Here is a 70087-nt window from a genome sequence, read left to right as displayed (position 1 = left end):
GTTTTTTTTTCAAAACTTGGTTGCAACTTACTTATATATATATTTGCTACAAATCTAATCCACCCTTTTGTGAAGCGGGCAGGGCACCAATAAATAGATTCAACTAGGGCTGCAACTAACGATTATTTTCATAATCGATTAGTTGGCCGATTATTTTGTCGATTAATCGATTAATCGGATAAAAAAAATGAATGTAAATTTTTCATTTATTTAAAATAATTTAATAAACAAATGATGTTAAATACAAACAGCAGAATAAAAAAAAACTGATACAATGCATTTCTTGTCTTTATTTCCCAACCAGCCCCCCCCAATTTATGCACATTTGAGCCCAGGCTTGCCACGCTGCCTCCCAGACATGCCACGCCGCTTCCCACACATTCCACTCCACGCTGCCTCCCACATATACCACTCCACGCTGCCTCCCACATATACCACTCCACGCTGCCTCCCACATATACCACTCCACGCTGCCTCCCACATATACCACTCCACGCCGCCTCCCACATATACCACTCCACGCCGCCTCTCACATTTGCCACGCTGCTTCCCACATATGCCACTCCACGCTGCCTCCCACATATACCACTGTGCCTGATACGCCTTATACCCCCTGATACACCACTCCGTCCTCCCCAGACATGCCACACTGCCCTCCCCACATATGCCTTATATACCGTATATGCCTTATACCCCCAGATATGTTATTCTGTCCTCCCCAGATATGCCTTATACCCCCCCAGATATCTCATAGTCCCCTCATAGAGTCACAGACCCGTTCGCATCACACTGACACCATACTTTTATAAATAAGTACTGGGTTAATCTTCACTGCCCCCAGGATTTAGATTCCCCTTAGTTTGCCCCCCTTTATATCTAACTGCACCTTAAGTTAACTTTATTAAATTAATCAAATTAACCCTCAGTCCTCATTATTAAATTAACCCTAAACACCCCATTAACCATAACTACCCCTAAATTAACCCTAAACACCCCATCAACCACAGCATCCCCTAAATTAACCCTAAACACCCCATTAACCACAGCATCCCCTAAATTAACCCTAAAGACCCTGTCAACCACAACAGCCCCTAAATTAACCCTAAACACACCATTAACCACAACTGCCTCAAATTAACCCCAAACACCCCATTAACCGCAGCTGCTCCTAAATTAACCCTAAACACCCTATTAACCATAACTGCCCCTAAACACCCCATTAACCATAGCTGCCCCTAAACACCCAATTAACCATAATTGCCCCTAAATTAACCCTAAACACCCCATTAACCATAGCTGCCCCTAAATTAACCCTAAACACCCTATTAACCATAGCTGCCCTAAACACCCCATTAACCATAACTGCCCCTAAATTAACCCCCACCTCCCCTAACTTTCAGTAGCCCAAATATTAATTTTATACTTACAGTTAGATGAGTGTCACAGCCATGTGGTTCTGGCCTTCTGGGAGAAGGAAGGGGGCGGGGCCAGTTGTCACAGTGATTACAGGGAGGGACTGGTAAGTAGGAGCTGCTGCTGTGAGTCACTCAAACGGATTATATAATGAGGGGTATTTTCAGAGCGTTTGCTCTGAAAAAACCCTCATTTTATAATCGATAATAATCGATTCAACTAATCGATAATGAAATTCGTTGGCAACGAATTTCATTATCGATTATTATCGATTTTATCGATTAGTTGTTGCAGCCCTAGATTCAACCGTCAATAGTATAAGGATGCAACCAACTTGCCATAAATAAAGGATGTGAAATTGTAGTCTTAGATACGATCCTAGCAGTGTAGAATAGGAAAGAGGCAACTCCAGACTGTGTGACCTTGGGATTGGGGCAAAAACATCTCTCACAATATCAAGCTCTAGCAACAGTAATAATAACAAAGCAGAAAAGTGTAATCTGACATTTAATAGACTACATTGTGTCAGCTGACAATGCTCAGTAAGGGATGCAAAAGTGAACAAATTGAAGGAAATAGAGTTTAGGCAATATGGAGGCTCTAAACACCTTTAAAAAAAATAGCAGAGCAACTCCCTTGTGGCCTTCCAGGTTAACTTTCTCCTGTGGCATCTTAAACTCTGCAGCACATCAAATTAAAAGGAAAACAGTAATCATAGTTTCAATGATCACACCACAATTTTACATTTAAATAATAACATTTCAGGGAAATAAACTGTCAAAAAACAAGCAGGAAGACATCTTTTGTTGCTCATTTTTTATGTCAGTAAAGCTGTGAGTGGCATACAGCACTCTGGTACTGGAAGGGTTAAACATACTGCGTGATGGATGGAACCTCCCCTGCCGGCTATTGTCGTGATGTCATAATAAAAGCTACATTTCTTACATTGGTTCTCCACACACAGAGTGTCATTTTGAAGGGCTCTCCCACAGCTGACTTTCTGGCCAAGTGAACTGCAGAGTGTCGATTATCTGGCAAAGAGATTTGTAGAGCGTCAGGATACCAGCAATAGATCTGTGAACTCTATGGATAGTGTGGATCTTCTTTTTTTATATATGACATCTTAAAACTGAGGAAACCAATTAATATTTTTCTATTGTTTTTGTTTTAATGTAGTCAGAGTTAACCTCTTAGGGCCCAGAGGGAAGGGCAGTTCTTCAAGCCACGGTTCCCCGAGGTTTCCTCCTGAAAAATTGGAGTTTTCCTCTCCTGCGTGCTGAAGACTGAATCTTAGTGAGTCCAGGGTAGCTTCTTCTCTGTACCCTATTCATACAATGTTTTTTTTATTATATAATAAAAAGGTTGATTGTCCCCATAATCATTGTTGTCTGAGCAATTCTTTCAAAATCCTAAAAAGGATTAATTACATTCAGTTAAAATATATTATTTCCTACTGAGAAGTGGGTAGATAAATAGAACAGCCTCCCAGTGATAGGGGCTAATACAATAAGGGAATTTAACCTTGCAAGGAATTGTCATATGGCTATCCTAAATCAAGAGGAGACCAAGCACTGATTAAGGTTTGAACCATTTCATCAGGAAAAAAAAGGGCATCATAGATGGACGAAATCAATGTTTTCCAACATGGATGGATTTTATCTGATCAACAAACTGGGGTGGGACAGACCCAGTAATACTCTATCAACATGCATCCACAGCCATATCTGGTCCAGAGACTTTACTTAGGGCCACCAATCATTCTGAGCTTACATAAAAGTGGGGCATCTAGGAAGGGAAGGGGGACAGAGGGGTTTGATTTTAAAAGAACATTCTTTTGTTTATTATGTTAATATTAATATTGCCCTGAGTATTTGTTTCCCTTTTTGAAGTGATTATCCATTGTTTTTTCTTCCCTCACCATCTCTTCTGGGACAGAGAATGTGTACCCCACATTTTGGCTATTTTTAACTATTTCAAAAATATTCTACCACTTGTTTTGGGGTTTCTTTGGAGACATTTAAAAGCTGTATTACTACTTTGGTACACATATGTAACTTTTTTTAACTAATTCACAATTATTTAGAACTCAACTAGTGAAAAGGTTACTTTTTTTACAGTGGGTGTAACCAGAACTTTACAATTCCCTTTCTGTCCTTACATATGTGAAAAGATCCTCTACAGTCTTACCTTGTCCAGTGCCTTTCACAGTGTGAACGATATTACACCAGGGCAACTTGGCCCAGCCCCTGCCCCTTATCCTGCTGGATGCCTCAGGGCACAAATTAACACATGGTGCTCTGCATGAAATCCCGGCACTCTGCCTTTTATGGAGGTGTGGTACTAGGTGGAACTCAACTGTGGAGGACTGTACTGACTTTGCAAAGTCCTCCATAGTATTAGTAGGCTGATTAGGGAGATCAGTAGCACTACGTTGTGCCTTGATCGCCCCCAAGAGGGCCAAAATAAGCTCCCTGATTTGTGACAGAATAGATGCCGATCCCCTGGATCTGCGGTCCCGCTAGACCTGTTGCCCAAGGCCTACATTGCATACATAAATTATGAACTCCAAGGGTCAGAGAAAATGTATGTACAGTATTGTTCCAACACTGATAGTACAGTATATAACCAAACGTATGTGGACAAATCACCATCAACTATTTGAGCATGTTGGACACCCTATTTCAAATCCATTGGCATATTCAGCACATTCAAATATTTTTTGTTCTGTCAAATAGTTTAAAAATGTTAAAATGTATCTTCATAAATACTCGTATACATATTAGGTAGTACAATGATATAAATTATCATGGTAGAAAATACTATTAAAAACAGAATGTTCACAAAAAAGTAAGTATGAGGTGCCTCTATGTGGAAGCAAAATATGTTAGACATGCACGCAGAAGGACACACATGTTACATAGCTATACAGCCCTTATTTTGACAGAATATTACAATGATCTTATCAAAGTAAACAGCTCCTAGACTAATCCTCCCCCCTCCTTTTTGCGTTTATTACTGTGAGATAACTCAAATCCTTCTGATAGATCTGCCTCTAAATCCCCTAATTCCTTCTACAAAAGGAGGGACGTTTGTTTTTTTTCCCTGATGCTGAGATCTTTGAGCAAGAATGATCTCTGCTCACCTACATTTTCTGAAGGTTTTAACCCTTTTCAGAGCTTCTCTTTTAATTTTGTAGGTAGGTCATGGAAGACTTAAGTTGGTTATATGGCAGCTTGTGTGCTGTGTGAGAGTGAATGACATATAAAGCAGACAATAACAATGTATGTACCATTGATCATTTTGTCAGTAACCATAAAATAATCACATGCATTCATTTGGGTTGATGCTCATTTAAAAGAACTAAATAACATTCTCTCTGCTTGATATTTTATCATTTTGTTAAATAAATGGTTTCTGTAAATTTGAGCTATCCATAAACACATGTGAGTCAACTGTAATAGTTACCGTTGTGCCTTCTTTGTTGGTAAAGAAGAAGGCAAAAAAAAAATAGGCTTTTATGCAAAAATAATTTTCTTAACCTCAAATGCAATCATTTTTTCACCCTTGATCAAGAGGATAAAGTTAAATTGTTATAAACCTGAATGACTGTGGTGTCTGGCATCCAACCTATTCTTACCAATATTAAATATTTTTGACAAAATGCTTTACTTGGTGGTGCATTCCACAGCTTAACTGCCCTGACAGAAAAATGATCTTAGGATGTACTGGTATGTCATAAGAAACACATCACATAGCAAGTGACATCATGGTAAGTCCTATGGTTTTTGTACCAGTGGGGACACTTCCCAGCCAGTAAACGGGAGAGCTTTATCACTCATCCGTTTATCACCATGTGCTAACGGATGAAGTATAACAGCGCTAGTGCAGACACTCTCTACCCGAACGTTTTAGCACTGACAACCAGAAACAGTGTAAAACCTGAAGGGGCTCCCTTCCCCATATTCCTTTCTTTTAATTAGTTTTCTTGTCCGCCCCTGCATCCTTTTCAGTTCTATGATATCTTGGGGAAAATTATGATAATTACAAATTATTTAAAAAATTTCACGGTTCCACTATAAATACAGTACCTTTTAGTGCAAAGGAAAAAAACAACTAAAATATGTTATATGTCCATCACTTCCATGCTGGGAATTGGACACAGCTTGTGCGAGCCACACAGAGAAATCTTCAGGTGAGGTAAGAGGGTGCGGGAGCGAGTATGAATGAGTATGTGCGAATCAGTGAGTGAGTATCTGTGAATGTGTGAGTATATATTTATATATGTATGTATAAGTGCGTGATATGACACAGGCAGGTTGTTTGCGGGCAAAGATGGCACAGACAAGCTGTTTGGGGGGAAAGATGGCACAGGCAGGCTGTTTCAAGGCAAATATGACACATATAGGCTGTTTGGGAGCAAAGAATTTCTAGACGGACAGGGGGTAAAGATAGCACAGACATGTGCTAGGCAGGTCTTGTGGATTGAGGTGTGTGACCTGTGATTTATGCCTGCAATTTAGGGTTTCCATGCATTACTTATTTGATTTATACCTTCAGCCCTGAGTTTACATGTGATTTTCAGTTGCGCTATATCTGCAATGCTATCTTTCATGTGTTATTTATTAAAACTTGCAAATACAGGGTTTGTATGTTTTATTCCATTGATCTACTGTACATCTACAATGCTGCATTTCTATGTGTTGTTTATTTGATCTATACCTGAACTACATGAGGGTGGAAAAGAGAGGTGTGGTACAGTGAAGGAGGGGACAAAGTGACTCTAGGGTGATGATGGGAGGGCATCTACCGAGGGCATTCACGCTAGGGACAAAAGTAGGGAAGATCGCACTGACTGTGACAGTCTCAGAGTCAGTGAGGCAAATACTTTTTTTTGTTTTGTTTTTTGGTTGGGATGGAGGGTGTGAGTGCATGCTAGGAAGTGTGTGTGTGTGTTGGGGTATGCAAGTATATGCATACCCAGGGTCCAATCAATATTAAAAACTAAAAACGGCCCTGTGTAGAAGTGATATATGGTATATTTTAATGTATTCCTCAGAAGGTCCACCGATACCAGGGTAAGGCTGGTGACATTCAGCTTGAAGACAAACCCAATCAAATGGCTTGGTATTATAGTGTCCTAAAACAGAGTTGGCTTTTCATGCAATCACACCCTGTCTAATACATATTCACTTAAGTGTCTGCATAGGTAATGCATTGGAGAACCACATAAGGGATCTTGCCATGGTGCAAACTAACCAAAGTCATTGTCTAGAAACCCTAAAGATGAAATGGGGAACTGCATGTAAAACACACACAAAAACATATTAGTAACCCTACATCTTTATTGTAATAGTGGGGGGGAGCATGGGCAGGTGTCCTCAGTGCCACTTTGTTTTCTAGGATATGTACTGTTCAGCATATAACATCACTATATTGCGGTATAATTAGACACTACACAAATCTAAAAAGTGGTGAAGTAAAACTTAGGTTTTCCAGTAAAAGCCTAGTCAAGATGGGGCTGTCTCCTGTGTGTGCTAAAACCAGTCTACCTCCGTATTATAGTCTGATAAGACAGCCCTGTCTGATTGCACAGGTATTTCTGTGTAGAGCTGTGATGGAATAATTGTTCCATATAATCCCTTTCTGTTGTGTAGAAGCAGTTCTGATATCAGTCCTTTCCCCTGCACACAATGCCCATCACACAATCTGCCTGGTGCTCCAGATGCAGAAAGCAGATTTTTCTTTTTTTTTCCCCAGCTCCGTTTGGATTAACAAGATCTCAGATGCACAACTCGCCACGAACAAAACCGTCTGAGATTAGAAGGCCAGTTATCGTATTCACTAGGGTTTAGCATTTCTGTCTGGGGGATTATGGAACCTTTTTTTTTTATTTTTACTCCCATAAAAGTATCTGTGTTATAAGGTAGCGGCTTTAGGAGAATGAGGCGAATATATTTAAAATACAGAAAAGTCAAGGGATGAAAAGAAAATGCTTTAAGCCGAGAGTATTAAGTGTAAAAGGGGTCTCTTGGTGAGCGATAGACATGAGGTGTTTTAAAAGGAGTTGTGTCCAACCATAAAGGCACAATCCAAAGGGTGGAAAGGAGAAGTATCGGGTTGCTCTTCCTTAGGAGGCTGTCACTATGTCACCCACCAATGAAAACGTTAAAAAAAAGGTTCAGCGTCCCTTTTCCATTGAGAGCATTCTATCGCTTCCTTCGACAAAGAAGACACAAGGTCCCCTAGATGGCCAACAGGAGCCTGCATGGGCACAGAAGGAGCAGTGCATGAGTGACTTTTCCCGGGATGATACTGCTGTACCTGTATGTACTTGCTGCTGCTGTCATCCCAACCATCGCTCTGTACAGGACCCCACATGGCTATGTGAGTACAGAGGTCTTATTAAGAATGTATATTTGTTAAATGACTGGACTGTCCAGGCCAATGTTCTGCCCATAACATAACTATATTGCAGTATAATTAGACACTACTGTACATCGCACAACTAAGTGTTGAAGAGAAGCAAAAGCATTTACCAATAACACTAGCACTAATACTGAAACAGAACTTAAGTGAATACAAGGATCTAAGGAGTGTTTTAACCAAATTAATCAAATGAAATGCAGAATATGAGATATTGTCAGTTTCAATTCCTCTCTTGTTCATTAATCTCCTTAATACCTTCCTTCCTTTTCCTCTCTGTATCTGTTAGAGGGGTATGCAAATCTTCTCATCAAAAGCTGGAACCCATAGGATTACCTTAGTATATTGCTGGGCCACACAATTTGCCAAACACATTAATTAGAGAAACTTGTAATAGCCCTTGAGGACAGATTCTTTGTAGTCCAGGACATCTCCTTTATTTTTGTTTCCTCATCTCTTGGTATTGTTTCTATTCATTTATTTTCTTCTGTGTTCTGTTTCCGCGGCTCCTTGGCCAAGGATTTCACATTAAAATAGCCTCTATCGGATATGTCGGAATTGGGTAGTTGATAAAATACTGCATCCGCTGCACCATCTCTTCCTGATTCCTTTCATTTGTTCCACCAATTCTTCTTAACTTGCTCTTTTCCATGCAGAGTCACAATCTAGCTTTTGCATTCTTCTCCATAATTTTTAGTCCATGTTTGTGTTTTCTTATTGTTATGTATTTTGTCTTTTCCCTTCACTTTTTGCTGATTGTCTGCCTCCTCATGTACATAAGCAATATCCACTCTCATACCTTTGGTATCTATTGTTAGTTACAATTCAATTTATTCTATGCTTAACTCACTAGTTAACCCTCTCTTTCAGCAACAAGGTTAAACTGGTCAATGAGAATGTTCCATGCAACTCCTGCAAATGCAACAATTCAAAATGGATCTCCAATGTACTCCCCTCCACCACTAACTCAGCGTAGGACAAGACGTCATCGAACCATCTTCACTGAGGATCAGTTGCAGGCACTCGAAGAAACTTTCCACCACAACCAGTATCCTGATGTGATTGCTCGAGAACAGCTTGCTGGCAGGATCCAGCTCAGGGAGGAGAGAGTGGAAGTAAGAGACACTTTAGCCTTTTATAAGGGAATTATAAGTGATTAAATAGAATGAAAAATGTGAATAAAAGTGTAGAGAGACAATAAAATATTAAACTATTTATGGTGAGAGAATAGTTTTGGTAAAAAGGATTGCTGGGTATCGTTACATAGATATGATGTGGTGTTTTGAAAGGAGTTATATATACATATATACTTATGTTCACAGGTTTGGTTTAAGAACCGCAGAGCCAAATGGAGAAGACAAAAGAGAGTCACTACATCAGTCATCATTCTTCAGGGAGCGAAAACATCTAATGAGACCTACTAATACCTTAAGAACAATAGGCAACATGAACATTCACAACCTGAGAAATAACAACATAAAATAATTTGTGAGAATTGTGTCACTTATCTTTTTGAGGCAATAAGTGTCACTATTTTTTTTCTCCAAAACCGCTACTGTTGAAGAGGTCTACAATGTCCAGTTTTCATGTAAAGTAATAAAAATAGTTTTAATGACTTATGAGTTTTAATTAGTAAAAGAAAGATCTATGTAAAAATACCCATATCACCCACATGCAGATGTGTGAATAGATTGTATTATTATCAACAAACTAGAACTGTTTTAAAACCAAAATTAATACCGTATTTGCTCTATTATAAGACAAGGTTTATTTCAGATGAAAAGCTCTGAAAAATACCCCTCGTCTTATAATCGCGGTCCGCTGCTCAACCTCAGCTGCTGCCGGCACTTCCACCGGGGCTTCTATCACTGAACGCTGGCAAAAGCGTGGGCAGCAGCTGGGGTTGTCTACGCGCATACCTTCCCCGGCTACTGCTGGCACTTCAGACAAACCCCGCTAATGCTGGCCTTCAGCCGGGGCTTCTGTGATGGAGCACCGGCGTAACATGACCTTCCGGTGCTCAGTCATAGAAGCACCGTCGGAGCTAACGCCTGCCTCCACCCGCTGCCACCACTACACACCAGGGAGTCAGAAGCACTGGTAAGTCAGGGGGGAGTGTTATATGGGGGGCATAAGGCTTTTCTGTAGGCAGAGTGGCCCATGATATGCCTTTTAACCCCCTATTTGCCACTTTGGCTCCAGAAATGCCTTTTAACCCTCTATATGCCACTCTGTCCCATGATATGCCTTTTACCCATTGTACAGCACTACGGAATTTGATGGTGTTATAGAAAACAATAAATAATAATAAACTCGTAACATATTATAAATGGAAACCCTTCGTTATCATGCATTTGAGGAACACAGAATGTTGATTATTGGTGACCAAACAGGAGTTTCTTTTCAAAAAGATTCAGATCCCTGTCTACAGTGTATGGAAAATGGCAATTTAGTGTAGTGTTTAGCTTCCAGAGTAACTAAAATACAAAGTAAGGTTATATGATGTAGGAATATAAAATGTATAGGTTTTTTATGTAATGTAAGGAAGATTTTTGAGCGGTGGTAGATAAGCGAAAAAGCCTCCAGCCGCAGCCGTGGAGGCCAAGACTGTGAGGGAATTTAAACATGCATGGGATCTGGAAAAACACTATCCTGAATTTAAGACAGACTGATTGAGGCCTGACTCTCTTTATTAGGAAAAATGGGCAGATTAGAGGGTCCTAATAGCTCACATAATGTATACTTAAGAGGACTCCACATTATACAGGTTTAGCTTGTCTTGTAACACAAGCCTCCAAACATTTCAAATCGCCAGACAGGGACCCTTTGATTCAGGGGGGCTGTGGGTGAATCTTCCTGTTTATGTCCTATTGACAGCTATTTAGGTAATTAAGCAAATTATTTAGAATAAGAATAATGCACTTTATTTAGACAATGTAAACATTTTTATTTCTGCCATTTCGGTGACCTTTAGGGCTGTAGGACACTGTGGAACATCAGAGAAAAAACTTCCCAAATTGAATCATGTCTCTCCTCAGAAAACCCACAGCTTCCATGACTCCTTTCTTACAAGGATAACTAAATGTCCGACCGTAGCATAAACTAATCATCCATCACCTCAACGCTCAATTAATCCAACAGCCACAACCTATACAGCGAAAACTACATTAACCAGCACCCCCCTGTGACCATGACGTATTAAGTTTGACTACACCTCCCGGCATGCACCGCGGCTCTAGAGTCGCACGGTGATGACGTATTTGTTTCTTCCGGTCAGGCTTTTGGTAGTTGGATCACGATTCCGTGAGCTCTGTCCTGCCGTGATTGCACGATGGCAGCTTCAGATTCGGGTACCTCGTTGGTCGCCCAGAAACCCGGATCTACCGCCTTAGTCGTACCTAAGGAATCCTTAAATGAGGCGGAAAAGAGGAGGCCAAAGAAAAAGGTCCTGTCCGAAGAGACGTATATAGAGGTGAGAAAGAAGGAGGATAGGGAGGCGAACAAAATGCCACAGAGTCACTAGGAAATGTTACATGAGTTAAGACTCTAGATTCCCGATGCAGCTTGAAATTAGAGTTTTGCGACATATGGACATATTTGTGTATGGCTTCGTTGTGACGTCATAACATCTTACATGCATTACCTGTGCATCTGTCAAACTACTGATCATGTTAAATACGATTAAACACTTTTTCAGAGAATAACGATCAACAGACATGTAGGCTTTTCTCCAAATGAGCGAAGGGTGAGACACAGAGGTGAAGAGGTGCTTACAATGACATAGATATGCAGATGATTTAAGAGACATGGTGATTGCATAAAGAACAGTAGACAGAGCATATGAATTGATGTACACGCTAATGAATATGAAAGGGTTCATTGTGGCAGCAAAATAGAATAGATGGGAAAATTCAGCCACAATCTGGTTAATATTTCGATGCTTTTAAGGTGCGAGGGACTTAATGTGAGGGATGAAGGATCTGTTTAACTCACATAGACCTATTTAATCTAATGCTGCTATAGTTTTGGGCAGATCCTTTCTTGGCACAGGCTAAAATAAAAATAATTTATTCAAGGTCTGTAATTAAGTGGACTGCTTATGAGATATATTGTGCTAAGGTTAGCACAATTTATCTCATTTATTTAAATTATGAATTATAAGGCAATATACTATGTGTGTGTGTATGTATATGTATATATATATATATATATATATATATATATATATATATATATATATATATATAAAATATTTGGTTAAATAGGAAAGCAACTTTAGACTCCAGAAATGTGGAGAATTACTAGTTTTTGATTGTTTGACAGCATGGAGATGCCTGTGGTTAACATTGATTTGTGTGCCATGTGTGTGCTTTGTCTACAGAACCTGCAAAAAATAATTCAGCGAGATTTCTTCCCTGATGTGGAGAAGCTACAGGCTCAAAAGGAATATCTAGAAGCGGAAGAGTGTGGTGACCTGGAGAAGATGAGGCAGATAGCTATTAAATTTGACACCTCTTCATTTAAATCCTCCCAGGAAACTCCACTTCCTTGTAAGTATGGCGTGTGAATGTGCTTTTTCTGGTACTGGTCACCTGCATGTCACCTGCAAAGTCCTTCTTCCCCTCCTTTGTTTTGTGCTATTCATGTTGCGCGTGCAATTTTGTTTGCACATTATGCTTTTGATTTGTGTTGCTTTATTTTAACCCCTATAGTTCTGTCTGTGCACATAGTTGACAAACTAAGTTAGAATGCCAACTACTTAGCCTGTATGTATTTGCACTCTTGGGGACTCCCTGTAGCGATCAATATCTTCACATCTTGCTGTTTAGCTGATTTTCTTCTGTTTAAATCTACTTCTTGAAGCATGGCTTTTATTAGCCTTATTTTTATTCAGTTTGGTGTGTACTACATTTTTTAGTTGTTTTTCAGTAAGGGGCGCCTGTAATATCCATAAAATGACTATTTGCTATGTGCACTACTTAACAACATGTTTCTACAATATTACAAAGTATTGAAGTTGTGTGACTAGTAGGGTTTTGAACTTCATATATATAATTTGCGGGCTTTTTTTTGCTTCTTGTAGATGTCACTCCAGCCACATTTGAAACTCCCAGTGGGGCACCTTGTACTCCATCCATCGCAGCTAAATGCACAGTGAGCGATGAAGGTGAGGGATACTTCATGCTTAAAAGAACACTGTTCTTAGCCCTCCTTATTGTAATGTGTAGGCTATACATAACACATACGCTGTTGCCATGTTATAAGGTTTTTCTGGCATTGTTCATACCTTATACCAGAAGATACTTTATCCTCAGTATAGTATTGCTATGCTCTACGTCACAAACTTACACCTGATAGCATTATGACACACATCACTATCACCAAAGCTATTCGACAAGTAATTGTTGTGAATTTTGTAGGGGATGTTGAGAAAACAGAAGAGGAAGCAGATGATCTTCCTGGTCTAGACCGCTTCTTGGCAAAACATACGAGTGAGGACAATGCTTCCTTCGAACAGATCATGGAGGTGGCAAAGGAGAAGGAGCGGAGTCGGAATGCATGGCTTTATGAAGCGGAGGAGGAGTACAAACAAGTATGCTAATTACAAATGTTCTATGTTCAGTGAAACATGTCAAATGAAATGGGCACCCATGTTTGGATTTTCATTCAGACAAACTGCTTGGACATACAATGAGCTCTCAATGCATTCTTTTGTAGGGGGAACTATAGGCACCAAGGGTGAGAGAGAAGCTGTGTTGGAAAAATATTATTGTGTTCCCGATTAACTACTCATTGTAAAGGCCTACACCAGTGCAATTTGTCCTGGGAGAAGGGCTACTCTTTATGATGGATAGTTAAATTGTTGAAATTACATTTTAAATATCACTACAAGTTACTGTGTTGTGACACAGAAGCTCAGTGAGAGAGCGCTCAGACTCAAAGCACTACCTAAAACAAAACTTACGTCACCATTTCAGACAGCATCCAAAGTGAAAAACTCTGATCTTTCTATAGACTGGTAACAGTGTGTGCTTGCATGGTATTAGATGGATATGGGATATAAAGTCATGTTTTTGTTGTATCTGATGGTTATTATAAGCTATATTTGTAAGAAACCTGTATTTCTTAATATGATTTCCTTAACGTCTACAGCGGCAACTGCAGAGTTTGGCTCTACCATCAGTCGAGAAGCAAGCTATAGAGTGTGGGAAAGCAGGACTGGACACCTGGGAGTATAAGGCACACAATTCTCTCATGTACTATCCTACAGGTGTGTCTCTTTTCTCTCCTCTTCAAATTCAGTTTGACAGTTTTAGTAGTTACATGTTTCATATGACTAATGCAGCTGTAGAAAAACGAGACATACATTTTACATGCGCTGTATTTTCATATGGCTTTATTTTTGCACTTGGTGTCATATAATATCTGTATCAGATGAAAGATTTATGGAAAATGGTGTGCTAATTCACTGGTTTCAGATGGTTTCCAAATGCTTACTCTTTGATATCTATCTAACTATCTTAACTATCTACTAAAATTGATTGGCCACAGAGAAGTGTGGATAATCTATCTAGGGTGGGTCAATATGTTCATAGAAGTCATCCCATTGTGTGTGTACTTGTTTTGCTTTGCCTTTATGAAATGTACATTTCATATATGGATATGTAGTGGACGCTTTTGTTAGTTTCAAGTGTTTGTTACAGTTTAGTGCAGCCAGTGTGACTTTAATATTATATTTCCAGGTGTTCCTGATAATGACTTATTATTCAAAAAACCAAGAGAAGTTCTGCATAGAAACACACGCTTTCACAAAGACCCCTTCAGCCAGGCCCTGAGCAAGACTCAGCTCCAGCAGGCAGCAGCCTTAAACGCGCAGGTACCTGATCTCCAATCCCGCTCTATGCTGTGTGTACCCTTTAACCCTTTAACAGAAATGTTGCATGACTATTTGCTACTAGTTGTTAATTGTTTGTAGGAGTAAGAGCTGCTGTACACATGTGTAATAGTATGACAGCATTCAACTTTTCTGTCTTTTAATTCAGTACAAACAAGGGAAAGTAGGCCCGGACGGGAAGGAGCTCATTCCGACGGAGTCCCCAAAAGTTAATGGCTTTGGATTTGTTGCAACACCCTCTCCAGCTCCAGGTAACATGTGGTCTGAAACTGAGTTTGTGCTTTCTGGAGCATTTCTGTTTGTCTGTGTATACATGTGCTAGCAAACGGGGAAGGGTGTAGATATCTGTTTACTGATGTGTGCCATGGTTGTTCTTGAAAGCTGGCGTCTATTTGTAAAGATTAGCTAGGGAGTCCTTTATTAACACGACTTGTGATTTTGATTATCTTATTATAATATTAAAAACAACCTCATTATACCCTCACAGGAATTAATGAGTCCCCGCTGATGACATGGGGTGAAGTTGAGAGCACTCCTTTCCGTTTGGATGGATCGGAAACTCCATATTTGGAGAAGACTCCGGGCCCATCGTTTAAGGTAAGATATATCATTTTTAAATAATACCAAGTAGGAAACACTGATATATTGCAGGAAAAAACCTGTTTTGATGCCTACAGATTTTTTTTTCTTTCCACCTCTGTCATTTATATTTCTGGATGATTTCAGCATAATTATGTTTGTCAGAAGCAAAATGTACTTTGATTCCTCTTTTGGATTTGTTCACTATAGATTCTGGAACCAGGCCGCAGGGAACGTTTGGGTCTGAAAATGGCAAACGAAGCAGCAGCGAAAAACAGATCAAAGAAGCAGGAAGCCTTAAGGAAGGTCACAGAAAACTTGGCAAGGTGAGCGGCGACGACTATAAGGGTTTTCTGTGACAGGTTACTTTTTGTGTTAATTTAAAAATATAAAAAAGATCATAGCAACTGCTAGAAGACAATCCATTTGTCTACACAACGTGGAATCTGTTTTGTGGTGTTGTAAAGACAATAATTATCCCATAATACCTGTTATGCTTTTATTTCACACACTGTCCAAATTGTAATTTCTGTGAACTCCGGATCCAAGGTGAACGGAACAGCCAATGGAAATAAAAATATTTACTGCGCTGCAGGCATTATTTACTAAGTAGTGTACAAAATTTCTGTTGGTAATATATAGTATCTAATTGGATGCGTAGATCACCCGTGAGAACATCATATCAGTGTTTGGTACATTAAGAATTATGCTCCCTCATTGTATGACTTTTTTTATTGCTCCAAAAAAAGTGCTTTTGCTGAATCAGTTTTTACCACTATTTTTCCTTAAATATGTCTACTGTTGTACATATTAAGTTGGTAGTCACGTACACATGCGTTTGTTCAAAATGAACTCTATAGAAAAAGGAAGATGGATATAGCCACATGGGTCCAGGAGAAGATGCAGTCCTTGGTTGAAGTTGGAAATTTTATTAAGCAAACACAGAAAAATATATAGTTATGTCAGCTTTTGGGACCTCAGAGGTCTCTTGTGCAGTCCATGTATCTTCATCATCCCATATGAAGAAACCTTTGAGGCCCCAAGAGCTTTTGTGACACGATCGTTTCTGTTAGTCAGATAAAAGGTATCGCCTTTGACTAAAGAAATATAGCTCTAAAATGTATATGTGAAGTGAATAATTTCACCAATTTTAGTGGAAACGTGTGTTGGTAGACTTTGTAACGGTTGCGTTAGATTGAAGAATTCAGAGCAGGAGATTGATGCGTAGTTCCTTAACATCTAAACCAAATATTCAAAATCTATATGTGATTTGTAAAAATGCTGCAGATGTCTAGGGTTAGACTTGTTTTGACTTAGAGCACAAATTTGCCTTGAAGTGGCACAGAATTGTTTTCTTTCCTTGTAAACCTTAAGAAAATGATTTGCAAGCCGTATTCCAAGTAAGATTTGCACAGATGTTGAACTTATCAGGTCTTAAGTGAACATCAGCTGTATGGTCACTTTATGATAAGGCTATTTTCAATCTTACCTGTTTCAGTTTTTGTTCCCAAGTACGTTCAAATATTAATATTTTTATTTTTTGTTTACAGCCTTACTCCCAAAGGACTGGCCCCTTCGCTGTCTCCTGCTCTGCAGCGTTTGGTGAACAGGACTTCTAGTAAATATACGGACAAAGCTCTGAGAGCCAGCTATACGCCATCTCCTGCACACATGGGCACCCCGGGCTACAAGACTCCAGGAGGCCTTAGCCACACACCCAATATTACACCAACAAAAAGGACTCCGTCCCAAACGCCTGTCGCTCCAGATAGCACATCCATTACAGATAATCTGCTGCATTTACCCAAAAGACGAAAAGCATCAGACTTTTTCTGAAGGCAAAATACAAAATGAACATTGGTTACACTGTTGTATATAGTTTTGACACAGACCGTTTCCCGGAGGCTAAGCCACTGACAAGTTACCAAATTTTGGGATGATCTGGAGAGTGTTTAAAGCAATATTACCGACAACTGCTTAGTCCAAACGTCTCACGTTTGAAATGGTTAATTAAGAGACTCAATGTAATATCGTATTTATGCTGTATGCTATTCCAACATTTCTCTGCTTTTTGTAATGTTTTATAAAGTGTCTTTGGATGTCACCGACAAGACTGAAATTTCCTAAATTGCACGATGTTTATTCAGCATCCATTTATCTATAAGATGAGGCTGAATATAACTCTACCAACCAAATAAACAAAATGTGTTTGGTTCATACAAGGATACTTGGTACGTAACTGTTTCAAAAATGTACTTTAGTTATGCATTACATTTCTTTGTAGCGATAGTAATCCCTATCTGACTAAAATGACATCTTAGGACAGGACTGCACAATTCCAGTGCTCGATAGCCACTGACCAGTCACCATTGGATATCCCAGCATGAGCACAGGCATTGCAATTAATAATTAATACATCAACTTGCGTTCAGACAAGCTGGCCTGTTTGCAGCCCTCGAGGACTGGAGTTGCACCTCTGCTCTAGGGTTCTTATCAGTGCTATTTTGATCAAAGTGGTCCTTTCACTAAAGTATAGTGTATAAGAAATATGTCTAACTTAAGTTTTCCTTTGTGAACGTGGGTGCTCTTATGGTTCTAGCTGCAAAACTCTACTTTATCTTGCCTATAAAGCAAATTATAACATTTGCAATGTTATGGGGTCTATTAAACTCCCGGTTTACTGAAAATACTCAAAGTATTCTGGCAGCAAACAAAAAAACCTCTTCATTGTAACGTTCACATACTGATCAATAAGCCTAACTGTTTTACTAATATCTGAACAACCTCTCGCTTGCATCCATGGTAAATCCTTTTTTTGTTATTTTTTGTAACTGGATAACTCTGACTTTTTTTTTACTACTTTTAATTGGTCATGCGTGTAACTAAGTACGTTTGGTGTTACATGGGGGTGTTCTGGCTGTGTTCTGGATTAGTTTTCAGTATGTCCTCTTCAACTTCCATGTCTAAAGCTGTGCTAGCTATCTTTTGCTGCAGATGCTTTTCCTTAACTATGGGTTCTTCATCCTCTGATGTACAGAGAACTTTGTCCAGATTGTTTTCCTCCTTCACGTTTGTATGAATTCCAGCGGTCACTACTTTTTTTATGGTGGGTTTCTGCTCCTTAGGTTTTTGGGTTAGCTGCAGCCAGCCATGATTCAAAATCTGGTCTGCTGTTAGACGAAGTGTAACATCTGGCTGCAACATACCATAAATTAATTCTTTGCACTTGCTAGAGATGTGTTTAGAGCGTGGAAATTCTAGCCTGTGCTCCTTCTGAAGGCGCAGCATTCTCTTGATGTTGGAGTCATCGTAAGGCATTACCCCACAAACCATAATATAAAGAGTTACTCCCAGACTCCAGATGTCATAGACTTTGGGCTGATATGGTATACCTTGCAATATCTCTGGAGCAGCATAGGCTGGTGATCCACAAAAAGTTTTGCTAAGAATAATCTTGCCAGAGCTGTTGCGGGCTAAATGTCGTGCAAAGCCAAAGTCTGAGAGCTTGATGTTGAAGTCCTTATCTAAGAGAAGGTTCTCACACTTCAAATCCCTATGGACAATATCTAGATCGTGACAGTACTTCACTGCGGAGACGAGTTGGCGAAACATCCTGCATGCCAATTCTTCTGACAATGGCCCCTTTTCCTTGATGAAATCTAGCAGATCTCCATGAACAGCCAGCTCCATGATGATGTAGACCTTGCCATCTGCTGTCTCAAAAATCTCATAAATCTTTACAACCGAGTGGTGTTTCATTATTTTTGAGATCTCGATCTCACGTGGAAGAAATTTTTCAAGGAAGTCAGCTGGTGATTTTTTCCGGTCAATCACTTTTACGGCTACGTTAAATTTATGATGTTCAGAATATGCTGACCTCACCTTTGCGTACGATCCTTCTCCTAAATGTTTGCCAATTGTATAACCTCTCTTCTTAAGCATAGTAGCTTCATCCATGGTTTCAGGGAAAGAAAATCCTACTTGGCTAGATAAGGATTATGGTTTGGTTTATTAGTGCAGTGTACAGTGAGTGTAGAGAAATCTGCACATTGTTGCGTGGCAGCGAGTGTGATGTCATAAGGGAGTTCCTTGGTTTTGAGATCTGATCCTATTTGCCAAGATATTTCAGAAGAAATTCTCCCACGTAGATTGTGTAGAATAAAGGCTCCTAAAAAGGAAACTTTCCACTTTTATTTTCACGTTCATTTCGTTGGTTTGTTGCCGTGGGAGTCTGGTTTTGGAGCTGAAATTCTTGTTCCTCCTTTGGAGTTTGTATCCCATGACATGTCCCGTTTACCGTAGGCACCATGATACCACTTAGTGGGTTTGTCCAGTAAATTGTGCTACGATAACAGCCAAAACACATACAAAAGGCTTACATGCAGCTGAAAACATTATACAAAAATTATTTTCAAAATAAAAACACCAAAATATTTTGAAAAAAACTATTTTTTTTTTTTACTTCAAACTAGTAATAAAAAATGTAGGATTTCCCCTTTAAGCTTTTGGCTTTTCTTATTAATGGTTACATATCCATCAACGTTTGTGTTCTTGCAGCAGATATTTTGAGATATTTTTATACTAAAATGATCGCATCATTATAAGAAATAAAGATTAGTTTGCAGCAGTACCGCCAAGGTGCTTCTCGAAACATTGACAGCCCGCGTTACTTGGCGCAGCCATCTAACTGCTGATTGGTGATACAGCTAAGTGGGCGGAGTGTCCGATAAACGTGAAATAAAACGGTAAGTCCCTCCCATACCTCACTCTGATTGGCTGCGTGGTGCTCCTGTTTGTTGTGGGGAGAAGGAGGCCGCCATCTTGTTCCGTCTCATTAGAGAATCGGAACGGTTCCCCGGTAACGGGGAAAAGGGTAGGGGAAAGGGTTGTCATAGAGATCCAGTTATTACCGGCAGGTAGAATTTCGTCACATAATCACGCTAGCAATCCCCCTCCATTCGGTGGTGTGTCCCGTTTTCACGGCTCTGGCGGGAGGATGAACGGAGGATAAATGGTGCCCAAACCGGACAGCGGCACCTTCCTCCTCCTCTTTCTGCTTGTGCTAACCCTGACCGAGCCGCTGCGGCCAGGTGAGTGGAAAACAGGTTTCGGCCTGCACAAGGGGACGATCATAATGACCCTTTAGCCGGAGGCTGTGGGTATAGAGGGGGTATTTAATGTAGGATACTATGCCCAGTGAGACTGGATGAGTGAAGGTCCAGCGTTGTTGCCTGGTGTGATGTACGCCTATGCACGATGCCATAGCTTCATACAGTGCCAGGATGCAACAGATACACCAGAATTAAGCAAGTACCAGTTCCAGGCCATGCTGGAAAAGATTATGCATTAACTATAATATAAGAGGAAACCGTGCCCACACTGCCTGGAGGTCTGATCCGGGTGACGGCTACTCCCATAGCCAAGGCCCTGCTGCAATCCCAGTTTGCCTGATGCATCTCGCACGTCTTTTCTAGCTTTCTTCCCCCAGACATTACAGGATGCCTTCTTAACCCCTTCAGCTCTGCAATGAGAGAGATCAAAGTTCGATTTGGAATCAAAAGCATTTGAGTTGTACTATCAAACTGAATGATGCCATGCTTGCAAGTAATGATATGCAAATGGAGCAGTTGTCACCTGAGTGCAGTTGCTGTAACCTGTTGTTGCTGTAACCTGTTGGCAGCCCTTAATCACCTTTTTATTGAAGCCACTATAATCACAGTGTGTTATACAAGCAATTGTAATTATAACCCAGTGTGTGTATCGCACACCAACAGCACTAAGTATTGATGGGCTTCCCTTGCCCACAAAAACAATAGTGAAAACGTGTCTGTAGTGATAAAGTGCACCTAGTGCTTTGTTTGATGTAAAAGGTACTTTACAAGCTGCAGATTTTTTGATGTGTAGAGATCTTCCAATATTACAGTATACCGTATATACTACCATTGAGAACGTTTTAATGAACATAGTATCCTTACATGTTAACTTGGATTCTTTTACTCTGGACAGTTTGTGTGCACTTTTGTTTATTTACTGGTTACTCCGTGACTGATATGCTTAACAATAATATTTTTATTAAATTGTCTATATGCTCTCATCTACTGATGACTTTATCATTACCAATACATTTTCCCCTCTATTTTCTACTGTGAATGAGCCATCTGATGATAACTAGATGATTAACATATTAGTATGGTCTCTTTGGGTTAAAAGCAACAGCTAATCAAAACGTTGGCATAAGTTTGTGTGAACAAAAACATGTTGCCTACATCTTTTAGGGTTACAGTATGTCAAAATGGTGATTCCTAACCTGGTTTTCCCTTGAATTTTTTAATACGGCTTTAATATTGTGCTCGTTTATCAAATAAAACATTCAAGGCACGCTCTATTTGGACGTGTCCAACAGTAATGGCTGTAAAAGCTATAGGCTGTAATAACTTCAATGTGACTGTCAAACAAAAATGTTCATACTTGCTGACACATGACATGTCGTTTCTCTGCAGGCTTAAGTAAAATAATTTGTGAAAGGATGCTTGGCCCTTTGCTGTTGTTATAGAAATATTTCTTATTATTGCTGCAAAGCATTTTGTGTTTAGCCTACTGATTGCTAATAAATATTGGGCATAGCAGTAATTACTAAAGAAAGCTACGCAGTGTTTGTGTTTTGGAAGGGAAATTTATACTGTATTGTGGGTATCAGCTGTCCAGTATGTTCCTCGGGTGGGTCACAGGAACAACAAAAAAAAAGGCTGTCGCATCTGTCATTGCGATGGGCAGATCGCAGCATAAAATTATTAAAAGCATGCAAGTGGTCAATTGCTCGTTACGTGTTGGTTTCTTGGCCGTTCTTGTGTAATGTACTTGGCATACGAATAGCTTTTTATCCATTTTATGTCTGTAACAATTCTAAAATATACGGTATATCCAGTGTGGTGTCTTCTAGAAAGTGGACGCTATTTTGAAATAATGTAAGGGGGAATCTTTAGTACCCCAAACAGCCTCCGTAACGAAGAATGCTTATGAAAGTACTCCATAATTACTGTAATGTGGAAAAAATAACCCCCCAACTGCTGCATGGTACTTCTGCCAGTTTTGACTGCTAGAAGCCGACTGGCAGGTTAATGTTCCCATTGAAATCAATGGGAATGCTTTTTGAGTGCAAACATGCATGCATGCATGCATACCTACATATGTACATGGGTGGGGGTTGACCCTCTGAAAACCTAAAGCACACCGCACTGGTGCTGGCTGGCATTAAATAACTGAACATGCGTGCTGTGGAGCGGCAGATTTGTTCGAGCGCCTGGGAGGGAGGCAGGCAGGCAGGCAGTCGGTGGGACGGTATAGAGATGAGTCTAAGCATTGCAACACACATAAGGGGGTGTAACTTTCATTTTTGTATAGCTTGTTAAATGTATACAAATGGATCTGTTTGATATTTTTTTTTATATTAGCGACCCTTTGATTTACATTTGACATTTTCATTAACCGTATAAAATGCTTCCTGGGTTTTAGGATTGCCTATAAAATTGTGGCTAACCATGGCTTTTGCTTTCTATTTTTCATTTAACCTGTTGTGCTTAAAGGCATGATGTTATGTAAAAATGGGCACTGTTTACTGTCCCTGACCGTCTCAGCAAAGTATTATGGATATTAATGACACCTGCGTGTGTATTCGCAGCACTCCCCTTCCTTCTAGCACACAGGCCATCCAGTGTGCCATGATGTTTTAAAATCATAATCCATTCGTTTTATTAGTACTTTTACTTATCAGTTGTTTAAATGAAACAGTTTCATCGTTAACTATGATTAAACCCAATTCCGTGCTTGCCTGCACAGCCATGAAAGAGAGATTCAAATGAAATAGCCGTCCCAGGCACTATGCTACAGATATCCTTTGGCCGAGAATATCTTCCATCCATCACCTAAATGTCGAGTATTTAATGTAGAAAATTGACCCACTTTAGAAGCGAGTCAGGAAAAGCCAATTATGTCAAGACGGAAGCTGGCGGCTGGCGACCCACTTATATCGTTCCAAAGAAAGCCTGTGCTTATTGCTCGTGAGAACAAGAAATGCTTTGCAAAACATCAAGCTGAATTAGGATTTTTAGATTGCCGATCTGTAACGTAGAACCGTGTTGTTTTGTCAGGTGCCTTTTTTGTTGTTTATGCTCTTTTTCCCTCTTTCCTCACATTCACTTCACATGTGATATAGTGCTGATGGAATGGTATCTGGTGTCCTACCCTTGTGCATCTTATGACATATTACCTCCAAATACTTTCATTAATAGCATCAGATTCAAATTTTGCTTTCATATAAAATAGTGTGCTGTTTTAGTTTTTAAAACTGTTCTAGTTATTGCATAATTTTTTTTTAAATTTTTTTTTTTAGACAATTGCATATTAGCCACTAGACAAACACCCTGACTCCTCATCTGCCCGTGTTAAACAATAAAATGACTTGTTCTGAATCATCCATGCTGACTTTGCGACTTTGTAAAAGTTTATGGGGATATGAGCTTAAGCTGCATCGTCATAAAGAATCGGCACAGTGTGGTTTTTGAACAGGCAAGTCACCCAAAAATATCACATGACTGACAACAATGGCAGCCTCCAGGTCTGCCGATAAAGAAAATTAGTGAAAACCAGGTTTTAGTCGATGCTCATCTACATTACTATAAACAGCACTATATTTAATACACAAAAATACTTTTTTTTTGTTAGTTGAACCCCCCCCCCTTCTCACTATTAATTATCCTTAGCTGCCAAGTGTGGAGCTTTTGGGAGGATGAATAAGCAAGCTTTACTTAAAATGCGCCTGAGGGATTAAATTAGAAATGTTTCAGTAGTTGCATATTGTGTAAGTTATTGATGTAATCATTCAGTATAATTCTAATTACGAAATGACTGAAGATTGCAACTATACAATAGATGTCTTGCAGCAGTATTTCATTTTTTTTTATTAACTTAATAATACTTTGTTAAACCAGGCCACAATATTGTATTGGGTTAATTTGGTGAAAATTAGAGAATGAATAAAAACAAATTATTTTGGGTCCTCCTTGTGTATTTGCACCGGATTATTTTTTTGGTTTAATAGGGTTTTTAACTATCAATACATTGACTGCAATATTAGTGCTAAAGTTTTTAAAAGCATTAAAAAAAAAAATAAAAAAAAATCACTTGGAATTGTTTGGTGCCACTGCTGAGAAGGGATAAAAACCCTTTATGTACAGCAGCATTCACGAAGTTCAGTAATCCCCTCGTATACATAGCTTTATGTTTGAGGACTTAACCCTCCCCCCTGTTTTTAGTCATTTTTTTATATTTCATTTTGTTGCATTGCTATTAATGCAACGGAGATCAATATCTTACCTAGTGGGTGATAGCGGATTAAATTCCTGGGTGTGGTGGGTGGGCTTTAGGAATTTTATTTTGGTTATTTTGAAAGGGGGCATTCGACCTTCATATTAAACAGTTTCTCACTCTGATCTCCACTGTAGCTGATCACACGGTGATCATCAAGCAAGGCCAGTAGTGGGGTTATCGGGAGACACCAGCAGGGATATTACTACCTGATGGTTATGATTTCTGTCTCTAGAATTGTGGTGACATTCTTAGTCAGATGTCTTCTATTCTGAGATGGATTAGGTTTAGATTTCCATAGAATGGTTAAAAGTTTCCTGCATTATGATATAAGACATAGGTCTATTAATGGATGTGTTATGAAAAGATCAATGGATGACAAGCCTTGGTAATTACCTTGTTTCCTATATTGTTCATTTTGAGTGCATTTGTTGCTACCCGTTGGTGGTGTTGCCACACTCATGCATGTATTCACCAAAGTGAGTGAGTTGGATTTCTTGATCAATTTAACTCTGCACTGTGGGGTCATTTATTAATACATGTTATTTCAGTCATCCCGGTGGCTGTGTTGAACTGCTAGTGAAACACATGGAGAAGATGTTCATGTTGGTTTAATTCAGTTGATACCGTTCTTAAAGAGACTCCCAATGCTACAACATAGAATGCATATTAGAGTAACTTGTAAAAATGTTAATATGCATTTTTATTTACCTGTAAGAAATAAGTAATAATAAAAACCCAGATGCACTGTATGAGATGTATAATGGAGTAATTGGCCACGTCCATGAGGTTATACATCCCACACATTGCAGGGCAGCACTGGCCATGTGTTCTGGAAAACGCAGCTAAATAATGTGGACCACTTCCTGTAATATGTGTCTTTCTGTGATGTGCACACATAGATTGTGACTGTTTTGGTAAGTGTCTTTTAAATTTTAAATTTCAGGTCCACGAGTAGTTCTGGCAAGACTGCAATCAGGTGAGCATACTTATAGCCTTGGTAGTGAGTAGCTAGATGAGTAGACATGCTTTGTGTATGGGCGGATGTGCGTTATCTGAACACTAAATGTGTATTGCTTTGTGTGAACAACAGGTCACTTTATTAATATAACGGACAAGACATTAGAATAACTGTGTTAGAAACTTCTGTGTGAGGAACATTGGGGCTGTCTGTGGCAAAGGAACAAAAGATATTGGGTTTATAATTTATTGCAAATGCCTCTGTTTAAAAATGATCCATGACCATTGTCCTGTTTTTTGTGTTCAATTTGTGATCCATGTTGTGCTGTAATAATATAAACGGACGGATTGATGAACCAGTGGCCATAATTAAATAAGACTGGTGAATACTAAAATTTTTATGGAATCACACCGACTTATTTTTTGTTATGTAGGTGTGTTGCTGTGTAACAATGTCTTTCTGTCCCGAGTTGGCTTTCTGAGTTGAGTGCAGTTGGTCGATAATCGGTATGCAGTTCTTGAACTCCTGGTGTTCCAACAACACTAATGCCATTTTGTTGCATGGATTCTTTACTGTATAAAACGATCTAAAGGTGTCTGTAATGATAAAGTGTGAATTAAATGTGTAGTATATCCCAAGGTTTTTTTTTTTCTTTCCTAAAACGAGTTTACAATATAGTTTTTGTTTGAGCTTTTTACTTTTTTTTTTTTTTTTTTAAACTTTATGCACATCCTTTAGTTTGACAGCACTACTTCCACTTCCAGGTTTCCACTGTGCTTTCTATGAAGTAGAATTGACTTCCGCCCTCTAACTTGAAATCATGGGTGCTATGTATTCATTTTATGGTTTTTAATTTTTTCAGACTTTTACTTTACATCTTATTGTAAAGCTTCGCAACAGACTGTTATATGTGAAGTGGAATTGCTGTGGATGTCGGACAGGAGACTCTTCATTGTTTACCTCCCAACTATGTGCTCAGCATAGAGAATTGTTTCCCACGGTTCATTAGCACAGTGAATGGAAAAGTCTTTGCTTCATGCGTAGCTAAGAAGTGAATGGAAAGTAGTCTCTAGATTTTGTATTGCCCCGTTCCACTTTTTAAACCTGAAATGCATAAAATGCAAGAATAATTTCTTGTTGAGTCTCGTATTGCCTTTCTTTTAGAGCAACTAAGCCTGTAGTGGCATGCTATGCTTTGGATTATATGTTGCTAAATATATTTGGATGACTTCCCAGTTAATTTTTTTTCCTGCAGAATTCTCTCCTTCTGGGAATTGAAGCCCCTCTGTTTAGAGAAATGGCTTTTGCGTTTAATTACCCGGTCTCAAACCGGGGTATAAAATTCTGTGCTAGAGGGTCTTCTAACAGGCTTTTAAGTCCTCTCCCCGTAACGTGGAATCTATTTTATTTATAGCGTAGAAGCAGATGCTCTAGTGCTATTACAACAGGGGGGAATACAAATTACAAGTATACAAATGAATAATATACTGAACACGTGTTATGACATACTAGTCCAGAAGAAGAAGAGTGCCATGCTGCTACACGAATGAGACGTGGTAAGGAGCCAGTTACAAGGAGATTAACCAAATCAACATGGCATTAGGGGTTTCAACACAGCATCTCTGTTGCAGTGTGAACACACTTAAGAGTGAGAGAGAGATCTCAAAGCTTTAATGCAGATGTGAAGTTAATATATACCAGTATATAGCAAATTGAAGGAAGACCTGATGAGAAGAGACGGTAGTCTTAGATAGTCCAGTAAACTTGTAAATAGTGAACTGCGTTGTTCAAGATACTATATGATCTTCTGTTTACGGAATACATCGAGCCCTTGGGCATGTTAAACAAATAAGCAGATCTGTCATTTAATATTTTCTTCTAAACATTCAATCACACAAAAAAACACACTTTTATGGCATTTTTTCTTTTTAAGCTTCTTTAAAAGCACATGGCAGCTAAGCATTCCTTGGAAAATTTTACATGATGGAAAAGATGTTTCTGTGAAGGGTTTGAGTGTTCAACACTGTTCAGCATTTAATGAGTTATTTTCAACAGCGTGTTAAATTTAGTAGTAGGTAGTAGAGGACTGCATTGGGAGGCGGGTCCCGCATTAGCTTGTAAATATACACCTAGAGTATTTGGCACCTGGGGCGGATCCTGTATGCGGCAACCCCCCACACTTTAAAACTGCATGGTTTCTATCATAATATACTGGTGCAGACATTGATGGTGGTACAGCATAACACCTATCACTATACATTGAGCCAGACATTGACAATAATGCAACATAACCCCTATCGCTATATACTAAGCCAAACATTGATGTGGCGTGTGGCTTAGTATATAGTAGGGATGCACCAAAATGAAAATTCTTGACCGAAACCGAAAATTCAGCATTCACTTGGCTGAAACCGAAAATGACCCCCACACCTTTTTAAAAAAAATAAAATCCCACAATTTTATTAACACACCAAAATTGGACAAAAAAAAAGCTCTTCTTCTGCGTCCTTCCTTTCCAGTAAGTGCACGTGGCTTCAGTGTTGTGCGCCGGGATATGACCGCAAATCCCAACGCACAGGTCTGCATTAACAGACTTCCTGCTCCCTTGATTGGCTTTAAGCCGATTAGAGGGAGATTTTCCCAACCGAGCCTGCTCTTCTAGTGGCGGACATCCCTCTGATGAGCAGCACCCGGGGCAGACCATGCCCCCTGCTAGTTATGCTACCGAATATATGTACACTGTGTGCAAAATTATTATGCAAGTTGTATTTTTGAAAATTCATTTTATTATTGAACTACTACAGTGCTCTCCCTCAATCCAAAATGTTAAGAAACTTTAAGCCTGAATATTTAAGAAAGCCAAAACCTCACTTTTACTTTCTTAGGATATCATATATTGTGCACAATTATTGGGCAACTACCGTATTGGTTCGGATATAGGCCGCACCCGAATATAGGCTGCACCCTAAAAGTTAGGTGCTTTTTTTTAAAGAAAAAAGTTTCTGCCCCCCCCAAGAAATGCTGCCACTCTGTCCCGAAGATGTACCCCCCCGAGGTATGCTGCCACTGTACACCCCCCCGAGATATGCTGCCACTCTACCCCCCCCACCAGACTTACCGGTGCAGACTCCACGGGGTCTTGCGGGGCCGGCGGGGGACATCTACGCATGACGCGAATTCAACTTCCAGTGCCGGCACTTCCGCCGTGGGAAGTACCGGCAAGGAAGATTGTTTGCGCAGACGTTCACTGGCAGCGGCGACGCGAGCATAAACAACCTCCGCTGCCGGCACGTCTGCAAGATGTGCTTTAAAAATCTACCAAAATCGGTGACCAATATGGCCACCCTTCTTTTCAATAACAGTTATAAGCCTTCCATTCATGGAGTCTGTCAGTTCCTTAATCTGTTGACGACAACAGCAACCACAGACTCCTAGACACTGTTCAGAAATGTGTAGTGTTTTCCTTCAGCATAAATCTGCTGTTTAAGAAGAGCCCACAGGTTCTCAATAGGGTTTAGGCCATGAGGTGAGGAAAGTGGGCCATGTCATTAATTTTTCATCTTTGAGGCCTTTACTGGCTAGCCATGCAATGGAGTACTTCGATGCATGCGATGGAGCATTGTCCTGCATAAAATCATCTTTTAAAAAAAACAAAAAACATGAAGACCATTTCCTGTACCACTGCTTGAAGAAAGTGTCTTCTAAAAACTGGCAGTAGTTTTGGGAGTTGAGTTTGAGTTCATCTTTAACCCAAAAAGGTTCAACTAGCTCGTGTTTGATTAATGCCGGTATCCCTCCTCCACCTTGCTGGCTTCTGAGTCGAAGTGGAGCTCTGCCCGTTACTGATCCAGCCGTGGGCCCATCCAATCTAGACTCATGAGTCACTCTCATCTCATCAGTCCATAAAACCTCTCTTGCGTATTTGCTCTATTAGAAGACAAACCCTAAAGCTTTTTAATAAAAAATGCCTCAAAATAAGATGACCGGATTGTAAAAAGATTAAAAGCCACTGTTTGTTGTCCGTGTCCATATCTCCGTTCCTGCAGCTCCCGTTCTTCTCCACTTTTATTGGCTCTGTTAGTCAGGTGCTTCCGCCAAAGGAGGTGGAGCTTTGGGACACACCCTCTCACCTAATTGGAGGAATGGGGAGATGCTGTCCCCGTGGTGTGCACCGTGGCTATGGCTGTTTGCGGAAGCACTCCAATTGGCTAGAATACGGCATTACGGAATACAGATTCTCAGAGAAAGAAGTCTCTCTGCATCTTCTCTCTGTAAATCCAGGAAACTGTTTATGGAGCTTGTAGGGAGACCTAGAGAGAGGGCGTGTGAGAGGATGAATGAGAGCGTGAATTACAAGCCCAGCGGCTTAGTTGGGTGTGCAACGGTCCTATTTCATAATTAACATGATATGAGGGTTTTTTTTTTTGTTTGTTTGTTTCTGTCTGGGTTTTGTCTGAAAAATAGTCATTGAGCAAATGCGGTATTCATTGTGAGATTTTGTGTACCACATAATAGAATATTTCACAGAAGGCATCTCATTAAGGTGACTGTAAGGAATTACCAAGCAATTTTAAAGTAACAATTTAAGATTTAGGTTCCCAGAAGCATGTTATACACGATAAGGCTATATCTGGTAATCGTGGAAATGGAAAAAGATTCAATGTATTTATGCAGGGTAAATAATTCGACATTCTTAAATATTCATTGTAGGTTTTGTGACAATAGTAGGGCTGCAACAACTAATCGATAAAATCGATAATGAAATTCGTTGGCAACGAATTTCATTATCGATTAGTTGAATCGATTATTATCGATTATAAAATGAGGGTTTTTTCAGAGCAAACGCTCTGAAAAATCCCCCTCATTATATAATCCGTTTAGTCTGACTCACCGTCTCACAGCAGCAGCTCCTACTTACTCCCCCTCCCTGTAATCACTGTGACAACTGGCCCCGCCCCTTCCTTCTCCAGGCCAGAACCACATGGCTGTGACACTCATCTAACTGTAAGTATATGTATATATATATATATATACATATAATGTGTATGTGTGTGTGTGTGTATATATATATATATATATATATATATATATATATATATATATATATATATTTGGGCTACTGAAAGTTAGGGGAGGTGGGGGTTAATTTAGGGGCAGTTATGGTTAGTGGGGTGTTTAGGGTTAATTTAGGGGCAGTTATGGTTAATTGGGTGTTTAGGGTTAATTTAGGGGCAGTTATGTTAATAGGGTGTTTTGGGTTAATTTAGGAGCAGCTGTGGTTAATGGGGTGTTTGGGGTTAATTTGAGGCAGTTGTGGTTAATGGTGTGTTTAGGGTTAATTTAGGGGATGCTGTGGTTGATGGGGTCTTTAGGGTTAATTTAGGGGATGCTGTGGTTAAGGGGGTGTTAAGGGTTAATTTAGGGGCAGTTATGGTTAATGGGGAGTTTAGGGTTAATTTAGGGGAATCTAAATCCTGGGGGCAGTGAAGTGACATATCTGGGGGTATAAGGCATATACAGTATATAAGGCATATGTGGGGAGGGCAGTGTGGCATGTCTGGGGAGGACGGAGTGGTGTATCAGGGTGTATAAGGCATATCTGGGGGTAGAGTGGCATGTCTGGGAGGCAGGGTGGCATGTCTGGGGAGGATGGAGTGGGGTATCAGGGGATATAAGGCGTATCAGGCACAGTGGCAGATGTGGGAGGCAGATGTGGGAGGCAGCGTGGAGTGGCAGATGTGGGAGGCAGCGTGGCATATGTGGGAGGCATTGTGGAGTGGCAGATGTGGGAGGCAGCATGGCGTGGCATATGTGGGGAGGGCAGGGTGGCATGTCTGGGGAGGATGGAGTGGTGTTTCAGGGGGTATAAGGCGTATCGGGCACAGTGGCAGATGTGGGAGGCAGCGTGGAGTGGCAGATGTGGGAGGCAGCGTGGAGTGGCAGATGTGGGAGGCAGCGTGGAGTGGCAGATGTGGGAGGCAGCGTGGAGTGGCAGATGTGGGAGGCAGCGTGGTGTGGCAGATGTGGGAGGCAGCGTGGTGTGGCAGATGTGGGAGGCAGCGTGGAGTGGCAGATGTGGGAGGCAGCGTGGAGTGGTATATGTGGGAGGCAGCATGGTGTGGTATATGTGGGAGGCAGCGTGGAGTGCTGTGGTAGGCAGCGTGGCATATGTGGGGGGGCAGCGTGGCATGTCTGGGAGGCAGCGTGGCAAGCCTGGGCTCAAATGTGCATATATTGGGGGGCTGGTTGGGAAATAAAGACAAGAAATGTATTATCAAAGTTTTTTTATTCTGCTGTTTGTATTTAACATCATTTGTTTAGTAAATTATTTTAAATAAATGAAAAATTTACATTCATTTTTTTTATCCGATTAATCGAAAAAATAATCGGCCAACTAATCGATTATTAAAATAATCGTTAGTTGCAGCCCTAGACAATAGACAGAATATGTATGCAGTTTTGTTAACTGTAAATGAGATACAGCACTGCGGAATGCCATTTAAGTCCATAAATGAAAAAATCCTCATTAGGTGTAGAGTTGCTTAGTACCGCCGAAACAAATGTCACATGGTAACAAACTCTCTGACCTGGGGCTGTTGGCAAAAAAACCCTACAGTTTGAACCTTATGTTTGAGGTTATGACTTTACAGAAGTCCCACGGGGATGTGTTGTTACAGTGTATCTATCCCTACAGATTATATTTACAGTACTCTAACCAGAAATGAGTATTTTGTATACATTCTGAGTAATTGATAAAGGGAACCTAACAGAAACATTAAGACAACCACATTTACAAAATCACAATGTACCATGAATCCCAGGAAACAGGTTTTACTACCTTGACAGTAAGTTATAAACCCATAAACATATCTTCACGTTCACATTGATACATTTGTCTTTTTACTACAGACGCTGTAGTTTTACGCCGCATACTTTTTGGCCAATGCTTTGTTCATGTGCTGAACCCGAGGTAGAATTGTTGGAATGCCCTAAATGTAACATTCTCTTTCTTGCAGAATTGCGCTGTACCCCGGGGCAGTTTGCATGCCACAGTGGTACAATCCAGTGTATTCCTTTGCACTGGCAGTGTGATGGATGGCCGACCTGCGAGGATGAGAGTGATGAGGTTAACTGTCCGGGTAAGTCTATTCTTGTCTCCGTATTTTTCATGCTGTTCCACTCCTGAATTTCAGATGATGCATTAACACACATCAAATCAGTAGCTGGGCATATCGATGTCTGACCAGCAAAAATTTCTACCTTTGCTCATTTGTATGCCTGAGCCTTCATAAAATATTCACGTGTTGACCACAAACAATAAATACCTCGCTCATTCCGTGATGAAATTGTAAGACCCAATTAATTACGGAGTTAGTATTAGAGTTTGGCAATGCAATCGCAGAAGATTGGATTTTTTTTTTTTTTTGGTGGACTACCTTGTATTTCCAATGGTGTTTATATTAGGGCTGAAACAACTAATCGATAAAATCGATAATAATCGATTATGAAAATCGTTGGCAACGAATTTCATCATCGATTAATCGGATCGATTTTTATCGATTATAAAAAGAGGTTTTTTTCAGAGCAAATGCTCTGAAAAACTCCTCTCTTTATATAATCCGACCTCAAACAGAGATCGGATTATAACACCGGAATCCAGATCCCCCGCAACGCTGCAGGGGACCTGGATTCCCCTCACTGTCGGCCGGTCTCTCACTTCCGTCTCTCTCCCCCTCCCATCTGCCTCCTCCCCCCTCCCATACATCACTCTGCAATCTACCCGGCACCGTTACTGACATCACGTTGGCTCCTCCTCCTCCCATACATCACTTTGCCTCCTCCCCCCTCCCATACATCACTCTGCCTCTCTACCCGGCACCGTTACTGTATGGGAGGGGGAGGAGCCAGAGTGGTGTATGGGTGAGTTATAGTGGTGTATGGGGGGTATTATGAATTTTTAGGGCATATAGGGGGTATAAGGCATATGGATATTAGGCATATCAGGGGGGCATAAAACAAATCTGGGGGTAAAAGGTATATCAGGGGGCTCAGTTGCATATCACTGGCATATAAGGAGTATAAGGCATATCAGGGGCACAGTGGCATATCAGGGGGCACAGTGGAATCTGGCATATAAGAGGTATAAGGCATATATGGGGGCAGAGTGGCAAGCTGGGGGTCAGATGTGCATAACTGGGGGCAGTTTGGTAAATAAAAAAATTTAAACAAGGCTTTTTTCTCAGTTTTTATTAAATATGAAAAATAGTTAACATATGAATTAATATTTACTAATAACTTTGTATTAAAACTAGGGCTGCAACTAACGATTATTTTAATAATCGATTAGTTGGCCGATTATTTTTTCGATTAATCGGATAAAAAAAATGAATGTAAATTTTTCATTTATTTAAAATAATTTACTAAACAAATGATGTTAAATACAAACAGCAGAATAAAAAAACTTTGATAATACATGTCTTTATTTCCCAACCAGCCCCCCAATATATGCACATTTGAGCCCAGGCTTGCTACGCTGCCTCCCAGACATGCCATGCTGCCCCCCCACATATGCCACGCTGCCTACCACAGCACTCCATGCTGCCTCCCACATATACCACACCACGCTGCCTCCCACATATGCCACTCCACGCTGCCTCCCACATATGCCACTCCACGCTGCCTCCCACATCTGCCACGCCACGCTGCCTCCCACATCTGCCACTCCACTCTACCCCCCACATGCCACTGTGCCTGATACGCCTTATACCCCCTGAAACACCACTCCATCCTCCCCAGACATGCCACCCTGCCCTCCCCACATATGCCACGCCATGCTACCTCCCACATCTGCCACTCCACAATGCCTCCCACATATGCCACGCTGCCTCCCACATCTCCCACTCCACGCTGCCTCTCACATCTCCCACTCCACGCTGCCTCCCACATCTGCCACTCCACGCTGCCTCTCACATCTCCCACTCCACGCTGCCTCCCACATCTGCCACTGTGCCTGATACGCCTTATATCCCCTGATACCCCACTCCATCCTCCCCAGACATGCCACCCTGCCTCCCAGACATGCCACTTCTCTACCCCCAGATATGCCACTCTACCCCCAGATATGCCTTATACACCCTGATACACCACTCCGTCCTCCCCAGACATGCCACACTGCCCTCCCCACATATGCCTTATATACTGTATATGCCTTATACCCCCAGATATGTCACTTCACTGCCCCCAGGATTTAGATTCCCCTAAATTAACCCTAAACTCCCCATTAACCATAACTGCCCCTAAATTAACCCTTAACACCCCCTTAACCACAGCATCCCCTAAATTAACCCTAAAGACCCCATCAACCACAGCATCCCCTAAATTAACCCTAAACACACCATTAACCACAACTGCCTCAAATTAACCCCAAACACCCCATTAACCACAGCTGCTCCTAAATTAACCCTAAACACCCTATTAACATAACTGCCCCTAAATTAACCCTAAACACCCCACTAACCATAACTGCCCCTAAATTAACCCCCACCTCCCCTAACTTTCAGTAGCCCAAATATATATATATATATATATATATATATATATATATATATATATATATATATATATATATATATATATTACATATATATATATATTACATACATATATATATATATATATATATACACACATATAGTTACAGTTAGATGAGTGTCACAGCCATGTGGTTCTGGCCTGGAGAAGGAAGGGGCGGGGCCAGTTGTCACAGTGATTACAGGGAGGGGGAGTGAGTAGGAGCTGCTGCTGTGAGACGGTGAGTCAGACTAAACGGATTATATAACGAGGGGGATTTTTCAGAGCGTTTGCTCTGAAAAAACCCTCATTTTATAATCGATAATAATCGATTCAACTAATCGATAATGAAATTCGTTGCCAACGAATTTCATTATCGATTATTATCGATTTTATCGATTAGTTGTTGCAGCCCTAATTAAAACCTAGTTTGAGAAACACTGTGTTTGGGTTCTTGTAGCTTTTATTATTATGTCAGTAAAATAAGAAGGTGAATAGAGAGAGGCCATTGCAATAAAGAGATGAAAGTGTAAATTGTAAGTTTTTTATTGCAATTTTTCTTCAATTTAAAATAATGTATTTTTTTATCCGATTAATCGAAAAAATAATCGCCCAACTAATCGATTATTAAAATAATCGTTAGTTGCAGCCCTAGTTTATATGCATGCATTTTTAGGTAATCATCGTGCTGTACCAACTTTAACCTTTCTGGCATGTATTACCCTTAATTCAGTTGTGTGTTTCATTCTGCATGGTATAGCGATAACATTAAGACACTGTCCTGCAGCAGCTACTGGCATTTGAGTAGAATGCTTTGGCAATGACTGTAGAGTTCAGTTTGCATAACTGACATTAGTGAGAGTATTCAATAAGCTTGGGTCCAGAATAGAGGCCATTTTTTTTCTTTCTAACGCTATTGGCTCTCTGCTTAAATGACTGACATTTAGTCGTCAGCACCTTTTAGATGAGCCAGCACTTGGGTTTTGATCGCTTGGTAGAATTCCTTTGCTATATTGTTTGTTCCCGTTTCATTCGTGTCTCTTAGGATGACCTTCCTACTTTGTGTGAAAATGGATCTATGGATCTAACCTGAAAAGGAGAGCTTTTTCAAAGTCATGTCCTAAGCTTTATTTAGACACATGAATGATTTGTATCTTATATCAAGAACACCAGAGTGTGTCTGTTGTATGGAGACATTTCTAAAATTAGTGTCTAATATGTGTTAGGTAAACCCTGGAACTTTTAATCCTTAAGTACCAGGTTCTTGGCCTAGATAACCTTCTTTCACCCACATGCCCACGTAGCAACATAGAATGAGAAACCATGTAAAGGCAGAGGAACGGTTGAACTCTGGTCACATGATCCTCCTGGGTGTTCTATACTAAGGAATTTTATTGCTGACCCCAAGGCAGTAAGATCAGGACTTCAAGATATTATTGTCTAGTAGGTTATTTATTGGTTTTATATTCAGATGTGAAATAACAGAAGATGCTCAGCACTGTATCCAAACAATAGCTTTGGCTTCTCGGTTTTATTATCACATCTGATGTTTCAAGTCACGTTTCATGTACATGCCCAAGAGATCAAAAGCCTCACTGTGATTTTTAAACCGTGTATAAGTTAAATCTTACATTTTGGGTATTCTGTGTAGTCAGATCTTCTGGAAGGACAGGTGCATCAGCCAGTTCTGAGCCCTTGCTTCTGTAAAGTTGATACCCTTTCCTGCACAAGTGGCATTCAAATCACTCGGCAAAACACGTTCCTGCGGTCTAAATCCAGAGCAGCACCTGCCTTTCGGCAGTTTCCTGCAGCTGTGTCCAACAACCAAATGACCTTTTCACATGTACCAGGGGAAGAATGGGGATCACATCCCCAAACTGCCTTTCTATTAGAGACCTAATGAACTGGCAAACGACTGAGTGTTTATATATATATATATATATATTTTTTTTTTATTATTAATTTTTTTTATTATTATTAATTTTTTTTTGTGGTACTTTTCCACTTTATTTACACTCTCTACTCTTGATTTTTTTCCCCCTCCCCTCTGAATGTTTAAAAACATAAGCACACCACCAACGCTCAGGAAGCCTCATCAGTTTTTAACTTTTATTTTTTTTAATGGCAACAACTTTTAAATGCCTGCTTTATAGGTCAATTGAGTGTTAAGTTTTTGTGACCAAAACGTTGTTTTAGATTGTTGCGAGCGTGCAAATAAGACCATAAACCTTTGTTTTAATTCCAGTGTGTGTTAACTTTTTTATTTAACAGCTATTTGTATAATGTACAATCCAATGCCATGGAACTGTTTGCGTAGATGGGTATGTTTAAAGGGCCTTTGTACTTGTTTTAATGCCGGACAAAACTAGAATTTTTGGTTTTTCTAATGGCTATTTTTCTTTCTGTGTTATGGCAGGTCCTGGTGGAGACCAGCGAACGTTTCATGGAAAGGATACTATGGATGGACGGCACAACAGAGGCAGGAGTGGAGAAACACCCCGCTTTCACACTGTTAACTTAGCCCAGCCAGTCCGCTTCAGCAGTAAGCTGCATTACTTGAATTTGTGATACTTGACCTCATTTGTCCTATACATTGTCTTATCATTGCGTCATTTGTAAAGAAATTGCAGCTAAGCTCCAGAGAAACAGGCTTTAATTCCCATTTATTGTAAGCGTACTAGCCTCTAACATAAGTGCTAGAGGCCAAAGTAAGGACATTTATGCGTGGGATGGGCATAAAGATATTCTGAATTTAAAATGAAACCAGGGACTAATAGCTTTGAGTCTTCACATCAGGGCTGACTAGATGGGCTTCATTTGTATCTACCATCAAATTAAATGTATAGGAGGGGAGGGCTGGCAACTTTTAGCCTGGGGCAAAGGTAAAGTTGAGTGCACCCATAACCCTTAACTAACAAACACACTTCCTTTTGGCCACTTGCATACTGTGTGAGTGGCCAGGCCTTTACCACAAGGGCACGTAATGTTGCTAAGCGACCTCACTGTGCTCCTGCCATCCACAAGTGGGTCAGTCCTGTTTTTGTGGGACTTGAAATTGCCTCCCGACCCAGTGTTGTCTGAATTATGTATTTGACCTTCTAATATGCAATTTCCTTATTTACTTCTTACGGTTTTTTATATATATTTATTAAATATAGCTGGAAATATTTTACAAAGTTGCGTGTACTATACTTTGTGAATGGTTAACCCTGGAAGATTTTCCAAGGAGAATGTATGGTCTTGATAAACAGTATTTATATGTTTAGTGAGATCTGTTCATTTATTCAATGCAATATATATACTTATTTGGGCTCTCAAACACAGTTGGGTGCTATTTTATCTTACTAAATGATGTTTATCTGTTATTTATGTAATCTGTTTGTTCTGTTAAAGGTATTTATGTGATGGGGTGTGTTCCCCTTCTCTCTTGCATGTTTTCTAGGAAAATGCCCAACAGGATGGCACCATTACGAGGGAACATCCAGCTGCTACAAGGTGTACTCTGCAGGAGAAAATTATTGGGATGCTGTGCAGACTTGTCAGAAGGTGAATGGGTCACTGGCCACCTTCACCACAGACTTGGAGCTGAAGTTCATCCTTGCCCAAGAATGGGACATGGAAGAGAGGCCGTTTGGAAGAAAGGAACAAAGGAGGTGAGACGTGAATCTAAAAATCCCACAGCGGCATGGTCTTTGAATATATATTCTTAATTCTTAATTTATTACATGAAACAAATTTATCTTCCTCTAGTTTGAGAGGAAATTCAGTGTTGAAGTGTTTTCCATAGGTTTAAGTACAACACATGTAGCGCCCCTTTATTGCATCCACTTTGGTGTTCTATTCCAAGCTGTATTTTTGTGTATTGCGCTTACTGTGCCCCAACATGTACAGTAGTCTCAAAGCTATTATTAATGCTTGCTTTTTAAATACATGGTTTTCAAAGATTAATTGAAGTTTAATAAAAACTGATTGTCTGTTTTTTATGTGACCTACTAAACTCTTTAAAACATGTTTTTTGTTTGTAATCAGGTTGTGGGTTGGTTACCAGTTTGTGATCACCGGTAGAAATCAATCTGTAGAAGGACATTGGGAGGTGGCTTATAAAGGTACGAGATGCAATTGTTGGATATCTCCAGTGTCCTCTTGTAGATTCTGCAGTAGAAGGTTTTTGGTTGTTACATTGCCTCCTGAATGTACTCATTTTTTTCTTGAGGTCTCCCAGTCACTTGGATCAAGTCCTTCTGCTTTGCTTATTGCATTACCCAGCATTTTACTCCCTTCCAATAGGTTCCTCTGAAGTATTTTTACCTCCTGTGCCCATCTTTGGAACAGCGATGTCTGAAAATGAAAACATCTTGTGTGCTCAACTGCAGTGTTTCCATTTGCCTTCTCTGCGGCATCATGGCCTGCACAGCTGGTATGCTGAGAACTGCTATGAAAAGTCCTCCTTCCTTTGCAAACGCAGTAAGTAGGTGGTAATAGTATAGGGGAGTGTATATATGGGCAACAGCTCAGTCCACCATAATTATTTTCTATAAGTTTTAAAGTTGTATTGATTTCCACTGTTTCATCCCCCATGCACAATATGAAATTTGCATTCACATGGAGACATGATTGCCAGGGCACGTTGGATTTCCACTTGTGATGTACCTTGACTGTCACTGTTGTGAATGTCACTGAGTTGGCAGTGTAACCTCCTGCAATGTGAAACTGTGTTAACCCTTAGGAAATGACCAGGCTATTTTAGGGTTTCTGCTTATCCAGCTGATTTGGATCCAAACAGGTGGCAGCTGTTGGTTTGTGTTTTTGTAACTGCTCAATATTGGTGTTGTGTATGGGCTCTTGAACATGGTTAGAATTCACTTCATAAGCCGACATGAGGGTTTCTATTTTTTTGCAAATATCGTGTAATAGTCTGCATTGACCTTGCCTGCTCAAATACCACACTGAGCTGATTCTTCATGACATTGCCAAGACACTTCCTCTATTGACTTTCATTCGTCTGTGTCTGGCTTGATGATTAAAGGGGATCTCCCACTAAAGTGTTGTACAAGTATGACAATAGAAAAAAGGTTGATAACGACTATTTTCTGTTCTAGCGTTCAGATTATAAATATAAGCTATATATATGTTGTGTATGTGTTCTATGTTATTGTAACGTTGGACAAACACCAAAGTGTATTCCTTGTAGGGCTGCAACTAACGATTATTATAATAATCGATTAGTTGGTCGATTATTTTTTCGATTAATCGGATAAAAAAAAACAATATTTTCTCTCTCTCTCTCTCTCTCTCTCTCTCTCTCTCTCTCTCTCTCTCTCTCTCTCTCTCTCTCTCTCTCTCTCTCTCTCTCTCTCTCTCTCTCTCTCTCTCTCTCTCTCTCTCTCTCTCTCTCTCTGCGGAGGTAAGTAAAAGGAGCCTAGTGCTCCAACGACGAATCGATCACTCGATTAATCGATAACGGAAATCATCGACAACGATTTCCGTTATCGATTTTATCGATTCGTTGTTTCAGCTCTACTTCCTTGTGATAAACAATAGTATCAATCATCTGGGCACTGACTAATAAAAGTCTAGGAAGGAAAGAATTAAGCAGGACTTCATTAACATTGACGTAAATACGCAGTTTAGTGTGGTAAACTGATATAAAACCACATTTACTTAAATGCTAAAGTACATCACTGTATTTAAGGCCAAAGAAAACGTTAGTTAACAAGGTGGAATCCTGTTGGGACAGGGCAGTGCAAGATATATACTTCCAGTACAGCATCAGATGTAAACTTGTCATTGCATAAGCGCTAAGGAAACTGTTTTAATCTAATACTAGTAATAGGGTTGTGTTCTCATTTACTTTTCTACTTATGGTATGCTATAAACATCCAACGTAAAAAATGGCCTTGAGGCAAATAAAACAGATGCACGATATGGACCAGTAATGCTCGGTATGTTTTGCCAGGTCAGACATGTGTCGACATTAAAGACAATATTGTGGACGAAGGTTATTACTTCACTCCAAAGGGAAATGACCCCTGTCTCAGCTGTACATGTCACAACGGTGAGCCAGAAATGTGTGTGGCTGCGCTGTGCGAGGGACCGCAAGGCTGCCAGCATTATCGTAAAGATCCCAAGGAGTGCTGCAAATTCACGTGCCTGGATCCAGGTAAGGTAATGCCTGAAGAAAAATGAAAAATATTTCTGTAGTGTTTTTTATTTTTTTATTTTTATATTTCTGTATATTTCCTTTCCTAACATAGACAGTCATGCCTGGTTTACAGCTTTGCCATCCCCAGCTGTGTTTTCTACCATGCTCATACAGCATTAGTTTGTGAGGCTGTTTAAGAAAGTGTTAATACTCATCCTCATACCTCGGTCTGGTATAAATTCAGTCTTTTATCTGTAGGAAACTGCAAATTTCTGGTATGTAAGTTCTCTTAACAACTCTTCAGTGCCATAATTTACAAAGACACAGATATATTATGCATTAACTCTTTCTGTAATTCTTTCAGCAGTAAAGAACACCAGCGATTTTAAAGAAACAAAAAAAAATAACTTAGATCATTCAACCAATAACAACTCCAAATGATTCCCCTCCCCGTAAGTTACGTTCTAAACACTCCCTCTCTTTCTTTCCTGCTTCCCAGATAAGTATAGAATGTCTGTGTATGGTGTCTTCTGTGAGTGTGTTTAATTGTGTGGTTATGTATTTTTCTGTTCTCTCATCCTATGTGGTGCTGGTGTCCCCTCCTCTCCTGTTTTTTCCCCCCTTAATTTTATGATTTTATATTTTGTGCTCTACTTGAGGGCCTTTCTGTTCAGGATCTGACGGCCATATCAGCAACTGTCCATTTGCTGCGAGACACATTTTCTTTTCTCGGTTGTGGCTGCAATTTTGTTGGTGCCCACCACATATGGCGACATTTAGTCGTTGTGGCAGGATCCGCGTCCTCTGCAGCACTGCGAGGGGTCCTCCACTCTGGCAGCCGGAACTTCCGCTGAGGCTTCTTTGATGGGGCACCGGACGGTCACGCCGGCGCTCCATCATAGAAGCCCCCAGAGGAAGCAGCAGCGGAGGTAACCAGAGAGGAGGATCCAGGTCCCTTGCAGCACTGCAGGGGATCTGGACCCTAGTCTTGTAGTCAGACCTCTATTTGAGGTCTGGTTATAAGACGACCTTGATTATAAGACGAGGGATATTTTTCTGAGCATTTGCTCTGAAAAAAACCTTTTCTTATAATCGAGCAAATACAGTATTTTTGGTTCCCAAGGAGGGAGGCGGTTTTCGGCCGGTGATCAATCTTCGGCCTCTAAATGCCTGTATAAGATATGAACGTTTTCCAAATGTAAGGCATTCGGTGCCTAAGGGACCTACTATATTTCGTGGATCTAAAGGATGTGTACTGGACAGTCCTAATCGCGGAGGACCATCAAGACTTCCTGCCGTTTGGTTGGGATGGACAGATGTGGCGACTCACTTGTCTGTCGTTGGTCCCATGGTGTTTTACCAAGATGTTAAAGCCGGTAGTAGACTACTTGCGCAAAAGAGGGGTAAGGCTTATCTACCTCGATGATATGCAGATGTTGTCCAGAACATCTCAACACTCCAATTACATGTTCAGAATCTGGGTTTTCGTATAAACTGAGAAAAGTCATGCCTCATCCCAGTGACCAGGACAGCCTACGAGCATACATGGAGTGCTTGGAGAGACACTTGAATCTCATTCTTGCACCTGTAACTTCGATTCTCTCCTTTTTGTCCATTCATTTTGATCAGCGTTTAGCTTACCTTATGATTAATTTGTACGGATTGGTTATTTCGGCAGACCGTAAAGGTTTGAAAGGGGTACTGTCGGTTAAGCATATTTTAGTATGCTGTTTGTTGAAGGTCATCAGATTTTCTTGCTGCAAGTATTCTGAATGGCCTGCCAATCATGATTTATCACTTTGTCAGTTATCAGCCGAGTTAGTGACTCTATTTTGTCTGATTTCATGTAAATGGTTTTCAGATGTTAGTTATGGAAGGAGTGAATTTTGAAATTTCTAAACTTTTGAAAACCGCACTTAAATTAGGTTTCCATCTTCTGCTCGGTTACATGAGAGAATGAGGATATACCTAGAATTTTTAGGAAGCAAGAATATTCAGAAATCAGAAAGAAAACCGTCAACCTGTTTCTACAACATCTTTAACTAGATGTGTTAAATGGATTTTGAGTGAAGCAGGTGTGAATCTTCCCATTTTCGGTTCTCATTCCACAAGAAATGCGATGGCCTCAAAGGTTGCACATTTGGGGTGTAAGCGGGAAGACCTCTTTAAGGCTGCATATTGGTCTAGAGAATCTACACTTTGTGCTTTTTGTTTTAAGCCGACTGTTCATTTTTCTGACAGTGTTAGCACAGCTTTGATCCTGCGTAATATGAGCCTCCGTGTCTTTGTAAATTATCAGATTTCACTAGTTCATGGCGCGAAGTCATGATTTATAAAGACATGGATATTATTCCCTCCCTTACTATGTTATATTGGTTGTTCGTTACTCTTTCATTTATACTTTACCCTACCGCTATTTTTTTGGTTTGCCGGTTATTATTAGTTTAAGAATTCTGTGGTTTTATGATTTATCTGTTCCTTAACCTTTTTTATTCTTTTTCCTCTTTTGTAGTTTTAAAAAAGGCAATTTGCTGAATGATTTCAGAATTGATTTTGGATTTTTTTTGGTTCCCGTTTACTTGATTTTCCATTTATCTGAGTGATCTTTGATGCTCGTGTTTGTATGCCAAAGAAAGAGGGAGTGTTTAGAATACAGCTTACTCGTGTGGAGGAGACGGGAGTCATTTGGAGTTATTGGTTGAATGATCTAAGTTTATTTATTTTTAACCTTTGGTATTCTTTGCCGCTGAAAGAATTACAGAAAGAGTTGATGCATAATATCCATGTCTTTAGAAATCATGACTTCACATCATGTTATAATGTATTTTTTTATACTTGTTCAGGTCCTTATACATGCTTTACTTGCAGGCATAAAATACACATTTGTGGATTTCCCTGAATAGTGATGAATGAGAGTCAGCAGTAGCTTGTTTATTTCTCTGTAGATGGGAACAGCCTGTTTGATTCCATGGCAAGCGGCATGCGCCTGATCGTGAGCTGCATATCCTCCTTCCTCATCCTCTCACTCCTCCTCTTCATGGTGCATCGGCTGCGGCAGAGGCGCAGGGAACACATTGAGTCACTCATTGGAGCCAACCGTAAGCGCCTTTCATGCATGTATTTTCCATAGCTTTTTAGGCTGCATGGGCATTATTATGAAAAGACATCATTTCTAAATCCAATTTTCCAGTGTTACGTTAAAATACCATCTGGTATTTTTTTTGTTTAAGCTGTGGAGAGCCACTTATTAAACTTACAGAATGTTATAAATGCAGCATTAGAAACCTCATTCCTAGTACTGTTTTTAATACCAAAACTCTTCCAAAAAATTATTCTTTAATCCAGTTGAAATTTGCCTAGTTCTTAAGTTTTGCAGTTAAAACAGCCACTAGAAACAGGAGAAGCTTATTTGTTTTATGTGAGTAAACCTTCAGTGGACATGATAAAATGCCAGATTTCTCAGTCTGTTTTGCTTTAAAAGAACACTTCAGCCATCTTATGCAAATGATAAATTACATTTCTGTGTTTCCTTTGCAAAATCATGGATGGATCCTGCAAAATCCCTTCATATGCATTTGCCGTTTCCCTATCTCAGAGCTATTTTTGTACAGGAGATATGTTCAGCCCAATGCATCTCCTGATACATGCTCTACTTACTGCCTCTGCTCCAGTGTTGGTTCAGGAAACGATGCAGACAGGGGATCTATTAAGACGTGCGTCTGCAGAAAGTTCTCTCATTGATTTTTAGTGGGAGACCATTCGTACTACTGATTGACTGGTTCAAGCAGCCAGTCAGCGGACACAAATTTTATCCTGTCGTGTCCCCTGTAAGTCCTTTAATGCTTGTGGCAAGAATCCCTTTAGAACGTACAGGTACATCCTGACTTTGAGGTAACAGGGACCTTTATCAACAGTCTTGCCCTCCCCTGTTGGCGGCCCGGTACCCTATAATTAAAGGAATGCCCGATCACGCTGTAAGTTACACTGCTGATGCCCACCAGAAGTTCACTTGAATATACGAGAGCATGTAGGGCTCTCCCATTGCTGCCCCTGCTGGCTAATTACAATTATTGTAATCTGTTATGTAGGGCTATCGAACCCTGCTTGCTGATCACATTATAATCAGCAAAACAGAAAAAATAGTTTCTTCCCTTTACAAAAAAAAATATGAAAAAATCAAGGGACAAAAATGAAATGTAAATTAAATCATTAAAAAGAGACTGGGAGCCCAATGATGTCAGCTGATCACTGATCTCTTCATAATGACCCAGATATTTGGCCATAATGCACAGCGCCATGTTTGTGCTGATATATGCTTTTGGTTTTCGCCAAAGACCTCATACCAATTGTCGGGCACGGTGATGGAGGAGTGATGACTTGGGCTTGTTTTGCAGCCTGGGAACCTTGCAGTCATTGAGTCGATCACGGACACCTCTATATACCAAAGTATTCTAGAGTCAAATGTTAGGCCCTCTGTTCGACAGCTAAAGCTTGGCCGAAATTGGGAACAGGATAATGATCTCAAGCACACCAGCAAACCTACAACCGAATGGCTGAAAAAGAATCAATCGCCCAGTCAAAGTCCAAACGTCAACCCTATTCAAATGCTGTGGCAGGACCATAAAAAGCTGTGCATAAACCAATGCCTGCACGCCTTAATGAACTGAAGCAATGTTGTAAAGATGAACGATGCGAGAGACTGATAATGTCATACAGAAATGATTACTTCAAGTTACTGCTAAAGGTTGTTGTGCAAGCTATTCAATTATAAGGTGTACTTGTCTACACATGGCTTCTCCATTTTGGCTTTATTGTTGAATAAATCATGACACAGTGTAATGTCGTGTGAAGTTCATCTGAGGTTGTTTTTACATAATTTTTAGACTTGGTAAGGAACAGATGATTGCTATGCCCTGATATATAAAGCTATAGAATTCAACGAGAGTGTACTTTCTTTTTCACATGACTGTATATCCTTAGCTCCCCGTAAACTCCTGGTAGAGGAATCTCATGAGCAAGCAGCTAGGAAACATTGGAACTTTGGGAGATCACCTGTGAGTTGCATGGACATCTTGGGCTGAGAAACAATTTAAGAAAGCTTTCCTAGGACTCACCTCCTGGATTACCTCAGTATAAGCACATGGCATGATCCCTGTGCAACAAAGTGATTCCTAGTTCTGTCCTCCTTGTTCTAGAACCAGAGAGTTTACTGTCAATTGATTTTTGGGCTCCCAAATGTGTTTTAGCTGATGAGAATAGACTGTGTGGTATTTCCAATAATTCCTTTCTTGGCAAGGATTTATTTGGGAGTAGCTCAGATGATACATTCAAGTCACCACTAGGTAAATACCCTCCCATGTTTAAATCATCCTTAAAGGGATGAAGAGCCAGGTAGATCTTCCAGATTGTAAAAAGTCAAACCTTACACATGTTGGAGGCAGTTTCCCAGGCCTAAACCAAACGGAGATCTTCCAGCACCATCGAAGTCCTACGGGTCCTCCTTTTTGCTCTAGTCTGGGGATCCGTCACCACAGATTATTGTGTGTTAGACATCGTTCAACACGGTTACACTATGGAATTTTTCTGAAGTCCTTCCAGTAGATTTGTGGCTTCTTCCTTCCGCTAGACTCTCAGGGGTCACGTTTTTGGAGGGACAATAATCAAGACTAATCATAGATCTCAGTTTCTTGATCAAGTTCATCCTACCACTGGAATTCAGAATTTAACTAGAAGTGCTGGACATAGGCGATTATCTGGCTATTCTAGACTTGCAGGATGTTTTAGCTGCATGTGCATGTTGGTTTTCAAAAATTTCTACGTCTGGCTTCTCCAGGCCCTTGAGGGATTGCTCACCTTCCGTTTTAAGTACTTTTGGCCCATCATGTTTACCAAAATACTTGTAGTGGTGGCTTATCTGGTGCGTGGACACCCAGTTACTTCCTCCCAGAGACTTGCCTTCTTGGGAGCAGTTTTATACAATCTAGGCCTTCCTTCCACCAGTGAAGGTACAATGCGTTGCGGGTTCGACCAGGGATCTCATGATTCCTCTCCCCTGCTCCATCAGACAGATTATGGTGGTGTTAGGACTCATCTCAGCATCCAAGATGTCTGTTCCCTGTGTTCTGACCCAGCTACATGCACTACAGATGTTTCTCCTGGATGGAAGGGCTCCACAACTACTACCAAAGAGTTCTCTGTTCCTGCCTACATTAGATATTTTCTTTGGTTATGGCTAAATCTTCATAATATAACCAGAGGTCTGTCTTGGTGGGCTCCACTTTGTACAGTCACCTCCACAGATGCAAGTCATCACGGTTGGGGAGTATTTATGAGGACCCACTCCATTCAAGGGACATGGTCGTCTCAGGAAGCTCGCCTCCTATATCCATCATTTAGAGGACATGGGAGAGACTGATAATCTACAAAGAAATATTGATTTGAACTGTTAATAGGACTGCTGGAACATATTTAACACTGCAAGGTGGGTACAAGAAGATTTCCATTGGAGCTTTTGGCAGTTCGTATTTTCAACTGGGCCAAAATCTACGTTTACTGTCTGGCAGACGTACACATCCAGAGTTCCCTGATTATTCACACGGACTACTTGAGTAGGATTGGGTTCATCCTGGAGAATAGGATCTCCATCCAGAAGTCTTTCAGGAACTTGTCTTCCGTTTTGGTACTCTGTTGTTGACCCTATGGCTCATATAGAAAACGCATTTCCTCTATCCTCGGAAGAAAAACCCTTAGTCTGGAGTGGATGCCTAGATACACCACTAACCCAAGGCTCACCCCTGACACGTTACACAATACACTTGTGGGTAATACGATACACCCAAATACACATCTTGTATTAACACAAACTGTATGCATTCATGTTTACACAGACACTCTAACCTATGCTGACATACAGACTCCCTTTCTCCCTCACATGCTCTCTCATCACTGCAGGTCTCCTTGCCTCACGCTAATCCCTGTCTATACTGCTGTTTGCACTATGTGTGAGCTGCTGCTCTACTACTGCAGGGTCACATAACGTGACCCTGCTCGGCGCCTCCGAGACAATAATCTAGAAACTGGCATTCTGCACCCAAATCGGGAAACATTACCATCTCATTAAACAAGTCTGAATCCAGGACTGATAACGCCTTATTTGCCTAATTCCTTTAAACAGGGTTTATTGTAGATTATGTTCATATATTATTTAAAATAAATAATGTAGTGTAATTATAGCTGCTTCTTATTTTGTGACTTTCGTACGGCATTTACTGCTCTCTTGTAAAGTCTTAGAAGTGCTGTAAGGGAACTTTCATAAAATCAGCTAATTTACATATTATGCCCATTATTCCTCCTTGCAGTTCATCACTTTAATCTGGGACGCAGGATGCCTGGATTTGATTATGGACCGGATGGATTTGGCACTGGATTGACCCCACTCCATCTTTCAGATGATGGCGAAGGTGGAGCCTTCCACTTCCACGAGCCACCTCCCCCTTACACCGCCTACAAGTACTCAGATACCCAACATCCTGATGACCCACCTCCACCCTATGAAGCATCAATTAGCCCAGATATCATTCTGTGTTCCACACCTGGTGAGTTGAACTTACTGGTATTGTATTTTGCCATATCACCTTTTACATTGCATTTGTCAAGATTCTTCTCCTCAAAATGACAAGAATTGAGTTAGACTTTAGGTCAAAGCATAGATGGGCTCTTCATCAATTACATTTACATTTTTTCTGCATCTGTATGTTATAGTTGTTTCTGGACTGCCACACCAATTTTCTTTTTTTTTTTTTTTTTTAGCTCCAAGAATATTTCTTGTCAGTGAACAATGAGATTTAATTTTTATTGCCTGAGAGGGAATCCACATACATGGTTTTTCTGAAGCTAATTGTACAGCCTATTCCCAACAATGCAGTGGTTCAGTATAGATTGTGTTAATTCGGCATACTATAAAATCTCATATAAAGAGTGGAGCCATGTATAATACATGTACTTTATGTAGAACTAAAGTTGCAGGAAACCTCTACATATAGTCTTATCTTTTTTTTCCCCTTTAAAGTCCTCTCCGTTTTTGCTCTTTTACTTGTGTATGTCCCCCTGTACTTAAATTTTATTTCTTTCATCCCTGTTTCCACTTAGACCAAGTGACTCATCAGTCAGCTGTGCTGGGCCAGCTCTCCACTGCAAGTAGTAGCAGCGCCTCATCCCCTCAGACCTCTGAGGAACCACTGCCTCCAGCGGTACCACCACTTACTCATCCCCGAGCAGATACTGAAGACTCTGAAGATGGTAGCACTTCCTTGCTAGTGCCACCTAATACCCTCCAGAGTGAAGCCTTCGCTAGTGATGGCCAGTTGGGACCATCACCCAGTAACTGTTCTGTCAACACAGTTGTGTGAAAAAGAAAACAAGCAATTGTACATCAACCCGGGAGCAGCACGCAACCAGTGTCCATTACAAAGCTGAGCCCCTGAAAAGCGTGGAACACTGCCCACTTTCAGTCAGCTCCCAAAACTCCCTCTTAGCTAGATTAATATTTTTTTCCTTTATCACCCCTTTTGCTACCTAAGGTGTCTACACCAAGTTGCGAAACTCCCCTGGCAGCTCAGGTGTTAAATAGGCGGGTTTCAACTTGGTCTGAAATCATGATTTACAATGTAATAGTACATTTCAGGCTCTGCACTTTCTCCATTCCCCTTTAGTGTGTATGTGCGAGACAAAGGAACCGCGGGAGAAAGGGGACAGTGTCGCTCTCTTTGACTTTTTTGATACAGAATTTAGGACTGTATTTTCCTTTTCCTGCTTTTTTCCGTTAATTAACTTGCAATAATCAAGCAAGAGATGTTTTAATGGGACCCCTATCAATACTGTAAACTGCTCCAGCTGGATATGACCTTTGAAAATGCTCTGATATCATGAAGACTTTTGTGGTGACTCTGAAGCTCACTCGTATTTGCTGTTGGTTTTCCAACTGTTAATCTCTGCATAAAACTTTTTTCCCCCATCTCCTTTCCATGTTTCTTGTGAAATCATATTTGTATGTGGCAAATAGGTGGTTATGGATATGTCTCTATATTTGTAAGGTTTAGATAATGGGATCTAATCACCAAAGAGAGAGTTGTGGTTTCAACTCATTAACGTCACTATACATCATAAACTGCCAACCCCAGCGAATTTCTGCTATAATGTAGAGTTAAATCACAAAAAAAAAATCTTCATCCTGTCATATTGAATTATGCATTATACAGAACCAGCTCAGCCCCTGGAGAAACTTGCATGGGTTAACGGTTTATAATAAATTGAGTGTTAGGGGCATTGAAACCACTACTCTCCCTTTAGTGAATCAACCCCAGTGTCTTCAGTTGGGACCAGCAGATTTAAACCCCCCCCCCAAAAACCATTTCTAATGTCCTCTCCAATTTTTAGTACTAGAATATTACCATCTAGTATCCCAAACTAGTCATGCAGTTTGTAGCCATCTTTTTTATTGTTTATATTGAGTAACCATATCACCGCATGTCCACATATGCCGGGACTCTACAGTTTACATGGGAGTGTAGGATCAGAATGCGCTGTACAGGTAGTGAGAGGGCATGCGGTTTGGAGAAAGAGAGGTTTTTAGGAACTCTTCATTGTAGAAGCTGTTTAAAATAATAAAATGCAGCTTTAGATTTTTGTTAGGTGCCTTCTTTCGTTTTCCCGTGTGAATATTAACAAAAGAAGAAAAGAAAAAAAGTGTTTTGGAACAGTATGTTTTGAAAAGAACCAGTTGGTGATTATCCTGTTCCGTATGCCACTGTAAGATTTTGTAAATAGATTTTTTTTTATGCATTGTGTGTAAATGTTTGGCCTTTAAGTCTGTGTTATGAATAATGGAAAATTGTACCTTCATTTAAGATAAGCTAATTTAATATTTAGGAAAACAAATTGCATTTTATTGAAATTAATTTCCCCTTCCGAACAAACCCTTGCTAAACCAGGATTTGGAGCTTCAGCTGTGACACTGTAGAAGTTCACTGACTGGTCTGCTGGTGGTCATTTATGTAGCAAAACCTCAACTATTGATTGCTCCCCATAAACTAGCCTATGTGCAAAAGCACACATTTATTTACTGCAGGAATTAATATTATTGAACTTGCAGCAGGTAAAGCTTATATGTGAATTTCCTACCCATACCCCATTGTAAAAATTAGGTTTTTCTTTCTGGCATGCACATTAGAAGTGATAGTGCTGTTGTGGGTCTTCAGAAATGTGGCCCTGCTATATCATGGTCATGTTTTAAGTCATTGGCTGCAGAAGAACTTCTTAAGGTCTCTGTGAATGACTGGGGGGATTCATCTTGAAAACATTAAAGGAGTGCCACCCTTCGTGTGCATGTGACTTATTAAGAAGCAATAGTCAATAATGCCATTCATTATTCATCCAAAAATATTTTGCATGCAGCAGGTTTTGAAAGTGGTTTCCAAAAGATTTGTGACATGGAACTGTTCTTGTTGCTGGGTATTAAGGCACTTTTATTCCACTTCACCAGCATCTGGAAACAACGCCTGGTTTGTATGCATTCTTAAAGCTTTGTGATATGGTCCAATATATTGAATATAGATCCCGTTTAGTTTCCTAATGGAGAACAAGATAAAATGAAGGTGGCGGTTAAGTCCTGTGTGCCAGTGACTTAAGTTTGTTTGCTAACATGCTAAAGTTGAGCATTGTTTAGCTCTCGTTCCCAGAGCAGAAAACATGATATTCTGAACTGAAACTTTACTGCTTACGGTCAACCTAAAATAACACACAAGACTGTTTTAAAGCCAATATGTACCGCATATTGCATATCCTCCTTAATGCATTACCATTGATTGCTTTGTAGGTCCTGTGAGAGCTTCAAAAATCTGTTGACGTTCACAAGAAATGGGGTGAAAAAATAACTCTGCGGAGGAAGAGGTTAAGAAGCGTGGCTGTCCTTGACATGACTGCTTTTTCTCCTCGGCCTCTGTTTTTTGTGAATGCATTTTACCTGTGGCTGTGTACATAAGTTTGTTATATCATTCAGAGATGACACTTGATGCTGTATTTTTCAGCCCTTGTGACTTTAAATTACATTTTCTTTTTTTATTTTACACTAAATCTTTTTTTTCTCCTCATGTCAATGTGATAAAACATTTCATTCTGATGCCAAAATAATAAAAAAAACTATTCTATAAAAGATTGTATGTGTCAGTGACTAAGAATGATACAATCAGATATTCCCTTTGCTGATTATGGCAATACTTTTTTTTTTTTTTTTTTTTTATAGAAAATGTACAGACAATATCTTAGTTTGCAAATCTGTAGTCATCGGCTGAAGGATTATGGCTCCATAAAGGAACATAAAAGCAGCAAGACTATAGTGAAGAGGGTGCTGTATATGCAAATATGTTTCCACCAGCGAAGAACATTAACCTAAATTACTGCTCGACACTGAGGTTTTTACATGGTTAGTGTAGCTCAAATTTTAATTTCTGCATTCCACGTAAAGTAAATTAAGATATAAGCGATGTTTAGTGTTTGATGGTAGGGAGAAAAACATTGGGAAACAATGTGATAAAGTTTGTGTTTAAATACTGTGACACTGTACAGCCCCAGGGAGATGTTCTGTGTGTATTTTGTGCAAATCTTGTGTATGGTTCCCTGGGGTGAAGCGTTTGGAGAGCAGGATGGGCCAACGCTTCCACTCCAGTAAAGTAGCAGACTGGATGCCCAAACAGCCTTATGCAGGATCCAGTCCAGGACTTTGAAGCCTACGTTCGGCAAAAGTGCTGGGCATTAAAGCCCCCTTGAGTCTGACAGCCGGGGAGCCTAAGTCCCCCTGTGCTTCCAGAGTAAGGAGAGGCCCTGAAGAAGATTCCTGAGCCAGGTTTACCTGTGTGTACTGTCTGGGGAGATGTTTCTAGAGCAGTGGTTCTCAACCTTCCCAATGCTGTGACCCTTTAATACAGTTCCTCATGTTGCGGTGACCCCCAACCATAAAATGATGTAATTATATATTGTGAAATGTGTGTTTTCCGATGGTCTTAGGCGACCCCTGTGAAAGGGTCGTTCGAACCCCAAAGGGGTCGCGACCCACAGGTTGAGAACTGCTGTTCTAGAGCCTGGCTTAGCTGGGCCTGGCAGGGAAGTGAATGGTTATGCTGGTCAGGCTGGTCAGTCGGGGCTAGCAAAGTATAGCCAGCGAGGGCTTCAGTTGGGAGCTAAGCTTTTTCCTTATGATTTTGTTTTAGGGTGTTTGGTTTGTGCACTTGCAAATAAATCACAGTTTACTGTAACTTAGGCCTTATTGTCCTGGAAGACCATGCTTAAGATCCCCAAAAATGACTTTTATGTACCTGAACCAACAAGGTTTGTCACAATACACAACACTTGTATTTTATAAAAAATGAGAAGTATACTGCATTTATTAAGCTGTCTTTTAGGGAAACAAAATTTGTCAAAATTCAAATATCAAAAAACAAAGTAAAGTATACACAAGTACAGGCAATCGTCTTTTTATATCAATATCAAGTTATAGCATAGTTCTGACACAACCTTATTGTTTTTTAAACAAAAAGGCATACACATTCAGATTCTCGGGTTGCTGCTAGAATAATAATGACCAATCAATACACAAAACAAAGCAAGATCTCCAACTTTATTCAGGAGTAGTCCTTACTTGTTTATTTACAATTTAATGAGTGTGTTCTTATTTTGTTATGTTGAATTAGGTCTTGCTGCTGTTACATATTACCTCCTGAACAGCTTGCTTTTTTGTATTAGTCAAAACCAGTATGTGGAAAGCTTTCCCAGAATAGCGGAGGCTGTTAAAAGAGCAAGGGGGGCAAATCCGTATTAACCATGGCTCTCATGGTTTTGGAATTTGATGTCCGACAAGATCATAAAGGTGTAATCATCTAGTATCCACTTACTTCTGGTCATGTAGTGTATACTTAATCTTCTGTTGTTCTATTCTTATTCTAACATCTATTAGTTACTTATACTGCCTAATTATGTTGTACTAAAGATGTCCATATGGCCAAGTATCTCTCAGGACCTTGGACAGCGCTTGTTATCTCCCCAGCCTCCAGGAGAGGGCACCAGAGGATGCTCCTGTTCCCCAGACTATTACGAAGGAAGGTGGTTATTAGTAAAACGGCCTTAATTTTATAATCTTTTAAATTCACTATGTCCATAAAACACCCCTTAATAGATATTAGGAAATAACATAACTGTGAATTTCATGTTACAAAGAGTGGAGGATCTGCCTCAAATTCTACTGTTACTATTTCTGAGTGTTGCATAAATAACCTGTGGCCTTTAGTAGCCACTGGCTTGTGAAATCTAGGCATTAAATGCACTAGTAACTTTATTTCTTTGGTAAGAACCTGTGAGTCTCCTACTTACAACTGTTTTATAATCCACCCGATTTACTCGCCCTCTCTCTCTCTCTCTCTCTCTGACCTTGAGTTTCTCAAACATGAAATACTCTTTCTAAATTGCTAGACCTTATGAGCTGTACTCTAATTGCCTACTTTACCTATATAGGATTATTAACCTGTTTAATTAGCTGTTAAGACAGGTATGTTCTGACAAAGCAGAATAAAGAAACATGCTATTGAATTCTTCAGGTAACATATAACGACAAGTAATTTACAGTGGCAGTTAATACAAAAGTATAGTTCTTTAATTGTTACTTTTATTTCTCTAAGTGCCAGCAAGCTGAACCAATTACAACAATGGTATACGAAACAATATTAATGTACAAACGCCCTGGTGCAATAAGTAAAGAGACCACAATTATAAGGACTGCTTGGACAAGGATGATTTGATTGATTTTCGTTTAAATAAGAGAGACACATTGAATGATAGTAAAAACGGATTTGTGGCAAAACAAGTATGATCTTAAGGAGTAATAAATTACATAATGTTTTAAATTGGAGTTGAATAAAATAATCAATCTGGTTTGCCAACATACTTAGTGGACAGTGCTCAGTCCCGTGGGTGGGATTCACAAAGATGCCTCTGCATGAAAAGGCACATAAGTTATTAAGTGTTATAAAATGTATAAATATTTCTTGGTTTAAATTTAAAAAAATAACATATTTTAGGAAAATGACAGTATTTCATCCACAACAGAAGTACAATTTGAGGCATATGGATCTCTAATAAAATTCTACACACTGAGAACATGTTGGGTGCCTTTTAAACTAGCAAATTAGAATCATGACACAAAAGAAAGTAAAATGCATAAATAAAATGCATTCCAATTTAAAAAAGTTTTACAGCTGGATTAGTGTGTTTTTATGACAAGGTGTTTAGTATCATGAAGATATACTATTTTATAAATATATTTTGCTGTTTGAAATAATGGTCAATTATTGAGAGTATTCTGAACTGAGTGCTCATCCTTTGATTGAATTGATGGTTTAAATTACTAACGGTCTCCTGCAGACAACCAAAGTAATATTTAGTGACATAACTGGCTAATAGCACATAGAGTATATGCGCAATACAGTCTCAAACAAGCTGACTAGGAAATTCTAAAATATGGTTTCTATATGGTTAATAATGTGCATTGCAGGTATGATTATTACATCCCACCCCACTACCCCTTTGTTTATTCTTTGAAAGAGAGGGATTATAAGTATAAGGACCACAAAGGACCTGGTATATAGTTTCAGTCATCTGCAATTACATATATCACCTTCATTTTAACTCTTTAAGGGCTACACACCTTACAATATGTCAGTTGCTATAGTTTAAACATTTTTTTTTAATTTAAAAATTGGAATTACTAAATTCCATTAAATATAAGTTATTTTTTATCAAATTTTCCCTCTGTCTTGCTTTGGTAACATGGATTCAGGTTCGTGCTGTCTAATTCTCAAATTCTATTTTCCTTGAACAAAATGCATCCTTCTACAGACCTTTAGTTTGCTTAATATACTTGGATGTCATTTTAGTCTGTGTATGCTTTCTCCATCAAAATAAAAAACTTAAAAAAAAATCTCTAGTGGTAGCAAGGGTTAATAGATTTGAGTGAAACATTTACCAGGCTTTTAGAAGAATAAAATGAAATCCAATCCCAACACTCAATGTATGATCTCTGGGTCCTACTATCATGAAATTACTTACCTGTTAGCTACCCTTGGGAATGTAAATCTAGTGGTCACTTGATATTCAGAACCTGCTGCTCTATTTTAAATGCTTTGAGTAAAGTTTAAAAGAAAATGAAATTATGTCCAGTTCATCTAGACCATAAAACAGTAATTTAGCTACAGATGTGTTAACAAGCTTCTTGTTTCTGTTAGAATGGTAGATTCCCATCATCTATAGCCATTCCTCATGTTATATAAGGTCCTTATTGCATGTTAACTATATGTCTTTTAAAGTCTGCATCGTGCTGTCCTTTTAATAGCTGCACTTCTAGTTAAATGTTCTTCTTTTATGACTATCGCAGTGCACAATCCTAAAACCTATTACATGCTTCCTACAGTATATGTGCTTTCACTTTTTCTGTGAAGGTCACACATGACATTGAACCCTTTCTAAGTAGAGTTGGAGAAGACTTGCATTCTCATTGTGTAAGGTGGTATATTAGTGAAGCATGGATCAATGACCTCTAAAAACAGCTTCACTTGGCTGGCCACACTAGAACAGGCTGCATGGGACAGGAATTTCTGAACTGTGACCCTCTCAAAGCCACAATCAGAAGAAAAAGAGTTAACGCCTGCAGCCCAATATCTCAGGAGGAGCCCAGCCGATTCTTTTGTTCCCTCCCAAGTGGGAAAAAAATAACTGAAAATTCAGTTCTCTATAAATATTTAAACTATGAGGTGGGAAGGGCTATGTGCTCATTCTAGCTGTGCGTGTCCAAGGAAAGGTGAGGGACAGCGTCTGGTCACCTGTGTGTGGTGGCATCTCACAGAATGATGACAACGCCTAAGATGCATCAACTTTTTGTGACAGTCCTCACATTTCCCCTAGTTGTGCAGGCATCAGGAGGAGGTGAGGCAATCATCAATTTTATCCTTGCTCTATAACATAACTGAAAAAGGGTGGCAAATACATGGAAAACCATTCCAGGAGAAATGGTGAAGGTTAATACAGTGAGTACATTATTTGAACATGGCTGGGATAGAGAAAAGGCTATCCAGAACATAGGCTAGGCCAAGGATGGAGCAAAAGGTTTGACATCTAGCAATAGTAAGAAATAAGGGAAGACGAGGTGGTCTTATAGAGTTCTTCTGCCAAAATTAATGTTTATGTATCACTTTTTTCACAAATAATTATTTTGTGTTAATGGTATGGAAACAATTATTATATTTTTGTATTCCTAGTAGTGTGGTTCAAGCACAGGAGATGATAGCATGCTCAGTGGTTTTGCATTTACTAATCTTTATACTTTTTGTGTACATTAAAGACCTTAAATGCTTCCAAGTTATTATGCCTTAATGTGTTTAGTATTATATTTTCAAACTTGTATTTAAACACAGCTAAAGAAATGTTCCCTTATGCTGCATATATGGAGCTTTGGAGGTCTCAACTTAGAGACCAAAAGATAACTGTATTTTAAATTACAGTGTATTGTAAACGAGTTGCTACTTTAATGGCCTAACCTTATTTTTTTATCAGTGCAATAATATGCTAGTTTCTCCCATTTTTGGAACACGTATTGTATTACATGAACAGTAAGATGGCTGAATTATAGGTAAATTCTAAATATGTTACAGACCGTTGAGGGCATTACTTTTGATATCATACCATGTTCTTCTGTTCAGGTCACTGGTGTTATTCCTCACAGAACCCCAGCTGTGGTGAGTAAAGTACTGCATTCTTACTCAGATTTATATGTTTTATTACTATGATTAATTTATATAACACAATCACATTGTGCAGCCTTTTTCATGTCCTCACAATAATCAAAAAAGTGCCTCTTTTACAACATGTTGATCTTTTTAAGTTAAAGCCATCAGTGCATTAATAGCACTCCAGAAGTCTCTAGGCTCGTAATGTAAAAAATAAAAGGCTTGTACGAGTGACCTTTAATGGGTGTGAAATCAGGGTAAAAGTTGCACAATAGGCAGGATCATTTCAGTTGTTGCTATGGTATTATTAATTACAATCTGCACATTAAAGTACCCCCCATTGACTCTTTCAAACTCTTTCAAACCGATCAAACTCTCTGTGCAGCTGTGGATTAAAGCAGAGCCGTAACACAAAATGTTGGGGGTGCATTGCATGCTGTATTACTCTCAATTTGTTTTATTGTGAATCTCAATTGTGTCAATTATATACAGTTATTATGGAGTTATTATGGAGCTGATAAAAGTGAGATGCCAGCTTTTCACGTCAATCAGCCAGTAATATGATAAACAACACTTTGCTTTTACCTGGTAATAAATAATTACAAAACCCATTAGCAGCTGGTGTCAATGGCGCCGGCACCAAGGGATCCACTTGTGCATGAATCAGCCTTTGGGGCCCCACCGTGTCCTACATTATACCCCTTTACTAAAGTGAATTCCATTTAAGAACTTTAGAGCAATGCATTTCTTTACAGTAACTGCCGCCTACATTTCAAATGTTACCATTTTTAAGAACGCACTTTAATATTCTTCATGTCATCAAATGTTTTTGTTGTAAGCGCATTACACACAATGATCCATTACTTTAATACCAGACTTAATTTAATTGACATCAGAAATATATACTTGCTTTTTGAAAACTATTCGCAATGACGCACAGGCAAGAATCAGTGGCACTTATCATGTTGAAAGTTACCATGTTGAAAACACAATAACCTTTATGTCTGAAATATTTATCATCCATCGGCAACTGGAATTTTGATAATATGACATACTGACTTTATCCATACATTATATTCTGGCATAGGCTTTTGGAAAGGTGGGTCAAAATGCCAGGATATAAGTATGTCACGTAATACATATAATACAATTTATTTAAACTGAGATCCCTTCTAAGGCCCTACTGAAAAGTTCAGATTAATAATGAATAAAGGTTAAACATTGACTTAATTTACCCGTTTGTTAATATTCATTAAGGTCAGAATGGGCAATGAAGCATTGCAGACACACTGCAAACATGGCATTAAGGAACAAACATGTTCCTGTGCCAGGCTTAATTTAAAAACACTTCTGCACAACAACATATTGATGTGTTACTTGATAATTATGCGTTGATATATATATGTGTGCACATGCTTTAGTGTAAGAAGAGATATATTGTCTTATTAAAAATAGGAAAGATGTGTTACTTGATAATTATGCGTTGATATACCGTATATATGTGTGCACATTTTTTAGTGTAAGAAGAGATATATTGTCTTAATAAAAATAGGAAATATGGGTTACGGAAATGTTAAAAGGTGTATATCTCTTCTGCTCAGGTGCAGACCACTGGAAGGACATAAGTCACACCTGTGGAGGTGAAAAACAGTCTCCCATCAACATTGATAGATCCAAGGTAAAGAGAGACACCCAGCTTGGGGAAATCATATTCCACGGATATAATCAAGCTCCATCTCACCGCTGGAGGCTCATGAATGATGGACACTCAGGTAAGTTGTGGAGACATTTTCCCTGTGATTGGTTGCCCTCCCTCAATTATCTTCGCTGATAAAAGGTGTTCTAGCCACAGTAAAACATCATGCACACATCCTATGGACACATGCATTCTATCTCATGACCATTCAATCTATATAATATGCAATGACACAATGTACTTACATAGATAATATAATAATGCTTTAATAATAATATGCATGTTACCTGAATTAGCAAATTTGCAAACATTTTTATATATTTGAAGCAGACAGGAACTATTTAGGGAAAGTCTCTTAGTAACCATCAGAACACAGAATGTCCATACCCACTAGCTAACCAGCCCAATGCAGACCCGGCCAGTGGAGGGGAACATGACAGCTGATGTTGGACCAAATTGACCTCATATCAAACCAGTACAGAAGGTGACTCACTCCACCAGTCAGGTTAACTTATTATGTGTTTTTACAGAGGGAAGTAAGAAACAACAGAATAATGCCCTTTCTTTGAGGGAAAATGAGACAGTATCTCAAACCTACATACTCTATTATGTGCCGTACTAAGAAGAAAATACTGCCATGCACTTGCTCATTTGTGTTCTTTTTTTTAATATTATCTCTTCTCCTTTTCATCCTCGCTTGTTCTTGTACCATTTTGTTCTATGTCTACAACTAGTGTAGGTATACAGCCGGTATATTCTTCTCTCCCTCTACAGTTCTCTTGAGTCTTGAAGGAGAGGTGATTTTGGGGAACATCAACATCAGTGGTGCAGGACTTCCCAACACATACAGGGCACTGCAGTTTCACTTCCACTGGGGAAACCCCACAAAGGATGGATCAGAACACACAATGGATGGGAAGCAATTCCCTATGGAGGTACTTGACTCCTTACAATAGGTGTGAATTAAACTCGGCGATTAAATATGTTTGGGCATTTGCAACCAGGTAAACAAAGAATATTTGGCTGAAGCAGGTCTGTCCTGTCATCATTTTACACACCTGTTAGCAATTGGTGGGTCACAACCAAGCTCAATAATTCAGAGGAGTATCCACTTACCTTTGGTGAAATAGTTTATTTTCCTGTGGTGTGATTTGATAGTAACAGATATGGTTTGGGGCTACACAATTGAAATCCAGCTTGTTTCATTGAATAACACATTGCTGGCAATTATTCTAGAACAAGATTAGCTAATATGTAAGCTACATGATGTCATTTGTTCATTAAGAATGCTGATTGGCTAACCCATCATCAAAGCAATTTATTTCTCTACTCCCCTTGATTTTTCTGTCAGCTTAATATGGGTTGACAGTCCAGCTGTACTAGCTTACTTAACTCTACTATGTATTAGATGTTATGGTTAGAACAGCAACCGCCATACCTGGAAAATCTCCAGGTTTGACTTAGAGTCTCTTGCTGCCTTCTTGAGTCTCTGTGTCAGGTTTCTCTTTCTCTAGCCAGGGGAATGGTGTTAGGTGCTTCCTAATGTTTGCTCTACATTTACCAAAATTGCTCTTTATGCGTAAATGTCAAATGCCTCGTATATAATCAGATGTATTCTTGTTTGATACAGTTACATATTGTTCATATGAATGCCAAGTATAACAGCATTGTGGATGCCAAGAAGGACCCTCAAGGCTTGGCCGTGCTTGGATTCTTTTTCACTGTAAGCTCTGATCAAAACACAATGAGGCCTTAGCCACAACAGTCTTCCATTTTTGGTTTCATCTGACTTTTCTTAATTTTTAGGTGGGTGAGGTTGACAATCCTAATTATAACACGCTGGTGGCTGCTATGAAGAACGTGTCTTTGGAAGGTAAGTATGCATTAGTTTTTGTTTTACATATTTTGCACTTTAGAATATTTGCTTGGGTATAAGGCAAACTATATAAGACATATACCATTTCTATCTATTTTACATTTCTTAAGTATGTCACATCTATTGTGTTACTTATTTCTAATCATGGGGATCTGCTACAGATTATGGCTACTCACCCCTATTAAAACGTGCATTCACATACGTTTCCATCTGTGAAGTTTCTCAATTAAAAGGTTTTTTAAAAAAAATAAAAAATAAAACATTCCACTCCAGCACAGAAGTGAGAACATTATAATCCTTTATTCTCTGGAAGTAATTGGCATTAGATAGTAAGGATAAATATATTAATCTAATTTTAGGTAGTTTTATGGCTTATGTAAAAATCACATTACTGGCTGTGAGGTTGCTGGGCAGGCAAGAAAATATGCGGTAATTTTCCTGACTATATGAAACATTCGTTTGTCTGTTTGTCCTGCTGTTGCATTTCAGGTGACTACATAGATTTGACTTCAACATTTCCCCTGGAGTCTCTCCTTCCCCCCCATGACAAGCTAACTCGGTACTATCGATATCAGGGCTCGCTCACCACTCCAGATTGCTCTGAGGTTGTGATTTGGACCGTGTTTGAGCAGCCAGTTACTATCAGCCGTTCACAGGTAGGTTAAGTAATTTATGATCAGGTATCTCGGTTATGTTATGGAAAGAAGCACAAACACACCTATTCCCCTATTGACATGGATTGCGCCCCCCACTTTAAGCTTATTGAAAACCTGTGCCTGGGAAATATAATGCGGTTCATTGAGGGACCAGAAATCTACCTCATCCTCCTTCTGTAGCCATGGGTCCCACACCTCTAAGGATTTCTAACATCTATCGTGTGTGTTATAAAATTTCTGCATCGACAGAAAAGACTTAGTAAGCTACTACTGGTGTGTGTTCTTCTGATTAACAACAGGGAAATATATAGGGATATATTTACATTACCATAAAACTCATGCTAGTTGTTTAGATGTTTGAAGATGAAACCGTATTTGTATGATTGCCGTGAAAACAAACAGTTAAAAATTTACCAGCCCATACATTTGTGTAGATGAGAAATGTGTCTTGACATTATCTATGAGTAATGTGCAGAATTTACAGCAAGTCAAACTACATAAGCCAATGTACTGCTATATTATGTATTGACAGCTTCGGATTCTCACAGACACGGCTCATTTCAGTGCTAAAGGTGAAAGCCTTCTCAAAATGACAGACAACTTCCGACCACCTCAACCTCTCAATGGTCGCAAAGTCTGGGCCTCAGTGGATGCCACCATAAGCCAATCCAATGCTCTTAGTGCCTCTATCATCACACTGTGTCTAGCAAGCTTGGCCACCACAGCTCTTCTCCTCTTCTAAGAAGCCATATTGGTTTGTATCGAATTCTCTAGCCTTTTTTGGCAAATACTCCAGGAAATGAAGAAGAACTGCTCCAAATACAAATCTACCAATAAAAACCTGTCCATATTTGGTCCTGGATGCAGGCATTTTAAAGGGATCGCCATTAGAAAATAGCTTGTGGTTCTATATGTCCATGTTCTTCAGCTATACCATCATGTTGGCACAGCCTAATCCGACAGTCTAATCATGTGAATTAGACCAAAGTCCAAACCTGAGTTTGTTCTGATATCTGCAGGCATGAGTTTATTATTATATCAGTAAAATGAAAGATTATTATTTGAAGAGAAATTATAACCCCCAAGTAAATTACCATAACAGTTTATAGCAGTAATTGCGTAAGAGTGCGCTCTTAAATGTGCTTGATAGGGGCAGGCATTTTGTTTTTCAGACCTCTATTCAAATCCAATTTTGATTAAAGAGCTCAGTAAAGTCAGAATTCGGAACTCCTGTAAATCTGAACTTTTATGTCACATGTAAGCAGACAGGTGTCATTGCTTATGTCATGGTTTATAAGCAATCTTACCACAGTAAAGATTATTTTTCTTTATGCCACTCACACAATTTTCACTAAGGCAAGACAATAAGTAAACTGCTGCCAGCCATGTTATTTTGGAACTGTACAAAACTGCACGAAAAGGAAAAATAAATAAATTCAATTTATTGTATACTGCTTTCTACAAAAGTGCATTATACATTTGGTGCTGATATAATAATTATCACGGATTAAATTACCTTTCTATATAAAAATGTGACCTGGTGTGTCCCGGTAATTTGAAATGCAATACAGCTTGAGTTCTCAACAGTAGTGGCAGCAGGAGAGTTTAGGTTAGATCACACATCTCAACTCATCAACCTCACTATGGTTTTTGAAGGGACATTTATTAGGAGTTCATCTGGCTAAAGGGACCAAGTTGGTCCTGCACAATACACAGAGGTCAAAGTTGGCCTTGCACATAGAGGCTAATGTCCCTTCTTGCATAGAAGGTCTCCAGCATAGAACAAGTAGCTGCGCAATGTATACCCCATATGGGGTCTGCGGTACACTGATGACAATGTTTCATTGTCATCGTGCCCATTACTACTTTTATACCAAGCAACACCTATTTAAAATAATAAAACCCTGTGTGTGTTTTTAATACAAGGGCATTGTGTAGAGTCCATTGCACATTCCCCATGCATCTGCAACTCACGTGGTTAACCTGAGATGTGGTTAATGTAACAAATGATATTGTGGGTTATTTTAATAGCAATTCTGGTACAACGTAAAAAAAAAAGGATTCTTACCTACATGACAACCAATGGTATGTTTCTGTTAATTGCAACAACTTTGCCACTTCAGAATGATTCAAAGAAAATTAAAAGAATTTGGTATTTTTTTTTAGCAGGAACACTGAAAACTTCTTTATCAAGGTTTAGTGCTAGACGTCATGCGACTCATATAGTTTTTCATGGGTTTGCACATCAATGCAGCAATCATTTAATATATAAATGTACCTATAAATGTATACTTGGGTTGGCATACAATACTGAGAGCAGTACTGCCATTATAAACACATAGACATTCACAACAAGAGCAGGAGCCGTTAAAGTGACGCACATTTTAAATGTTATGTTTTTGTCTTACGTGTTTATATACTTCACATAGAATTTTGTTGGTATGAAGTAAACAGGCAGCACACGTAGGGAAAAGCAGCACACGTTCCTCTGGGAAATGCCAGCAGATTTGGCAGCAAATTTCAGCCGGCGGCAGCACAACACTGCCGTTAACATTACACCTCTGCTAGCTAAACTTTTTTAGTTTTCCTATGTCTAGGAAAATCCTTGCGGTGTGAAATCTCTACCAGAAAATTATCATAAATTCCCTCAGAGATTAACAGTAACCCCTTCACTACCAAAACAGCTCAGTATTAGCTCATTAAATTCTCCTTTATAAATCTTTAGAGCACTTGTGCTTTAATCCCTTCTTAATTGCAAGGCTCCAGTGTAACTCTACACTATACCTTACAGACTGCTTTTCAGCACTGTTTATTACATGGGGCACTTACAAGGCACACCTTCAGCATAGAATGATTATTGGTTTTCACCATGGTTTGAATTAGTGGAAAATGATATGTTTTCCTTATTTCCGAATTCAGCAAAAGAGAAAAGAAACCTAATCTCAGAGGTATCCAGCTTCTCGCACCTCTAAGACTTACTAAACTGCTGTTGAGTTCCCTCCTTAGCTATCATTAGACTGGCTCCGTTACTCAGATTATATCTTTGTGCCTTTCTTTCATCAATAACTCAGATTAGTGCACTGACCTCCATACCAGCATATCATCATGCTGTCCATCATCTTTGTCATCCTCAACAAGTGACTGATGAAGAACATGTCCAACACCACCCTATGCAGTTCTTTAAAATAAAGACACGTGAAGCCAAAATGAATCATCGGGACTTAAAAATGGGCATTTTGCCTCCCTCCCACTATCATTTCTGGGAACACTCAGCGATTCTACTCCAGTCTCAAGGTGAATGGCCATACTCTGATACAGTCTGAATCTCCCTCCACATCGTGTGGTGTGCCACAGTTAAAATCTCTGCTTGAATTCAGGTGATTTCGTAACACTTTTACCTCCAGACAAACTATTGTTTTCATAAGTAATGTTATTAGACACACTAGCTACAGTTAGCGAAAATGTTTTTTATGATGCAGGTTCAATGATCGGTTCAGTCTTTGATTTACAGCTACACACTCTCCTACAGTTAAAGCATGTCTGTTTTAGAGTCATCCATCTGATGGAATAAGAAAACAGAAATATTAAATTAAATTTACAAAAACAAAGATCAATATTATTTTATTCCATCTTTCTTCAATCATTTCTATATACACAACTGTCCCTACTGAAATTACACCAAATATTTTCTAGTGAACAGCGACTATAAAGTTGTTTTTTTTCACAAATATGTCCATCATCTAGCTGAAATGGGCCAGGACTATATTATGCAAAGAGCTTTAACCTATCCCTGCATTGGATATTACAGTGAATGATATGACAAAAAGCTGGGGACGGCTTCCGTGTTTATACACTAAATATACGCTAAATTGGCTGTCCCACTGAGCAAGTCAATGTTCCTGTATGGTAGGCAAATAAAGGTGCCAAGTTTCTGTAAGGGAAAAAAGAAAATCAAACAGAAATCTGTTAACGCTTTGCATGCCAGATAGCGAATGATTACAGAAGACATGTATGGTGTTGCTAACATATCTCCTGTAGAGGTTAGGTGCCTCCCTTGCACAACACGATTTACCTCTACTGTGCACCTATCAGCAAGTACAAATGTATGTCTGGCATGGCAATTGTGCATTTGCTGGGCTCTCCGGATAATCTTCATGAGAAATGCGTGACATAGGCACATAGCTCTTCAATGCGCTTTAGCAGTAGAAACTCCATTTTGTGGCAGAGGAGCCACGGTTCCATTGTTGAACTTTCGATTCCAGTTCGCATTGCATTGTCCATTGCCTGTTGCTTCTTGTGACTTGCTAGCTGGCTTGTGCTTTTGCTTTGTGGCAGAAGGCAGCACAGGATCAGAGTCTGATCTTTTCCCTACACTTGATACCAAAGCATTTTTAGCTGCAATGGTGGTCATGGCTCTTAGAAGCACTTGGTTCCTGCTAGGACCTGACTGAGGAAGCAGGGATGGCACAGACTTTGCTTTTATCTGCCCATCTAATCTGACTGGCACATGTGCCTCTTGTTCTTCTTTACGGTTAACCTTCTTAAAGACGTTTTTCCACTCAGGATGCTTCTCGGATGCTTGTGGCAGCACGGTGTCTTTGGCTGGACAGTGATGGCAGCACACCTTTACATCTTTGTGGAGTGCCCTTATTTCTTCACGTAGCTCTGTTCTTAACGTCTCCATACTAGACTTCATCTCCAGCCGTAGTGCAGTCAGCTCTGTATGCAGATTCCCCTCCAGCTCTGAGACAAGGCATGTTGGGCTTGAGCACTGACAAAGCTTTTTACCATCTTTTGTTTTGTGATTCTTGCTTTCCTCAGGATAAGCCCTTGTATCTCCTTTTCCATGGGTTACCTTATCCACCAGTTCTATCATTTGATTCCTGGGGCTGTGCTCTCTGACCTGAGCTCGAATCTGTCCTCTTAGTTGTGCCAGTCGCAGGTTGGTTTTGCCTTTTTTGACCGTTCCATTTTTGATAGCTGTGTGACTGTCTTGCCGTTTACCTTGGGTATCATGATCCACAGGTGTGAGGGTTCCTGCACTCTGGGGGGATATGGAAGGACTTTCGCCATGTGATTCAGATATTGTGTAGAGTAGCCCCATTGTGCTGTGCGTTGTCATCTTAACTCTGGAAGAACTGAAGATTCTAAAACACCAAATCCTTTTACCCTCAAGAGAACTGTCGTCACAGATACTGTGGTAACCACACATAACCTATAGCATGCTAGAACAAGATAAGAGCCCAGGGATCAACAGAAATTACTTGTTGTTCTGTATCATTCTCCAGGGGTGAAAATACATTGTATTCATACATATACTTGGGGTGGCGACAGGTTTTAAGGGCCCCTGCTTTGAAACACCTCTAGCACATGTGGCTGACTTAATTATTCAAATAAGTAATGTAATGCGTATCCTAATTTAATGCTTTGTGTTCCCAGCATCTACTGCTATTTAGAGACAACACTCAACTCCCTGGGGATTTATTATAGTTGTTGCTGCTCATCCTTCAGGAGCACCCTGAGGACATGATGACACCAAGAAGAGGATTAGGTACCACACAAGTCAAAAATGCTGATACACCATATACTTTACCTTTCAACACTGAGTCTACCCTGTATCCCAGGCATTCTGAACTAGTAACATCAGTAATTAAATATTTTAAAGAAAATTTCACATGGAGTTCTCCATAATCTACAGTATGTATCCATTTTTATTCTCAATAAACTGTTGACTGCGGCTGAATGGTGTTCTATAAATAAGAGAGCACACTAACTGCTAAAGTGGATTTGAAACATATTAAAATGATGTCAACCCTGATCACATTACATTTCATTGATGTTGTTTTACATTTCACTAACTTCTACTTGTTAGTAATGGCCTGCACCCACATACATCAAGAATGTATCTGTCCATGGTTAGGTACCAACATAGCCTAGACATATTTGGGAACTCTCTGGGTCTGACCCAAAGTCTACACATCAGTTTAATCGCTCTCTGGGCAGACAAGTAGTGTTTCACCGCATACATTCACTACTTACTTCCCACCTACTCCTTGCCCTCTAAAGATTGTCTGGGGCAACTATGTCTTTGTACATGGCTACCACAGCCCCAACATGAAGCCACTCATCCAGAACAGGGAGAGTTCTTGGTAGCCTACCCTGCAAAGTATGGTTAGGACTGCAAGGCTGCAAGGCTGCCATTTTGACCACATAAAGTAAACCATGTGGTCTTAGTGCACGTTTTACTACTAGAACTTAGTACTGACTTTATGGGCTCCAGGAACTTATTTTATTTAGGTTACTGAAGTTTAATCCATAACCCACATTTTGTAGTTTCACAAGCATACATTTAGTTCTACATATTTTAGAGACCTATATGTGTAGTCACACATTACAAAACTATTTTTAGGATGGATTGTTTCTAAAGGTTTAATTAAAGTGGAAATTGACCGTGAAATGAGCATGCAAGAAGCCCTTTAATTTGTGACCCTTTTCAGTTTTAACACAAACAATACAATTGAAGCCATTGTGTGTAATGATTTCTGGACAATGACAATTTCCTCACTGTGAATTCAGCTCAACAAGTTGAGTTAGCAATTTGACCCCAGCTTAGTTTAATCTTTGAGTATGCCTGTGTATGCCATTTCTTTTGTATTGTAATTGAGCTTTATGTATGAGAATAAAAAATTACAACATTTAATTCTCACATTAGGATTTTTTTGTCCAAAGCAAGATAACGCTAAGGATAAAGTAGGATTCTAAGCTTAAAGCGGTGTATATTTTGACTTTTTTTTTAATACACAGCCTGTGATATAACTCTTACTTACTTACTTACTTAAAATATATTATTTTTCCCACTTGAATCCAAGAGGAACAAAACTGCATTTTTGAAACAGTAATCATTTTGCACATAGGTACAGACACTAATTGCATCACAACTGCTCTACTTTAACGACAGAGGTTGTTTTATACATAACGGCATTGTATATTTCTTATGAAGGTTTACTAATAGTATACAACCATAGGAGAGCTCACAATCTAAAAATCAGCATAAACATTCAAAATGCTGCTGGAATAATAATGGCGAATAAGTACACAAAACAAATTATTGCTTTGTTTTAAGGCATAATTGCAGTAAAACTTTAATGAGAGTTTATAAGAAATACCTTTTTTCAGCTCCCACGCTCCCCTTATATGCTGGGTGCATCCATATTACGTAAATATTGAATATGGCCCATGTTGTTGCTCTGGGGATTGATCAGACGGGGCCCCCGCAGTAGATCTTTGATAGCTTTCTATACCTGTTTAACCCCATGACATGCCAGGCACGTCAATTGTCATTAAGGGGATGCATTTCTATGACGTGCCTGGCATGTCAATTTTCATCAAGGAGTTAAAACACACCCTGCACATGTTCACTAGAACTCCCACTGAAGGATTAGCCAATTGTAAATACCGTATTTGCTCGATTATAAGACGACCCCCCAAATCTGAATATTAATTTAGGAAAAAAAGAAAAAGCCTGAATATAAGACGACCCTATAGGAAAAAAGTTTTACCAGTAAATGTTAATTCATCTAAACTATTTTTTAAATAAAAGCTATGATTGAGGAAAATATTTTGGTTTTATTTCCTTCTCTTTTCCAACCTGCCCCCCAGTTATGCACATCTGCCCCAGAAATGCCTGATA

General features: G+C 39.6%; 5 protein-coding genes across 6 annotated transcripts; 3 read left to right on the top strand and 2 right to left on the bottom strand.

Moving 5' to 3' along the window:
- The first annotated feature begins 11089 nt into the window (after positions 1-11089).
- ESS2 (ess-2 splicing factor homolog) lies at positions 11090-17561 on the top strand. Its single transcript, XM_053457347.1, has 10 exons — positions 11090-11308; positions 12218-12386; positions 12920-13003; positions 13257-13429; positions 13990-14107; positions 14580-14713; positions 14880-14982; positions 15219-15328; positions 15521-15636; positions 16861-17561. Exons 1-10 carry the CDS (start codon positions 11168-11170, stop codon positions 17144-17146), a joined length of 1434 nt encoding a protein of 477 aa, XP_053313322.1. The 5' UTR covers positions 11090-11167; the 3' UTR covers positions 17147-17561.
- Positions 17562-18208: 647 nt separating this feature from the next.
- LOC128471124 (testis-specific serine/threonine-protein kinase 1-like) lies at positions 18209-19267 on the bottom strand. The gene has a single exon (XM_053453024.1). It carries the CDS (start codon positions 19265-19267, stop codon positions 18209-18211), a length of 1059 nt encoding a protein of 352 aa, XP_053308999.1.
- Positions 19268-20178: 911 nt separating this feature from the next.
- DGCR2 (DiGeorge syndrome critical region gene 2) lies at positions 20179-50737 on the top strand. 2 transcript variants are annotated; one of them, XM_053470602.1, is made up of 11 exons: positions 20179-20400; positions 25620-25652; positions 32651-32773; positions 37621-37746; positions 38647-38857; positions 39234-39310; positions 39492-39668; positions 41161-41364; positions 44292-44444; positions 48705-48941; positions 49495-50737. In XM_053470602.1, exons 1-11 carry the CDS (start codon positions 20322-20324, stop codon positions 49752-49754), a joined length of 1680 nt encoding a protein of 559 aa, XP_053326577.1. In that variant the 5' UTR covers positions 20179-20321; the 3' UTR covers positions 49755-50737. The 2 variants fall into 2 exon arrangements, with proteins under 2 accessions (XP_053326577.1, XP_053326585.1); XM_053470610.1 differs by lacking the exon at positions 25620-25652.
- A 6489-nt stretch (positions 50738-57226) lies between these two features.
- Positions 57227-63216, top strand: LOC128501278 (carbonic anhydrase 15-like). Its single transcript, XM_053470695.1, has 8 exons — positions 57227-57369; positions 58143-58178; positions 59771-59941; positions 60640-60800; positions 61496-61588; positions 61672-61738; positions 62231-62397; positions 62930-63216. The coding sequence occupies exons 1-8, from the start codon at positions 57291-57293 to the stop codon at positions 63137-63139; spliced, it is 984 nt and encodes a 327-aa protein (XP_053326670.1). The 5' UTR covers positions 57227-57290; the 3' UTR covers positions 63140-63216.
- A 3367-nt stretch (positions 63217-66583) lies between these two features.
- LOC128471031 (uncharacterized) lies at positions 66584-67519 on the bottom strand. The gene has a single exon (XM_053452910.1). It carries the CDS (start codon positions 67517-67519, stop codon positions 66584-66586), a length of 936 nt encoding a protein of 311 aa, XP_053308885.1.
- Positions 67520-70087: the final 2568 nt, after the last annotated feature.

Source organism: Spea bombifrons, chromosome 1, assembly GCF_027358695.1.
Source record: "Spea bombifrons isolate aSpeBom1 chromosome 1, aSpeBom1.2.pri, whole genome shotgun sequence".
Taxonomy (NCBI): Eukaryota; Metazoa; Chordata; class Amphibia; order Anura; family Pelobatidae; genus Spea; species Spea bombifrons.
This window is presented reverse-complemented; position numbering and strand designations above follow the sequence as displayed.

Coding starts and splice junctions, on each gene's coding strand:
- ESS2 (XM_053457347.1), top strand. CDS start 11,168: ATGGCAGCTTCAGATTCGGGTACCTCGTTGGTCGCCCAGAAACCCGGA. Junction 13,430..13,989: donor CGGAGGAGGAGTACAAACAA/GTATGCTAATTA, acceptor TAACGTCTACAG/CGGCAACTGCAGAGTTTGGC. Junction 14,108..14,579: donor TCTCATGTACTATCCTACAG/GTGTGTCTCTTT, acceptor TTATATTTCCAG/GTGTTCCTGATAATGACTTA.
- LOC128471124 (XM_053453024.1), bottom strand. CDS start 19,267: ATGGATGAAGCTACTATGCTTAAGAAGAGAGGTTATACAATTGGCAAA.
- DGCR2 (XM_053470602.1), top strand. CDS start 20,322: ATGGTGCCCAAACCGGACAGCGGCACCTTCCTCCTCCTCTTTCTGCTT. Junction 32,774..37,620: donor TGATGAGGTTAACTGTCCGG/GTAAGTCTATTC, acceptor GTGTTATGGCAG/GTCCTGGTGGAGACCAGCGA. Junction 48,942..49,494: donor CATTCTGTGTTCCACACCTG/GTGAGTTGAACT, acceptor GTTTCCACTTAG/ACCAAGTGACTCATCAGTCA.
- LOC128501278 (XM_053470695.1), top strand. CDS start 57,291: ATGATGACAACGCCTAAGATGCATCAACTTTTTGTGACAGTCCTCACA. Junction 60,801..61,495: donor GGAAGCAATTCCCTATGGAG/GTACTTGACTCC, acceptor TGTTTGATACAG/TTACATATTGTTCATATGAA. Junction 61,739..62,230: donor GAAGAACGTGTCTTTGGAAG/GTAAGTATGCAT, acceptor GTTGCATTTCAG/GTGACTACATAGATTTGACT.
- LOC128471031 (XM_053452910.1), bottom strand. CDS start 67,519: ATGACAACGCACAGCACAATGGGGCTACTCTACACAATATCTGAATCA.